Source organism: Mesoplodon bidens (assembly GCF_964165515.1).
Source record: "Mesoplodon bidens genome assembly, chromosome: 2".
Classification (NCBI taxonomy): domain Eukaryota; kingdom Metazoa; phylum Chordata; class Mammalia; order Artiodactyla; family Ziphiidae; genus Mesoplodon; species Mesoplodon bidens.
The window spans coordinates 169970757-170041258 of record NC_138177.1 but is presented as its reverse complement, the minus strand read 5'-3'; the positions used below and the strand labels follow the sequence as shown (position 1 = coordinate 170041258).

General features: G+C 49.7%; 2 protein-coding genes, 2 long non-coding RNA genes and 1 pseudogene across 11 annotated transcripts in view; 2 read left to right on the top strand and 3 right to left on the bottom strand.

The window, feature by feature from the left end:
- Positions 1–12601, bottom strand: part of HSPG2 (heparan sulfate proteoglycan 2) — a 102693-nt gene extending 90092 nt beyond the window's left edge. For all 4 annotated transcript variants that reach the window (XM_081255806.1, XM_081255807.1, XM_081255808.1 and 1 more), the window contains exon 1: positions 12458–12601. In XM_081255806.1, coding sequence (XP_081111932.1) covers positions 12458–12520 — 63 coding nt within the window. In that variant the 5' untranslated portion in view covers positions 12521–12601. The remainder of the gene's footprint in view (positions 1–12457) is intronic.
- A 9996-nt stretch (positions 12602–22597) lies between these two features.
- On the bottom strand, positions 22598–23447 carry LOC308605519 (annotated as a pseudogene). The gene is made up of 2 exons: positions 22976–23447; positions 22598–22907 (listed from the first exon to the last, which is right to left on the bottom strand). The product of its transcript is annotated as an uncharacterized misc_RNA (transcript).
- Positions 23448–52457: 29010 nt separating this feature from the next.
- Positions 52458–57863, top strand: CELA3B (chymotrypsin like elastase 3B). The gene is made up of 7 exons (XM_081217955.1): positions 52458–52512; positions 53518–53603; positions 54794–54891; positions 55012–55146; positions 56306–56442; positions 56831–56973; positions 57628–57863. The coding sequence occupies exons 1-7, from the start codon at positions 52473–52475 to the stop codon at positions 57850–57852; spliced, it is 864 nt and encodes a 287-aa protein (XP_081074081.1). The 5' UTR covers positions 52458–52472; the 3' UTR covers positions 57853–57863.
- A 1307-nt stretch (positions 57864–59170) lies between these two features.
- Positions 59171–65019, bottom strand: LOC308606726. 4 transcript variants are annotated; one of them, XR_014013890.1, is made up of 6 exons: positions 64899–65019; positions 63716–63819; positions 62930–63149; positions 62480–62568; positions 60050–60205; positions 59171–59303 (listed from the first exon to the last, which is right to left on the bottom strand). It is a non-coding gene; the product is annotated as an uncharacterized lncRNA (long non-coding RNA). The 4 variants fall into 4 exon arrangements; XR_014013891.1 differs by having other exon boundaries at positions 63716–65008; XR_014013892.1 differs by having other exon boundaries at positions 62489–62568; positions 63716–65008.
- Positions 65020–65193: 174 nt separating this feature from the next.
- LOC308606720 lies at positions 65194–69492 on the top strand. The gene is made up of 2 exons (XR_014013889.1): positions 65194–65329; positions 68588–69492. It is a non-coding gene; the product is annotated as an uncharacterized lncRNA (long non-coding RNA).
- The last annotated feature ends 1010 nt before the right edge of the window (positions 69493–70502 follow it).

The window sequence follows — 70502 nt, the reverse complement described above, 5'->3', positions numbered from 1 at the left end:
AGGGGGTTTGGGGGCTAGAAAGGGCCTGCTCACCTGATGTATCATTGTAGGGTCTGTTCACATGGCTGGTGCCAAACCACAGGGGCCTGTTATACCCTAGCTCACATTTCACCCAGGTTTTGTGAGTCCTAAGTCTGTCCCTAAGACTCCAAGGGCACAGGCTGCCTGTCCATCTGTGATTCCAAGCCCCTACTCCCTGCATCCCATGTGCCCCAGAGCAAGGCTGCCACATTAAAGCAGGGAACAAAAAAAAAAAAAAAAAAAAGCAGGGAGCACCCAAGTGCTGACATACCTCAGGTGCAACCAGTGGTTAAGGAGCTGGGAGGGCGGGACCTCCCCCTGCCCTGCTCTCTTAACATATAGAGTAATCATTAACCAGGGCAGAGCATGGCACCCCCAGGGCCAAGGCCAGACGCTCCAGACCCTTCCCACCTGAGGAATTCTGGGGCCACTTTCCCAGCCACACCACTGGGATACTGAGGCCCCTGGTACAAGGGAGGGGTGATTGGCCCAGGGAGGCCTAATCTGCTATTACTATGCAGGTGGCCCAGAAGGTGCCTGGAAGGCACTTAGGAGCATCTGGGCCCTCTTCACTCACTACTCTTCCTGCCCTGTTCCCCTCCCAAAATTATGAAGACCCACAAGTGAAGAGGGTTGGACAAGAGGATGGACCCTGGGGTTTGGAGCCTCCTCAAAGGTCAGGGGGAGGCAGAAAGAAACCAAGCCCCAAGGTTTATCCAGGACGAAGTACCAAGGGCAGTCTTGAAGGGGAAAAAGGAAAATCACAAAATAATAGTTCCTGTCATACATCAACTGCCTGTTCTGGCTGGCGGTGATTTAAATGATGTCTAATCTTCACTAAAACCCTGCAAAGACGGTATTACCATTCCCAGCTGATAGCTAAAGCTTAGGGAGGTTAAGTCACCGGCCCAGGTCACACAGCAATAAGTAATGGAGCTAGGACAGGACTCAAGGCTGTGCCTCCTGCCCATGACACTGTCTCAAAGTATAACCTGCAGAATGAACAGATGGGGGGCTAACAGGCCACATAAAGGAGCCTCTGAGTCCTGGCCAGAAACCCCAGGTGAAAGAGCGGGTAGGGGTGGGGGTGGTATGCAGGGTGTCCCCCATATCTGGATGTGTCATGTAAAGGTGGCCCCTAGGGCTTCCAGCACCTGAGGCCTGAGTGAGGTGGGTGGGGCCTCCTGGAGTGTTGAAGGGTGGTGGGTGGGACCTGCACCCCCTCCCCCAGGAGGTCACTTAGAGAATTCCCTTCAATTGCTCAGGTGAAACCTAGGTGAGGCCCAGGCAGGCTGGAAGCTTTGATCTTATCTGCACATTCCTGCCCCCGCTCCTGCCCAAGACATCCCGGTCCTTGTCCCCGCCCCACCTCCCCCCATCCAGGAGGTGGGAAACCAGGCGGACTTAACCCTTTCCTCCCATTTCTTCAAATCAAATCCAGGCTTGAGCAGACCTCTGCCTCCCTCCAGATCCCCCAGAAGAGTGGGGAGAGAGACGAGAGGAAGGAAAGTGGAAAGCAGGAGCTTCAGCCCTACTCTCCTTGTTTAACTCACTCAATGTCACGGAGCCCCAAACCTGAGCTCCATGGGCAGCTTCCATTTCTCTTAAATTAAAATAACCAGACTCAGTATAAATAAGCCTCGCTGTTTTCCACATCCATGAGCTCATCTGAGACTCACAGCAAAACCAGACTGCTCTCCTCTCTGCCCTGTGGGTCTTCTCCCCTGCCTTAGCCCAGGGGGGCTGTCTCCCCAAGACCCCTCTTCCCACAAGCCAACTGGAGGGAAACAGACAGTAACTAGAATAACAAACAGGGGCTGAGACAAAGTCACAAAGACCCCAGCTATCTCCCAGAGGTCGTGTGGCCCTGAAAAGCTGCTCCCAAGCTCTTAGAAGACTCTTTCTTGAATGCAGCCTCCTTTTATTGAATCACCCTCCCCTTTTATTGACTAGTCTCCCCTGTCAGACTAGAAGCTCCTTCAATCCATGCTAGGTGTTTAAACCTAACACAAGGCTGGGCATAGAGCTGGCACTCCATAACTGTTTGCTGTATGAATGAATGAACGGTCCCATTTTGCATCTGGGGAAAATTATGCTCAGAGAAGTTAAATGACTTGCCCTGGATCCCACTGACAGGGCCAGGAGTACAGGAATCCTGTGACTCCTAGTCTATGCTCACTTGCTCAACGGACGTTTACAAGGCCTCCGGATCTTAGCTCAGCAGCAGGTGATCTGATGTGGGCGGACCACTGCAGGAGTGACCCCAGGTCCACACGGGAGGACAGGTGAGGCTTCAGGAAGGTCTAATGGAGCAGGGGGTCTTCTCCTTCATCTGTTTCCCTGGCCCAGGGTCTGGCACTCGTCGGCAGGTAGTCAGTGAAGGATGACATGAGATTGGTAAGATGGTGGGCTTTACCTGGTTGCTACCACCAAGTCTTGAGGACAAGCTAACAGTTTTCTCCAAGAATTCAACGTCCCCTTCCTCTGAACTGGCAAGTGGCCAAAAAACAAGGAGCCCATTTTGTGGGTAGGAAAAGCGAGGTCCAGGGAAGATGGTCAGTAGTTGGCTGGCAACCAAGTGGAGGCCCAGGCCTTGACTTCTTGCCTCCTGGTCTGACCAGTTACAGGGCAGGGGACTGGAATGCTTGTCACCTCAGCTATCTTGGTGACTTCCTCTCATTCTTTTCCAGTGTTAATGACTCCAGCTGCAGGCTACAGCCTTCCTGCTCACACGCTTGACAACAATGCGAATCTAGGGAAGACGGGGACAACTTCTGGACCCCTGCCCTGGATGCCTTCCTCCTCCACCAGCCAAATCCTCCTTGCTCTTGAAGGCCCACTTCCTCCAGAAAGTCTTTCCAGAGAATTCATGCCTAACTGACCTTTTCCTTCCCTGACAATCTGCTATTGTCTAGACTGGAGTTGTGCTGGGTAACTATGGTCCATGAGCCCTACCTCTCCGACAAGACCCAGAGCTTCTGGAGAGGAGGGACCACCACTCTAATTTCTTACAGGAGGACTGACAGAGCTGGATTCAGCTCCCACCTTCCTCTGCACCTGGATGTGTGATCTTGGGCAAGTCACCTCTCTCCTCTGAGCTTTCTCTCATCTGGGAAATGGAGGCATAATCCCAATTACGTAGGAAAGTTGAAAATGCAGACAAAACACTGGCACAATGTCTGGCACACAGCAGGTCCTCAGGCAATGAATGAGTGAATAAATGAATGGATGGATGAAGACTTGATTCCTCTGCTGCACAAAGATGTTCAAATGACACAGTTTGGGGGACTTCCCTGGTGGTGCAGTGGTTAAGAATCTGCCTGCCAATGTAGGGGACATGGCTTCGAGCCCTGGTCCGGGAAGATCCCATATGCCGCAGAGCAACTAAGCCCGTGAGCCGCAACTACTGAGCCTGCGCTCTAGGGCCTGCGTGCCGCAACTACTGAGCTCACATGCTGCAACTACTGAAGCCCGCGTGCCTAGAGCCCACGCTCTGCAACGAGAAGACACTGCCATGAGAAGACCATGCACCACAACGAAGAGCAGCCCCCGCTCGCCACACCTAGAGAAACCCCCCGTGCAGCAACGAAAACCCAACACAGCCAAAACAAACAAACAAACAAAAAACAAACTACACAGTTTGGGACTTGTATATAGATTTTGCTCCCAACTGTGCCACTATCGAGGTGAGCACAGGGCTGCCTCAGAGCAGGCCCCACTCAGCAAAAATCCATTGAACTCCAAACAAGGCAAAACCTACAGGCCCCAAAGGGAGCTTGGGACCTGACTGAGAAGGATCCAGGTTTCCAAGGGTCTCGATTTCAGGGAAAGCCAAATCCACCTCCCTGGGGAATGTTATCACTAAACTGAGCTGGATGCCAAGGGGCAAAAGGCACCCAAGTCTGAGAAGTAGGAGCTGGATAAGCCCACATGGCAGATACGCAGCTTGCTGTACCCTCTGCCAAGGCTGGCCCAGTCCACCTCCTCAAGGCAGCCTGTCGTGACTATGCCAGTCCTCCCGGATCGTCCTCTCTCTCCCTGCAACAGGCCAGACCCACTCAGGAGGGGATGACAAGTCTGGAGTCAGACAACCTGGGCTCTATTCCCAGCTGTGCCAGGTACTGAACGGATGACTTGGGCCAGCCATGCCCCCCACCTCGGTGCCTCATTTTCCCCAGATGCACAATGGAGATAATAATGCCAACAGCAAAAGACCACTGTGAGGATTATATGTGATAATGCTGGGAGAGAGCCCTGCGTGGGGCTTGGCTAAGAGAGGGCGGCAACCTGGATGACTGAGGTCACTGGGGAGGAGACCCTGGAAGTCCCAGGGCACAGAGACTGGTCTGCCCTCAGAAAACTCCTAGGTCTCTGTTCCTCTGGCCAAAGGGTCACAGGAAGGCAAATGGCAGGAGAGGGAGAAGAGCTGTTAAGTGATAGAGGCCAGCGGGGCTAGGATTTCTGAGGCCAGAATTTCAGAGCATCCAGTCCAGCGAGAGATGCAAGAAGAGGCATGATCCCAGTTCCCAAGTATTTGAAAACTGGGAACGCCAAACAAGGAGAGGGATGAGTCAGCTGGGGTGAGGAGGGGAGACCAGGACCAGAAGGAGCGGGGGCAGAGCTGGCTCTTTGGGGGTGAGTTTGGGGAGGCGGGGGAGACAGAGGTGGAGGCAGGCACCTGGAGGTGGGCTGGGAAGGGGCCAAAGGCAGCTGGGAATTCCCAGCCCCACCCCAGGAGAAGCATCTGTGGAGTCACCTCAGGTCACCTCTAAAGTCCTCCCCCTGCCAGCCCCGGGCTGCCTCCCCATCCCCACAGCCTGGGATTGGGGAAAAGATGCCAAATGTTAAAAAATGAAACACCTGGACATGACCCATCCTACTGGGGAAGGGGCATGTCTCTACCCAGCAGCCCAAGGAAAAGGCCCAGTGTGCAGGGAGCGGTTACCAAGCACGAGTGCGTCTCTTTCCTTTTAGCCCTGCTATTTCTCTAAGAGCCCATGGGAGCCAGATTTAGAGCTGTGCAACTCCAGCTTCCCTGGCAATGGACCTGCTACAGGTTCGCCCAGGGCTCCCCGGGTAAGGCCCTGTCTCCTCCAGTGGGCCTGAGGGAGGGTGGGGCTGGGATGGAGTCCCAGGAAGCCCCCCTCCACCATTCCCCTTAAGATGCATGAACATCCTTTCTGTACCCATGGGAGCCACTTGGCCACACCCTCTGTTGCTCAGAGCCCACCAACTGCACACATCTGGGAAGGGGACAATGCGTCCACAGGCTCCAGGCTTTCCCAGGCCACACCCTGGAGTGTGCCCCCACTCCTTCTCCCCCTACAGGAAGGAGCAATCAGGGTGAAAGGGTGGACTTTTTCTTGCAGCTGCAGCCTCAGTGGGGGAAGGGGAGCCACTGACAGATCAGATGCAGTTACATCCGGGGCTCACAGACAGAGAAAGAGAGGCAGAGGGAGCAGGCAGGATCCCTTAACTCAGTCATTCATTCAACAAGCTCAGAGCAGGGCCTGGGTCAGTAGGTGGCAGCAACTGCGATCAGGAGAAGGTGTGTCATGCTGGGCACTGGGAACCCCAAGTCAAATACCACTCTGGCTGTGCCCTCAGCAGGAACCAGACTAATAGAGCAGCTACTGACTGTCAAACACTCTCACATTCCAGGTACTGCATGAGGTGCATCCACCTGGTCTCATATTCACCCGGGAACCAGGCATCATGATCTCCATTTCTGTCCTGAGGCTCAGAGAAATGAAGCAACTTGCGCAAGGTCACACAGCCAGTTGGGGCTGAGCCAAGGCATGACCCTCTGAGCCCACACCTTTCCCTTGTCCTCAGCGCTCCAAGTCCAGTCAGGGCACAGAAAAGTGGAACACGGCACGGTGGGCACCCTGGCTTGTCTCACATACTCTAGATCCCAGCAGAGAACAGTGGCTGGAAAGAAGAGCTCCCCTGCGTCCAGCCTCAGCAAGGAGCCTGGGCCTTCTTGGCCAGCTGGCTTCTTCAAAGCCATTCATTTTTTAAATTAATTAATTTATTTTTGGCTGCATTGGGTCTTTGTTACTGTGCGCGGGCTTCCTCTAGTTGCAGCGAACAGGGGCTACTCTTCGTTGCAGTGGGCATGCTTCTCACTGCAGTGGTTTCTCTTTGTTGCGGAGCACGGGCTCTAGGCGCGCGGCCTTCGGTAGTTGTGGCATGAGAGCTCAGTAGTTGTGGCGCAGGGGCTTAGCTGCTCCGCGGCATGTGGGATCTTCCTGGACCAGGGATCGAACCCGTGTCCCCTGCATTGGCAGGCAGACTCTTAAACACTGAGCCACCAGGGAAGTCCTTCAAGGCCATTAATTTATTCACTCAATAAGTGTTCACCTACTATTGCCCAGCAGCCTAGCACCGGGCAAACTGTAACAAACAAAACTGAATGCCCGCCCTCTAGATGGGGAAGACAGTGAATTTCAATAAAACACATAAATATACAAGCTGTGAGCTTAGGCTGGGGGATTCCCAAGGGATCGGTGTCCGCAGCTGCACAATGTATTCTCAGCAAGAACCCCCTCCAGGCCAATGCAGAGGCTCCAACTTGGGGTGGGGGGTGTGGGGCTGCCCTAGCTGAGAGTCAGTCCAACACTGTCCCCTCCCCCATGCCATCCCCTCCATCACCTGCCGTTCTCCACCCTCCTCCCAAGTCTGCTCCTCTGGAGCTCTCCTACCTCAGTTAGCGGCAGCCCCACCTTTCCGATGCCCAAGCCAAAGCTTATGGAGACATCCCTGACGCCTCCCTTTCTGTCCCCTCACCCCCATAACCAGTCCATCAGCAAATCCTGTTGGTCCTACTTTCAAAATATACTCAGGATTCAACCCTTTCTTCGTGCCTCCACTGCCCTGGTACGAGCTCCCATAGCCTCGGGGTTGGGTCACGGCCTCCTTGCTTTTGACCTTGATGTCCCACGTTGTCTTCTCCGCACAACAACTAGAGTGATCTCTCATCTCACTCAGAAGCAAATCCAAAGTCTTTCCTGTGGCTGAGGCTCTGCCCCACCTTCCCTTGCCAAGCCCCTGGCCGCATCCACCAACCCTCACCCATGCTGCTGCAGCCACGTGGGCCCCCCTGCTTTGCGCAGACGCACCAAGCACACCTCTGGGCCTTTGTGTCAGCTGTTACCCCTGCCTGGAGAGCCCTTTCCCTAGACACCTGTAGGGCTCACACCCTCACCTCCTTCAGATCCCTATCCTCTTCCTCGCTTTATTTTCTCTTCCAAACAATTATCGCCACCTGCCATATTATATTTATTGTGTCTCCCTGCACCTTCTATAATGCAAGTCACCTGAGGGAAGGGAATTGGACTTTTATGTTCTCTGCCGCAACCTCGGCACCTAGAACAGGGTCAGGTACTTAGAAGATGCTCAATAAATATCTGTGAAATGAATTTTGAGTCTAACACTTCGGGGACTTTAGTTTACAGAATATTTAATTGCATACACCATTGTCCACTCATTCATTCAACACAGACTGCAAGCCTCTGTGTGCCAGACACCACCCTGAAATCCAGAGCAACAGAGAAACAGGGCACCCTCCTCTGTGGCTCAGGGACAGGGCTCTGGCAGGCAGCCGGGAGCTGGTCCTCAGGACATCTCACAGATGTCACGAGTACCCCCTACCCTGGGATGCTCTTGAATCCCTGCAGGTCCCTGCAGCCCTGGCACACATGGGCATCAAGGAAAGGAGGGGAGGGTGGGTTCTGGGGGCGGCTGACACTTGAAGGTCCCGCATTCCCAGGCCTCAAAGAGCTGCCTTGTTCCCAGGACTTGCAGGACGGTGCCCCTGGCCCAGCCATCCCAGCAGCCACGAGCCACTCCCTTCTCACAGCCGCTATTGACATGCACCCGACGCCACCAGGCTGGGCAGTGAAGCTGGCGGCTCCCCGCGAAGCGAGTTCCACACATTCTTCTGGGTTTCAGTCAGCCAGCTCTGGGCGCTGGGGCAGCCAGCAGGCCCCGGCCAGGCCCTGGAAGCAGGAGGGGGCAGCAGGGCCAAAGAGGCCAAGGCCGGAGCTGGGGCAACATTCCAGCAGGGCCAGGACCCTCAGCCTACCCTCCTGCTTCCTGGCGGGAGAGAGGTGAGGGGAAGGCCGGCGTGGGCCCTGGGAGGAAGGGCAGGGGGCTCCGCAGATCCTTGGGAAGCTGCGGGGAGGTTGGGGGGGGGACGCGGCCACGTTCTGCCCCTCCTCCTCCAGCCTGAGCCCTCACAGCTGGGAGTGGACTGGGGCAGGGGGCAACAGGCCAGGGCTGGGAGCCCTTCCCGCATGTCCCGAGTGGTCTGAGGGTCCAGAACCCACACGTCTGGCCTCCAAGTGGCTTCTGAATCATCGTTCCAGATCTTTCCACATCCTGGGCGGCCCCCTCACCCTCCCTCCTGAGACTCGCCCCAAGGCCAGGCAGCCCTGAAGCCTCTGCAGACTCACCCTAAACCTTCAGCCCCCAGGGAACAGCCAGGGGAATCCAGTGAGGACTCCGGGCCGGGCGGCCAGCCATTCTCCCCTTCACTTCCCACACAGGGTAGGGCCCGGCCTGGCGCACTTAGGCCTTAAGGCCCCTGGATTAATTCAACTGTCTCTAGGGTCTCAGGGAATATTGGTGAGGAAATTAATTAACAAACCTACAAATGAACAGGCAATCCCACAAATGACTGCCCTAGAGTTAAGTCTTTCTAGGCTCCCGCCAGGGCAGGTGTTCCCAGGAGGCCCCATGGACACCAGGGCACACCCATCCTGAGTGCCTCTGTCCCCAAAGCCAGACCCCAATCCTCCTTGCCCGAGGAAGCCCTTGTACCACCTAGGACCTGAGTCCTTTTATCAACATCAGTGGTGACAGTTTTATCAACACCCACCGCCTGCCGGCTACGAGCGAGCGGGATGCCGGTAGGGTGCTGAGGAGCTTCGTGTGGCTTCAAAGCCTGGCTCGTGGGGCCTCCAAGCAAAGTGCATGTGAGTTGTTGGGCAAGTTATACGATCCCTCTGTGCCTCAGTCTCCTCTGCTTAGAAAATGGGGACTGTACTCGTAGCTATAGCTTAATTCATTCAACAGACATGTTTACTGAGCGCTTACTACCTGCCAGGTGTTAAGGAGAGAGCAGCAGTGAACAAAAGCACATAAGGTCCTGCTCGCATGAAGCTTAAACGGGGGGTGGGGTGGGGATAAACAAGTAAATAAATACACATCAGATAGTGACAAGAAGAAAACAGAGCCATGTAAGGGGACAGCGGACATCGGGCAGAGCAGTCAGGGACTTGAGGGAAGTGAGGCAGGGGGTCACGCAGATATTTGGGGGACAAGCATTCTAGGCAAAAGGAACAGCAGATGCAAGGCCCTAAGGTGGGAGCGTGTCTGGCACGGTCCAGAAACAAAGGCCGGCATGTCTGGAGTGCGCAAGCAAGGGGTAAGTGGGCAGGAGGAGAGAGTTGAGAGGGAGAGGGGGAGGCCAGATCTGTAGGGCCTTGGGGGTTAAATTAAGTCAGGGGCTGCGGTCTGACGTGAGCAACATGGGGAGGGCAGGGAGGCTGTGAGCGAGGGAACAACGTGTGAGGATCTGTTGAGAAACTTCATGCGTGGCAGACAGTGGGCACTGGATTAATGTGAACTATCCATATTATTTTGTCAGCATCTGGCAGTACCCCAAGACTGCCCTCCCCACTACTGCAAGCCCTAAACCCAGTCACCTTCTGCCACCTTCCTTCCACCCATCTCCCGGGCTGGGCCTCAGGCCCGCAGATCCCAACTTGCCTGCACTCAGCCTGAGAACAGGCCCGGGCCGAGCCGGTGGGGGTCCTGGACTCCCTGGACACAAGGAACTCGGCTGGTGTGTGGCGGGGCGGGGGGGGTTGTCCATCTCTACCCCCGCCAGCCTCTGCCTCCCTCTGTGGACAGACCTGCACCCTCCCTCTGGAAATCTCCAGCGCACACTCACAACCCCCTCCAGGCGGCAGATCTGGAGCAAGGGGGAAAGACAGCGTGGCCAGTTATGTCAAGGGGAGGGCTGAGGTAACACTGCCCCTGAGGGAAGGGGAGGCTCCTCCATTTCCTGCCTGGCCACAGCCTCCCCAGCAAGAAAACCCAGGGGAGGCAGGAAACAGGTATCTCAGTGACTTCCCCCCTCAGCGCTGGAAAACACCACTATCATCCTCAAGAACCCGTCTCTTGGCGGCGCCGGCTCCAAGAAAGGAAGGGCTAAGGCCCCAGCAGGCCAAGACAGGCCCTGAGTCACCCAGGCCTGGCCCCCTCCCCCAGCAAGCCTTCCCACCTCCTCTGAACTGAAATTACTCCCACACTTAATCACAGACCACTATTCCCTCTGTCTCCTGCCCCCAGTGAGGTCTTGAGCTCCCTAAGGACCACCTTACCCTCCCCTTGCGTCCTACCCTCACCCACTCACTACAGGCTTGCAGACATGAACTGAAAGGCAGGAGAGATAAAGGGCAGCAGATGAGGAGGAGCCCAAGGCTGGCCAGGGCACAGGGCTAGAAGCCTGCTGGCGTTTAAAACTTACAACAAACTTCTCACCCCCATTTTACAGATGTGGAAACTGAGGCTCAGAGAGAGGAACTTGTCCCAGACACACAGCTAGGAAGTGGCAGAGCTGGGATTCGAACATGGGTCTGTAAGACTCCAGAGGCCAAGCTCTTTCCAGCCCTTCTACCCTCAGCCTAGGGTGGGACCATGAAGACCTCGGTGTGGTTGCTGAGGAGACTGTAATCCCACAGGATCAGAGCTGCCTGTTGACCCATCTCAGTTCTGGGAAAGTGCAGCCAGGGCCTGTTTCTGTTCACCCATAAGCCCCCAGTGCTGGATGCACTGGTGCACAGTAGGTGCTCAGCAAGTATCTACTGAATGAATGAACCCTGAACTCCTGCTCACTGTCATGGAATGCTGCCTAAAGATGTGGTGAACGAACAAGTGAATGACGATTGGCTGCAATCTGGGAATTCCTCCCATACACAGCAAACATCTCCTTCCCCCCTCCCCACTCCTGCCATGGTAGAACCCCTGACTAGGGGGCAGAGCTGGGGTAGGGTCAGAAAAGGAACATTTCATGTGCTAGGTTGGTGTCTACCTTTTGGAAAAGTAAAGATCAGTGTTGGGAGGTGCAAGTTCAGGTCAAGACTGGGGAGCAACTGGATGGATGGGCCCTGCTGGATGTGTTGCAGTGAGAGGCTGACAGAGGATTAAGGAAGCTGCCCTGATGGGGATGGGGGAGGAGAGGTGCTGGGTGGGTGGGGCAGGAGAGGTGAGGGGTCAGGTCTGGGGTGGGGGTTAACGAGTGACTCAGGAGGGCAGAGGTGAGAGGGAGCCTGCAAGGCGAGGACAGGGAGTCAGTCACTGGGCAAACACTGGCCAGCTTAGATGAGACCCTCTCTTGGCTCTGAGAACAGGGGACAGGGATGGCCCAGCACCACCTGAAAGAGGGTGGATTGGCTCTGTGGTTCGCCACGCAGGCCCAGATCCCCAGATGTGCCCCATCTACATCTGCCACCAGCTCCCTGCCCACTGACCCCGCCCTGCCCTTCTCAGGTTCACTGGGTCCTCAGAGCCTCTCCGGGCCAAGTGTCCTCTTTCTCTCAGCATGGACCCATTCAAGCTCAGAGTAGGGGGCTGGACTGTAGGGGCAGGCCTACCCTGTACCTTGAAGACCTGGGGAAGAGAAAGCTGGGGAAACAGAGCCACTCACTGTCCACCACAAACTGGCTCAGCAACAGGCACTTTTTGCACGTACTCCACCCAGTCCTGCACTTTGAGGCCGTGTATTCTGAGTTCCCCTTGGGCATGTGGGCTGGTCTCAGAGAGGTTAATAACTTGCTGGAGGTCACACAGTTGCTCAGTGAAGAGCAGAGATTGATTCAATTCCTGGGCTGTGGGACTCCAGGGCCCGTGGGTGTTCCACACAAGAATCAGTTGTGTCCAGAACGGTTCTTTACTTGTGCCTGCCTGGTGACCAGCTCCCCAAGGGGAGAGACGTCGTGGTAAAGTTCCAGTGAGGATGGATATGGTCCCCATCACCACTGAGCGCCCCCGTTCCAAGCTGGCAAAGAAAGGCGTGTCCTCGCCCTGCCGAGTTCCCACCCTGCTCGAAGTTTCTCAGCCTGGCCCCCAGGAATGGCAGGCCGGGCCATGCCTAGCGCGAGTCTGAGACTCAGCAACGTGGCCGGGCGACCCACGGGCTCCCACGAGGGCCGGCCCCGCCCCCGGTCCGTCGCGGGGTCCCCTGGGTGCCCTTCGGGAGAGCCCCACGGAGGAGGGTGGCTCCGGCCTGTGCCGGCCCGGGGTCCCTGGCGGGCGCCGCCGTCCCGGGCCAGAGTCCCAGCCGCGCAGCCTCGGCGCCCCAGCCAAGGTGGCGGGGGCGGCGAGCGGGGCCCCGGGCGCCTCCCGCCTCTCCGCCCCGCACACTCACCCCGAGCAGCCGCCCGTGCAGCACCAGCGCCAGCAGCAGCGCGCCCACCGCCTGCCGCCCCATGGCCCGGCCCGCTCCGTTCACTCGCTCGCTCGGCGCCCGCCCGCAGCCGCCCGCTCGCCAGGCTGCCGAGTCCTCGGGACAGGGCGGCCCACTCCAGCCACCCCCACCCTTCCCGCGGCCGCCCCGCCCCCGGGGCAAGGCCCCGCCCCCGGGTCTCCCCGCCCCGGGCACCAGGCCCCGCCCCCTGGACCGCCCCGGGACTGAGGGCTGCGCTCTCCCCGGCCCGCTGCGCAGCCAACTGAGCCTTTGTCTGGGCCCCCAGCCCCCTCCAGGCGGGCCGCGGCCCAACCCGGCTCCCCGCCAAACCCGGCCTGGAGTCTGGGATGGGACGGGGGCTGGGGCCCTGCGCGTTGGACCACCCTCCCTCCACGTGCACGCCTCTCCCGCACCTCCCCACCGACCCCCGGACTCCTAAATCCATCTGCTCTCACACCCTTTCACACTCCGCAGACGTGACTGCACGCGGGCCGCTCTCCAGGACCTTCCAGAATAGCACGCGCTCACACGGGCGCGTTTGGTACACGCGCTCACTACAACTTTGGCTCACAAGATTACCTGCACACTTATAACTTTCACACGCTAACGTGCTCATCCACTGCCCGTGAACGCTTGCACACGCTCACTCCCTTCACCCAACTTTCATATACTAACAGTCCTCCCCGACTCAAAAGATCACTCTATCCCTTGAAAACCCTCACCTCTACAGGTGCCGCAGTGGACACAGCTTATACACACACACTCAGCTGACCACGTTCATAGTCACATTTTCACACACATATGTGAATCCCAGGACAGGAAGCAGAAAGACGTTTTCATGCTCAGATTCCCCACAGGGTCTCACAGCTCACACAGAGGCCAACATAATTTTTTTTTTTTCTTTTTTTTGCGGTACGCGGGCCTCTCACTGTTGTGGCCTCTCCTGTTGCGGAGCACAGGCTCCAGTCGCGCAGGCTCAGCAGCCATGGCTCACGGGCCCAGCCGCTCCACGGCATGTGGGATCTTCCCGGACCGGGGCACGAACCCGTGTCCCCTGCATCGGCAGGCGGACTCTCAACCACTGCACCACCAGGGAAGCCCCAACATAATTTCTTACACGCACAGCACCTGCATTTTTTTTACATTTTCTCAGTACCTCACAGTGGGCACTCAATACGAACCTGAATTACCCCTGATACACGCCATTCTCCGCATAAATCACTCACAGGCCAACTTTGATTCACATAAATCACAGCCCCACTGCCAGAGATGCACCATCTCACACACCCAGGCCCAGACACAAACAGACACTGCCAAAGCCCATCACAGATGCTTGGGAGGTAAATCACAGGCCCTGATGACACAGACCCACAGACAACACACACAGCCAAGCCACCAGGCCTCCCCAGGCCATGGTCTCCTTGCTGCCTGAGAATTTCTAGGGCAGCCCAGGCTGATGGGTGGAGAGAAAACTGGGGTGTGTAAGTGTGTGTGTGTCACTTAAAGGAAAACCTTTTGAGTCACGATGGAGGAGAATAAAAACTGAAGTTTCCATTGTTTCCTGTGAGAGTTGCTAGGTTCCAGAGACTCACAACTGGGGTCTGCAGCCAGGAGTGAGGTGAGCTGTGGACAGAAGGAAATGCCCAGCTCACTGGGCGGCACCAGGCCTGGCTCCGGAAGGCATGTTCCCTGTGATAAGGGCCGGCCTGCAGTCTCCCAAGCACTCTGAAGCCTCCCATCTGGGAGATGAGAAAACACTGGCATCCTGACTGGCACCTGGGGGATTAAGAAAATACTGGCATCCTGACTCCCATCCCAGATAAATGCCCCATCTCCAAAAGCTGGGGTCTTCTCCACCCTGTGGGGTGTATCTAGGGGACCAGCTCAGAGCTGTAAGGGGCAGAAACTACATTCACAGTGGTTTGGCCAACTCCCCGGCCCCAACCCAGATGCCAGACACAGCACTGAATAAGGTCTGTTTCTGCTCCAGACAGGGAGGTAGGGCGGACAGAGGAGGGATGCCTGATCTTGGCCCTTGGTGAACCCCTAACCTGATGGAGGGAAAGGGGAGGATATAATCCCTGTCCTCATGGTGTTCTCAGTCTGCTGGAGAATCCTGCCTCCATCACCTTGCTGTGCAATCTTGAACAGATTTTTCAATCTTTCCACGACTCCATTTCATCATTTACACAAGGAGAATAATGTTCAGACCTCTGTCACAGTGCTGTTATGAGGATTAAAATGAATTCGTATATTTACTTTTTAAAAAGAACAGTTTGGGGCACATGGTAAGCCCTAAATAAGCGGTAGCCATTTCTTTCTTTCTTTTTTTGTGGCAGGGCAGGGGTGGTGCGCGCTGCGGCATGCAAGATCTTAGTTCCCCGCCCAGGGATGGAACCCATACCCCCTGCATTGGGAGTGCAGAGTCTTAACCACTGGACCGCCACGGAAGTCCCAGCCATTTCTTTTATTAACTGTTTCTGGGTGAGCTCCCAATCTAGAGAGGGAGACACAACTCTTCCCTCAGGGGACTCCAGTCTGATGGAGGAGCAGTCCCTGCACCCAGTGTCGCTCTCAGTCTGAAGGCCAGATGCAGCCCCCAACCCCAATGACCTCTAGTCTGATGGGGGAGTACAGCCTTGCACTCATCAAACTTCCCTGTCTGATGAGGAAAACTACAAAACTCCACTGACTTCAGAGTTGACAGGTGGCCAGCCTTGGTGGCAGGATTTTTCCAAGGCCTTGCCTGCCCGTGGAGGGTCAGCATCCTTTACAAATTGCATTTTGTGAGCTGCCTCAATGTTCCCTACCTCGGGCCCTTTAAGTCCCAGAGCCTTGGCTTCTTGGATGATTTGCTCATAAGCAAAGGAAAAGGAGAACAAGCAACTCTTTGTAGATGTTTGGTCAAGACTAAATCTGAGCTATAAGTCTTGCTTCCTAAAAGAGGTTGAGGAAAGAGATGGTAAAGCTTACTGGACTGGAAGGAACTGGGCTGACGTGGAGGGCAGGAAATATGGCCTGTCGAGAAAGTTCCAGAGTAACTCCACCTACCCTGAGGATTGGTCATCCCCTTATTTATTCTGCATCCTCTCCTTCCCACTAAGGGATTTGGCTGGCTCTGTTTCATTTTGCTGTCCTCGATATCTTTAGTAAATGTTCTCAAGTTGCTTTGTCTAGGGCCTGGCTATCTCCTCATATGGCTTAGAAGGGGAGCAGAGGCAAGGCCTTCCAGGCTCTTGCTGAGCCCAGGAGGCACCTATCATCGCACTGTATGTACTCATAGCTCTGGGTGCTGGTCACACTCTTTGGGAGAGAAACAACTCAAGCCTCACACAAGGTTCCTTAGATAAGGGGAGACTACCAGAGTTTGGATAGGCAAGAGCAGCCAAACAATTTGGCTTCTGAGAAACAGGAGTCTGATCTAGTCTGATGGGGGAGTATAGACTTTGTGGGTCACCTGTCTGCCAGAGTGTGTGGGTCACCTGTCTGCCACTACAAAATCGACAAGACTCAACTTCTACTGGCTTCCACTCCTACTCCAAACCTTTTCTTTGCCTTGGAGCTTCTCACTCATCTCATATTCCTTTATTCATTCAGGGCTGCAGTGGATGGTTGGGCAGGTTGTTCACTGAACAAGGGTATGCAGCCAAAGGGATCCTGTTGTGGTGTTACATCTGCCCAGAGGGGGTAACTTTTGTAATATGAGCAAAGGTTAGCTGTGGCCCTGCATTCATTCAACAATGAAAGTAAACATCTATTATGCACAAGGGATGCAATGCCTGTGTGGGAAAACACATGCCGGCAGGGCAAGGATATGTACTTGGGTGAGAATATGGAACAGGAAATTGGTGTGAAAGGGAGTGGGATGGAGGAGAGGGAACCAGGAGATGATGTGGAGAAGAGGAAGAAGAGGAGGGAGGAAACAGTTCTAAGCAGGCAGAGAAAATTCATGGAGAGGGAGGGCAAGCATGCAAGGCAGGGAGGTGCAACCCTGGCCAACTCTCCAGCCACACGCCTCCCCCACCCTGGTCTTTGCACATGCGGTTCCTTCTCCTTAAGGGCTACTCTCACCCAACACCCACCCCACTTCACTCTACTACTCTTTTTTTAGGATTCAGCTCAAACCTCATGTCACCATAGAAGCCTCCCTGACCTCCCAGGTTATATCATGTCCCTCATTATGCTTTCCCACAACCTCCTTCCCCCATGTTTCTCCCTCTTAACATTTTTGACAATTGCAATAATTTGGAAGGCCATTTAATATGAAGAGGCATAATGAAGGCAGAGAACGTGACTACCTGCTTTCTGACTTGTTCCCAACTGTATCCCCTGTGAAGGGCACAGTGCCTGGCAAAGTTGGCATTTGAATTATTTTACCTGAATGAAAGAACAAGTTGGTTCAAGCAAAGCATAGCGTAAATGTCCCCAGCATAGCGTAAATGTCCCCTTCATAGCATAAATGTCCCCTTTCTGGTTTGTACTTGGGGCAAAGATAAACTCTCCTCACAGTCTGATCAACATTGAATCTCACTTGATCACAGTCCTAGGCAGTAGGCAAGTGAGTGTATTTTATTACCACCCTTTTCAGACAAGGAAACTGAGGCCCAGGGGATGAAGTGGCTCGCCTACATCACACAGTGCCAGGAGCCATGATGGAGCCAGGATTCATGTCCATGTCTGTCTGACTCTAGAACCCACATTCTCAACCCCTCCTCGTATTTCCCCAACACCCCTCGTCATTATCAAGTGCTTTCTTGCTGAGCTTCCACCTTGGGGCCTCACGGATCACCTGCCCTCTGAGCTGCTCCTTGGAAAGGGGGTTCCCTGGTCAAGAAGTTTGGGAACTCTGTACTCTTTCCCACACTTTGGCCATCTCGAGGGACACCAGCACAGGAGAGTTTCTGAGTAGGCCTCCAGTAAAGTCGCCTGTCCAACTCTGCTTAACCCAGCATTCCTCAACATATTCAAGAATGGAACCCACTTGTTTTTTGGAAAAACCTTTTAACGTCTCACAAGACTGGTGTTTCTCCTAACACACTTGGCAAATACTGCCCCTGACTCCTGAGCTGACCATAAATGGTCTCTGTAATTGGAATTTGTCACTCGAGCCCCTCACACCACCACCACTCCCCTCCATCCAGGCTGGAGTTCTCATGGCCTCCATACAGCCCCTCACATTCCTGCCCACACACCCCTGCTTCAGCTCTAGAAGATGTCTGCGTGGGGGCCGTAGTTGGAGCTCCATAAATGCTCAGTTTCCTTCCTTTGTCACTGCACACATGGGCATTTTACCTCCTGTGATCAGCACATGCTGACGATTTCCTGTCTTATTTTTCTCACTTAACATTTTCATAAACACAGTTCTATGTGTCAGTCAAGACGAGGGCTACTTAAAAATGGCTCTGTGGACCAGTGCCAGTCCCCACACTGTGTATTACCAGTCTGAGATGAGATAAGAAGTTTGCTCAGAGCGTAAATCAACTGTGTCATAAGCACTCTGTTTAGCTCAGCTGATACTATTTTTTTCTTGGAATACTTAGTCCGTTTTGGAAGCAGCTCATGGATTTACATTCTGGTACGAGCTCTTCATTGCAGTTGGTAATCGTTAGCAATTTGTGGGCCAGCGACTCTGAATAGCAGTCGTGTTGACTTCGCACGTAATATTTCTTTTAGAAAAATTTTATTTATTTATTTGGTTGTGCTGGGTCTTAGTTGCGGCAGGCGGGTTCCTCAGTTATGGCGTGAGAACTCTTAGTTGCGGCATGCATGTGGGATCTAGTTCCTTGACCAAGGATCGAACCCGGGGCCCCTGCATTGGGAGCGTGGAGTCTTATCCACTGCGCCACCAGGGAAGTCCCGATATTTCTAATAATTATTTGGCGTCAGGTCTCATCAGCACACCATTATTCATTAACCCTATCCTGTCTTTGGGTATTTGGGCTGCCTCCAGGTCTCTGTGATTCATAAAGCATTGCTCTGAGCTGATATGTATGCATCTGTCGGTTTATTTTTGTAGTTCCCCCAGTTATTCAGGACCACAAACCTGAGGCCAGAGAGGTGGGGTGGCTTCCGCAGGGTCACGAGTGACAGAGGCAGGCCACACACTCAGACCTCCTGACCCCCAGCCCCTTGTTCCTTCCTCCAGCCTGCACTGCCCTTCCTACTGGGCAGACTTTCCGCCCCTTTCATACTTTTCTTTGCTAGGCTATAAGCCTTCTGCAGTGTTCCCACATGTTGTCTTTTGGAGCTTGAGGGAAATCCTTTTGGAATGTCCTGTGCCTTCTCCCTCGAGTTCCCGGCTTTGTTCAATTGTTCATGAGAAATTCCTGCCCTGTTGGGAGGGGCTCAGGAGGCTGTTAAAAGAGTTTGCCAAAAATGGTGGTACCAACTCGGGCAGAGCACGCATCTGCCTCTCTTGAGATTTCTGCTTAAAAGGGGGTTGTGTGGATGCAACTAGTGGGGAGGGTGTCACACACCCCCAGTTTTCTGTTTCCTCTGTAGAGCAAGCAGCACCAGTCACGTGCTGGCAGAAGAGATAAAGTGGGCCTCAGGAATGGGTGTGGGGTGGGCTAAGGCTTAGGAGGTTAGATTCAGAGATGAGGAAAGTTTAGGGTATGGTGAAGGTCAGGAATAGGATGAGTGTGTCTCGGCAACACACACCTTGGTAACACAAAAAGCTGTGTTTATTTCCTAGAATCATAGAATCATGATATCAGATTAACTGTTTGAAAAGGGCCATATCAGATTGTTTGTTTTAAAATAAATTTATTTATTTATTTTTGGCCACGCTGGGTCTTCATTGCCATGCACGGTCTTTCTCTAGTTGCCGCAAGCAGGGGCTACTCTTTGTTGCAGTGCATGGACTTCTCATTGTGGTGGCTTCTCTTGTTGCAGAGCACGGGCCTTAGGTGTGCAGCTTCAGTAGTTGTGGCTCTTGGGATCTAGAGTGCAGGCTCAGTAGTTGTGGCGCACGGGCTTAGTTGCTCCACGGCATGTGGGATCTTCCCGGACCAGGGCTCGAACCCATGTCCCCTGCATTGGCAGGCAGATTCTTAACCACTGAGCCACCAGGGAAGTCCCCCAGATTGTTTTAAATATACAAAAGGATTTCTAATATCATGCACCTATACTCAGTGTTACCAAAGGCCGCAGGGACCAGTGGATTGGGTAATTGAGACCACAGGTGGGCTTTGAGGGAATTTCTCCTTTTGTTTATTATTTCCTGGGAAGAACGGATTTGAGGTTAATGCTGCCGTGATCAGAACACTGGTGTTGGGGGCAGCCCGAACCTCCAGGGTTAAATACCATCCTTGCTTTGTCTAAATTTCTGCATATTTTGGAGGCCAAGGTTTACCCCTCTTTCTCTTGGAATCTGTTCAATAAATACTGAGAAAGAAACTGCACTTTGGATAGAAAGGGCACTGGTTGAGGGGCAGAGCCCTGGGGTAGAATTCCAGCTCTGCTATTTACCAGCTGCCTCAGTTTCCCCCTCTGTAAAATGGGTACTAAAACCTAGCCTCGCAAGGAGCAGAGGGCTGTGAGCCTATGTTTTAGGCCTTGGTAGCATGCCTGACACACAGTGTGGGTGCTCAATAACAGTGACATACGTCTGCAGGTGTGAAGGACTTTCCCCAGCCACCCTCAGCAGCAGGGACACGTAAGCTGCTTCTGTACACAAGATGGATAGCACAGCAGCCTCTGGCATTGTTCTGCAGCCGGTGTGCTGCTTCCTGTTTACATGGACCCTGCAGATGCATGGCTTGAACAGTGGACATGGGGGACTTCCTGTGACCTCTGCCTGGCCACACGGAGCAGAGGGCCTTCTCTAACTAAGAACCTTCTCTGGACTTGGGCTGAGTGACCGGTGGGAGAGAATCATGAGTAGTGAGTTTCTACCCTGAGTAAGAGTTAGGGCAGCGCAGGGATCCTGTCCCTTTTGGGTACAATCTAATCCTCAATCTTCAAACTTGAGCACTCGCTATGTACAGAGCTCTGCACTGACATCTATCATTCACTGAGCACCTACTATGTGCAAGATGTTGTAATCATGAAGATAATTATTATTACTGAGTGCCTGCTCTGCACATAGTACTCTATAATGAAAATGTCAACCTCTTTTTTTTTGTTTTTTTTTGGCTATGTTGTGGGGTTTGAGGGATCTTAGTTCCCCGACCAGGGATCGAACTCGGGCCCTGGCTGTAAGAGTGCCGAGTCCTAACCGGACCACCAGGGAATTCCCTCAAACAGTTTTTTTGGAGAGCCACTGTGTTCTATAACTGTAACCATCTTCATCATAATCATTTGTTCCTGACCGCTCTGTGCCTCAGTTTCCTCATCTATACAATAGGGACAATCCTTTCTTAAAGGATTGATGAGATGATTGAGTTAATACACACAAAGCACTTAAAACAATGCCTGGAGTATATTTAAGAGCTTAATAAATGTTGGCTGTCATGATTAACATTATTAGTTATTGAATATTCATTGTGTGTGTGATACTGTGATTCTTCTTTTTTTTAAATAAATGTATTTATGTATTTATTTTTGGCTGCGTTGGGTCTTTGTTGCTGTGCATGGGCTTTCTCTAGTTGCGGCGAGTGGAGGCTACTCTTAGTTGCAGTGCGCGGGCTTCTCATTGAGGTGGCTTCTCTTCTTTCAGAGCACGGACTCTAGGCGCGTGGGCTTCAGTAGTTGTGGCACATGGGCTCAGTAGTTATGGCTCACAGGCTCTATAGAGCAGACTCAGTAGTTGTGGTGCACGGGCTTAGTTGCTCCGCGGCATGTGGGATCTTCCCGGACCAGGGCTCGAACCTGTGTCCCCTGAATTGGCAGGCGGATTCTTAACAACTGCACCACCGGGGAAACTTTGTGATTATTCTTAAGGTAATAATAGTTAAGGTTACTGAACACCTATTGGGCACGAGAGTTTGTAATCAACATCAGTGTAATAACTGAGCTCCTCTTGTGAGCCAGAACTGGGCTAGATAGGGGAGACCCCGAGAGCAGTGTCCTGGTCAAGGGACTGATTCTCTGATTAGGGGAAATTGGACTGTTTTGAAAGTAGGCCTCTCCAGGAGAGTCAAGGTTGACTCAAATGCAAATATGTGCCTAGAGCAAGAAGGGGATGCCTTGAGTGGCCAGAGAGAGTGTTTAGGAAACAGGACACTCTTGAACTATCTCTTGAGCTGGGCCAAAATGGACCCCAACGAGCTGTATTCCTGTGAATGTTCGCCTGGGCAATGGGTCACTAGGGGCCTGAGCACCCACCAGACAAAGGCCAAAGTCTTCTCCCTAGGGAGGGAATGGATGCAAGAGACAGAATAAAGTGTGCTGCACTGCTGAGCTTTGGACCCAGGGAGGATCTCCCCAGTCCTCAGAGATAGAATAAAAGTGGAGGTGAGGGCTTCCCTGGTGGTGCAGTGGTTGAGAGTCCACCTGCCAATGCAGGGGACACGGGTTCGTGCCCCGGTCCAGGAAGATCCCGCATGACATGGAGCGGCTAGGCCCGTGAGCCATGGCCACTGAGCCTGTGCGTCCGGAGCCTGTGCTCCGCAACGGGAGAGGCCACAACAGTGAGAGGCCTGCGTACCGCAAAAAAAAAAAAGAAGAATATGAATAGGGATTGAGAATGAACAGCCTCAGCAGAGGCTAAGGGAGGCTGAGAAGCTCCCCAGTGATTCATTCAAGGTGTAAATCAGAGATTCCAAACTCAGATCTGTGGGCCTCATATTCAGCTTGCAAGTACTTTTGTTCAGCCCTCAAACACCATGATATTTTTAAATTCGTTGCTAACACATAGAAAATCAGATTCCTGGCTTCTCTTGAAAAGGCAACCGCCCATTTGAGAGCTGGGTTTAGATGAGGTATCCCCTCTCCACTCAGCCACAGTCTCCACCACTCCCTACTACCACCCAGCCCCCTTCACCCATTCACCTTTACCTGCCCGGCCCTGTAGGTCCTCAAGTGTCTAACCCCCCATCTAAATGGCTGTCCCCACCCCCCCCCCAGTGGAGGCTTGGAAGGTACATTTTGCCACAGACAATTTATTGTCCACAACTGCAGCCTGATGGACATGTGCCCACTTCACAGTTGGTGTCAATGTCACCACCAGCTACAGGGCTTAGAGATGGGCTCAGGGGCTCTCCAGTCCAAGAGGATTGCTTCCCAGAACTTGGGCAGATGACCTAAGGAAAAGATCCCATTGCCGAACAGAGGGAGCTCAGGCAACTTTATCCCCGGCTTCTGTGGCAGCATGGGAGTGAGGTTCCAGCTAGGAGGCCCGTGAGGGCAGCTCGGGTTGGTGGAGTCATCCACGTACTGCAAAGCATGGACAGCCCTGGAGGACGGTGCCATGCAGGTGCTGGCACAGGAGTTGTCAGAGGCAGCCAGTCTGGTGCTGGGGTTGGAGTACCTGGGGGGGAAGGAGTGGTCCACGTGGTCCAGGTGGATGGAGTTGGCAGCGCGTTCCAGGTAGCTGACTGCAAGCTCGGCAGGCTCAGGGATGACTTAGGGCGGTTGGTGTAGAAGGCATTGGTGGATCTGGCAAGGTAGTTGATGTCTCTGATGAGTTGGTCCAGAGAGGTGGGGCCAGAGGGACCCGAGGCACGATCTGTACAGAGCAGGCAGTGGGGACTGCCACGACAAGTGGGCTTTCTGGCCACCTTGGGGCACTTCAACAAGTGGCTTGTCTCCACACACCTGGAGTTGTAGGGCTGGCCTATGCAGATTCTCCTCACTGGAAGTCTGGGGGAGCCGGGGTTGTCGGACTGCTCTGAAGGGCTGCTGCTTGCCTCTGAGCCACTCAGGTACGAGAGCACTTGAGGTTGTTAGCCCCGGTCACGCTGGGGCCGTGGGACCAGCCTGGAGTCCCAGCCTGGGCCAGAAAGGACACATTGGTGGGATGGTTCAAGTGGCTGCAGGTGTTAGAACGGCTCACTTGGCATCCAGGCATCGTCCCAATCGGGCAGACAAAGCTCCGTGGTGTGGAACTGCTGAGAATTCACCTGGAAGCTGGTCCCCCGGGCCTGGGGAGGAGAGAGCTGGGTCACCTCTCCTTGGCTCCCTGCCACCTCCCCCTGGGTTTTCTTGCCGGGTGTTCCTCTTCCCATCCTCCTCCCAAGCCCAGGGATTTTCAAGCTGGAAAACGGCCACCCTATTCTTCAGAAAGCACAGAGGACAAGAGATGGGGAAGCCAAGGCAAGACCCTGAGAACAACTGAGGCCAGAGGACCCCTAAAAAAAGTGGGGCAGTCTCTGTTTTCCTTTAACTCTAGCCCACATTCTGAAATTCCTATTTACCTTTTTTTTTTTTTTTTTTTTTTTTTTGCGGTACGTGGTCCTCTCACCGTTGTGGCCTCTCCCGTTGCGGAGCACAGGCTCCGGACGCGCAGGCTCAGCGGCCATGCCTCACGGGCCCAGCCGCTCCACGGCATGTGGGATCTTCCTGGACCGGGGCACGAACCCGTGTCCCCTGCATCGGCAGGTGGACTCTCAACAACTGCGCCACCCAGGAAGCCCCCATTTACCTTTTAAACAGGGACACTAGGAGACCATAAAGGCAAAGGACTGAATCTCTAATGGTGAAATTCCAGGTACTGAGACACACATTCTTTGGAGGTAATATCAAATAGCTAACCATCCACTGCTCAATGCACCCTCATACTAAAAAATATGTCTTGGAAGCGATGCGATACATGCCCTCTCTCTTTGCCCAGCCCTTTGCTTGTGCCTTACATTGTAAGTCTCACTACAAATCTAGGAGGTAATCACTATTCTATTCCTATTTGACAGGTGGGGAAACTGAGGCTCAGAGAGATGACGTGACTTGCCTCAGATAACACAGCTTGTAAGTGGTGGGGGCCAAGGTACTGTCTTGAGCGTGTCTGATGACCCTTAAGAGACAATGCCACATTGTCAGGGTGACTTTGCCCACCCCCAACTTCAGTCTACTGAGGAAGAATTCTCACCACACCTGTTGTCTTGTCTGCCTGGATGGGGGCACTGATGGGGAAAACCAGATGGAGAGGGGTGCTTGTTAACCCTGTAACTGAGATGATCTCGACTCTATGAACCCCAAGTTGAGGGAGCGGGAGCAAGGTGGTGCTCTAAGTCTACTAACGGGGCTGGGCTTGTGAGACAGAACCTTCCAGGATATTTGGTCTTCATCCTCTCTGAGTGTAGGCAGCTCCTCATCCACCCCACAAGAGAAGTGGGCTTTGGGATTCCTACTCCTACTGGTCTAAAAGTGGGCACCTCACAGGGACTAGGGCCTGCCCAGGCTCCAGTCCATTTAACCCCGCCTCCTGTCCCTGGGCCTGCCTGGGCAGTGGAGCCCCACCCCCTTTCCCATTGTCCCTCAGGTCCCCAGTAGTCCCCCTTACCAGAAGGAAGGTTCTGATTTCTCTCCCCCACTACCGCCAGCTTGATGCTAATTTTCCACTTCTGCCTAGTGAGAACGGAGCAGTATTTGAGCCTGTCCCATCCGGAAAACAGCTGCCTGCCCCTCTCCCAGCCCAGGGCCCTTCAGCTGCCCTTGTCCATTGGGTCTGAATCGTGTGGAATGTCCAGACTCTCGCCTCTTCCATCCCCGTCCACCCCCCCACCCCATATCCTCCTCCAGAAATATGGGACGTGGCTGAGGGCTGGTCCCCAAGGCCCCCCCTTCCCTTCCCTTCCTGGCTGCCTGGTCCCACCTGCCCTAAGCGCCCTCTCCCACTCTAACTCTACCTTCAGGAGGTAGATGACTTAGCCATCCTCTTGCTCTCCGCTGGGGAACACCCTCAGGCTGCTACTCCAGACTGCTGGCCCTGTCATACAATCATGGAATCCTAGAGCTGGGAGAGGCCTCCAGGGGTCATCCTGGTCAGGCCTCTGCCTCAGGGCAAGTACCACGTTAAGCTCTCCATGACAGATGGGCCTTATTTTTAAAGTGAGGCTAGGGTGGACTTTTTCCAGTGTTCCCTGTTGTTTTTCTAGTGTTTAATTATGCTGAGAGTCAGGAAGTTCCGTGCCGGGCCTGATATAACTCTCGTTGGCTGTGGTCAGCATCAATTTTCTTTTCTCGTTGGGTCAGCAAACATTTATCAAGTCTCCCTAAAGTGCTGTCCCTTTGAGTGACCCATAACATAACAGCACTGTCTTTCCTCCCTTCTTGCCTGGTCCTCATGCAGTCAGCAACCCTGTGTTGGGTCCCTACTGGGTGGTGGGCTAGAGCTTGAGGATTCCTTTCAGAACTCCTGTGCCCCCCACCCCACTGGGTCCTGGTCCATAAGGAGCATCTTGGACATATCCGTTGAATGAATGAACAAGATCCCCCTTTGAGATTGCATCGTATTTGCCCTCCATCATTTCCTTCCCGCAAGTATTGAAAATACACTTTTACTTTCTATTTTGAAAATTTTTCAAACTTACTGAAAACTTACAAGATAATGAACTCCCATATACTCTTCATTCGAATCTACTAATTATTAATATTTTGCCACATTTATCACCACACACACACATTATTATTATTTTGAGAGTAAGTTGCAGACAATGGCAGCCTTTACTCTTGAATACTTCAGCGTGTATCTCCTACAAGCTGGGAGAACAAGGACATTTTTTTACATATCCACTTATCAAATACAGGATAGTTAACACTGATACAGCACTGTTAGCTAATACACAGTCCACAATTTACTGATTATTCCCTCCGATGTTCTCCATGGCAGCTGTATCTCCAATCCAGGAGCCAATTCACAATCGGGCTTGCCTTTAGTTTTCAGGTCTCTTTGGTCTCCTTCAACCTGGCAGTTCCTCAGTCTTTGTCTCTTATGACATTGATAGCTTTGAAGAGCACAGGCAAATTGTTTTGGAGAATGTTCTCCAATTTGGGTTTATCTGATGTTTCCTAATGATCAGCTGCAAGATCACAAAGCACATACACACAGAAGCCTCCACTGGACATTCCCCAGCCCTGAAGGGCCTTTTGCCCTGGGGTGGGGTGGTTACAGCCGCTGAAACAGGGAGCCAAGAGGAGGGCTCAGAGGGACCCCGGAGAAGGAGGAAGAGGGGTGTAGGGAAACTCAGTGGGCCAGGGAAGCAGTGGCAACCGTTCCCTTGTGGGGCCTCAGCCAGGCCTGCTTCTGTTCTGGACCAGGGGCCGGGCAGGAAGGCAGGCGGCCAGTGAGAGGGCTGGACCTCTGCGCCGTTTGTCCTGAAGGTACCCAGGCGCCGAGATCACTGGCCATTTCTGGCCTGGGCATTAAGAGCCTCTGGAAATAGCTCCAGGACAATTATTTCAGGAGGAATGTGCTATTCTTCCATCTTCCCAGAAAGCCAGGCTCTGTTCCATAAGATCAGGAATGTCTCTCTCCGGCATCCCCAACTCCAGGGGATCCTGAGGTCCTGTGGGGGCCACAGAGGCCTTCCGAGCCAGGAGAGTCTGGGAGGCCAGAATGGGGTCAAGGAGACTAAAAGTCCCCTTCTCCCGTGAGGGGAGGTGTGGTTCTGGCCTTAGGTCCTGGGCTCTCAGGCCTGCCGGCCAGGGTCCAGCTGACTCCAAGCCCAGGGACACAGGAGGGAGGGTGATGGGGAGCTGCCTACCCCACCTCCTGCCCAGACCCACCCCTGAGAGACTGACCTGGTAGAGCACCTATTATGTGCCAAAGAACCTGACATTGTCAGTGCCAGGGCCCCACATTCACCCTCTCATTTAATCCTTGCAGCATCCTTAGGAGGTAGGTATTTTGCTTTCAAGATGAAGTCGCTGAGGCTCAGAGAGAGCAAGAGACTTACCCAAGCTCATCCAGCAGCCAGAATTAAAACCCGATGTTTTGGCTCCAGAGCCTACGGGCTTAAGCACTAAGTGAGGAAGAGGGTGGGTCACCCACTCATTCAGTGAGGACTCAGTAAGTGACCCTGTGAACTGAGAGGTTTTGGGAGGGGTCCAGCCCCCACCCTCCACCCCCCAGCCAAGGCCAGCTGCCTCTCCCTCCCTAGCACTGCAGGACAGATGTTCTGTCGGTGGGGTGCCCCTCCCCGCACGGTCTCCAGCCACAGCGGCCCCCACCCTTGCCCCATCTGGGCCGCCTCCAACCTTGGCTCCTTAGCTGCATTGACAAACCAACTGCAAATCATGGGCTTTCCATCAGCCCTTACCCCTCCCGCTTTGTCCCCTCTCACCTGACTGCCCCTCCCTGCAGTCCTACCCACATCCCTCTCTCCTCCTGTGCTCCACCAAGACCAACAGGGGTCCTTTTCCCACCCCAGGTTTAAAGAGTTCAAGGGCATCTCATTCCCCTGGGCTCCCCAAGAATGGAGGGAACAGCCCCCTTCTCCAGAGACCATAGGACCTGCCCCATTAGTGCATAGGCTGCTCATTAAATCCTCTCCTGCCACACAGCAATTGCCCCCCACGCCTTGCCCCTGGCCTTGAGATGGTGGGAGGAGTGTTCCCTTATTCTTTCAGCCACATGGCACTTGGAAGCATCACAGACCAGGAGCAAACCCAGCAACTCAGCAGCCATACTTGTGAGTCCATCGCAGTCTGGGGAGACAGCTAGAGCCAAGAGCCATGACTCTATTGTCATTGTCCCACCCTGCCTGGAGGACATCTGTCCCAGCCTCTTGGCAGTGTGACTCACCTGAGCCCTTATCTGGCTTGGGGCCAACCTGCCTGCAGGGCTGAAAATCTCTCCTGGGCTGGGTTCTGGCCCTCCCCTGGCTGCAGCCTTCCATCCACCCAAGCACAGTGAGTCACACACCCTCATCCCCTAACACCCTCAAGGATATGGACTCTGCTCACCAGCTGCCAAAACAACACTTCCCTAAACCCCTGTATGGCAGGAGCAAGCCAGGACACATCTGAGTTCAGGAGCGCTGAGGCAGGTGTGGCTTGGCAGGAGCCCCAGCCAGCAAGAACTGCCCTCTTGCCAAGCCACCTCGGCGCTTTTGAGGTAGAGCAGCCAACCTGGGCGGGGACAGGACTCTCATCGTTATGGGGCCTGGGAAATTCCCTCTAAGGGGGCTGCGGATGATGGTCATGTGTAGGCTTATACATCCTTATACATACACCCTTGCTGAGAGAGGACTCAGGAAGCAGGACAGCAAGTAACTGGTTTGTGCTGTGACCTCAGGTACGTATTGAACTTGTCCGAACCTCAATCTCCCTTTCTGTAAAATGGGGGTAAGGAAGGTGCCCAGCGAACATTGCTGGCTCAACAGACTTGCAATAATAGCTAATGTTGGGGCCTCCCTGGTGGCGCAGTGGTTGAGAATCCGCCTGCCAGTGCAGGGCACATGGGTTTGAGCTCTGGTCCGGGAAGATCCCACATGCCATAGAGCAGCTAGGCCCGTGCGCCACAACTACTGAGCCTGCGCTCTAGAGCCCATGAGCCACAACTACTGAAGCCTGCGTGCCTAGAGCCTATGCTCCGCAGCAAGAGGAGCCACTGCAATGAGAAGCCCGTGCACCGCAACAAAGAGTAACCCCCGCTCGCCACAACTAGAGAAAGCCCGTGCACAGCGACAAAGACTCAACACAGCCAATAAATAAACAAATAAATAAATAAATAATAAATTACATGAAAAAAATAGCTAATGTTATTAGCTAAAAATAGCTAAATTCCCCCATGTTTCAGGCACAGTGTGCTGTAGTGGTGCGTGGGATTCAGCTCATACTGGCTCACAAAAGCCAATTCTGAAATATTCTAGAATCTGGGGAACTCCTTGTTAAACCATCGGTAGGTTGAAATCAACCATGGCAGGAACATTTATACCACAGGAATTGGCAAATGCAACAAATCAGGGGTTTTTTGGGTTGGGTTTTTTCTTTTTTGAGCCCCCAGGTCACCAGCACATGGCTGAAGCCATGTCACTATGGCCAAATGACTTAACCTTTTTTTAAGAAATTGAAGTATAGGTGATTTACAATGTTGTGTTAATTTCTGCTGTACAGCAAAGTGATTTAGTTATACATATATACATTATTTTTTTCTATATTCTTTTCCATTATGGTTTATTACAGGATACTGAATATAGTTCCCTGTGCTATACAGTAGGACCTTGTTGTTTATCCAGATTTAACCTTTTTGAACCTCTGTTTCCTCACCCATAAAACCACAATAATAAAGATCCACATGTAATGCATGCTTCCTGGGTCCCAGCTGCTGTGTGTAATTTTATAACTTTTTTTTTTCTTTTTTTTTGCAGTATGCGGGCCTCTCACTGTCGCGTCCCCTCCCGCCGCGGAGCACGTGCTCCGGACACGCAGGCCCAGCAGCCATGGCCCACGGGCCTAGCCGCTCTGCTCTGCGGCATGCGGGACCCTCCCGGACCAGGGCACGAACCCGCGTCCCCTGCATCGGCAGGCGGACTCTCAACCACTGCGCCACCAGGGAAGCCCCGCTGTGTATAATTTTATGCATCGACTAGACTGGGCCATGGGATGCCCAGATACCTGGTTAAACATTACCTCTGGGTGTGTCTGTGAGGGTGTTTCAGGACGAGATTAGCATGTGGATTGGTGGACTGAGTAAAGCAGCAGACCGGCCTCTGCTTGTGGATGGGCACCATCTAATCTGTTGAGGGCCTGAATAGAACAGAAAGGCACAGGAAGGCTGAATTCATTCTCTGACTGACTAGTTGAACTGGGACATTCATCTTCTGGCCTTGGTACTCCTGGTCCTCAGATCGTCAGACTTAGGCTGGAATCTACACCATTAGCTATCTAGTTCTTAGGCCTTTGAACTATACCACCAGATTTCTGGATCTCCAGCTTGCAGACAGGGGATCATGTGACTTCTCAGCCTTGCATAACTGCATGAGCCAATACCTAATAATAAATAAATATATGTATGTATATATAAATATAAAAAAAATAGCGTATGTACATATATACACAACATATACTATAGTATATAGTATTACATAACATTGTACTATATATGTTGCTATATGTATGTGTGTGTATGTGTATATATAAAAGTTTGTGTCCCCCCCCAAATTCGTATGTTGAAACCTAATCCCCACCGTGATGGGATTTAGAGGTGGGGGTCTTTGGGAGGTGATTAGGCCACTGAGGGGAAAGCCTTCATACATGGGACTAGTGCCCTTATAAAAGAGAGCCCAGAGGGCATCCTTGCCCCTTGTGCCATTTGGGAATGCAGTGAAAAGACAGGCATCTCTGACCCAGGAAGTGAGCTCTCACTAGACACTGAGTCTGCTGGTGCCTTGACCTTGTACTTCCCAGTCTCCATAACTGTGAAAAATAAATGTTATTTAAGCCACCCAGTCTATGGTATTTTTGTAATAGCAGCCCAAACACAAAGACACACACACACACACACACACACACATATGACTAAGAAATACATATATATATATATGTATATTTCCTATTGATTCTGTTTCTCTGGAGAACCCTGACTACTACACTGTGCTGAGTGTTTTATACGTATTCACTCATTTACTTCCCATTACAACCTTACAAGGTAGATGTTAATAGCATCTCCATTTTTTAGATAAGAAACTGAAGGGCGGAGGTGAACTAACTCACCTAAAAGAACATGGCCAAGACATGAACCCAAGCAATCTGGCTCAGGTCTGCCCACTAAACATTGCACCTGCTACCTCCAGGGCCATCACTGCAGTTGCCATTTATTAAGCAATTCCTGAGTGGAGACACTGCGCTAAGGGTTTTCCGCATATAACAGGTGGACCCCACAGCCCTCCAGGTTTCTGGGGTTACCTTTTCCTTTAATAATCAAATAAAATAGCTCAAAGCTCCGTTCCATGTACCATGGGAAGTTCAGAGCCTTCCTCACTACTTCTGAGGCACCCAGGGGGCTGTTATGGTCTCTCATCACCCTTCACTCTGAATCTCTGCTTCTGGACCAATTCTCAGCCCCCTCTTCCGTGACTGCCATCATCTCTCAGCAAAGCTGCACCCTTCCTCCGCCACGGTGATCACTATTGCCTCCTCATCTGTGCCCCAAACCACCTATGATAGACTTGACTGAGGCGCAGGCTGCCAGAGGTTGAAAACACTCAGCATAGGACAGAAAACAGCCCGACATAGAATAAACGGCCACCGCTCAGTTCTTCACGTCTCCTCTCCTCCTTTGTCCTCGGGCCCGGGCCGCCCACCATGAAGCTCTCGGGAAGCCCTTCTCCATCTCAGCTCCTCTCCACCCCCGTCCTCTTCTGAGGCACTCACCCCCACAGGGCTCCCCCTCCTCGGACTGCTGACGTTAAAGTCGACATTTCCGGTTCCTGGTTGACCATACAAAGTTGCTCCCTTTATTCTCACCTGGGGTGGGGTGGGGAAGGTCACCTTCCACGTGAGGGGGCTTTCCCTCCTGCCACCACCGCTAAGACGTGGAGCAGCTGGTGACAATGTTTCCCTTCCTGTAAATATGCTTTTGATGACTAGATCCTTTCAATAACATTGTGAGGTAGAGCCTTTGTCTTCCCAGAGAGGAACTCAGCACTGAGACTCTGCTTTGTGCACGTTCTACCAGACATAGGACCTTTGGGGAAGTTACCTCCCTTATCTGAGCCTCAACTGCCTCATCTGGAAGCTGGGATAGTAAGAATACCTGCCCCATGGGGTTGATCCCTTGGTGTGTTGTAAACTCTCAATAAATCTTGGCTGTTCAATATTTGACAGATGAGGAAATTGGGTTCTAGGCCCAGCTGTGTTCTTTTTTAAATAAATATATTTATTTTATGTATTTATTTTTGGCTGTGTTGGGTCTTCGTTGCTGCGCACGGGCTTTCTCTAGTTGCAGCGAGCGGGGGCTGCTCTTCGTTGCGGTGCGCGGGCTTCTCATTGCGGTGGCTTCTCTTGTTGTGGAGCTGTAGGCCTGTGGGCTTCAGTAGTTGCGGCACATGGGTTCAGTAGCTGCGCCGGACGGGCTCTAGAGCGCAGGCTCAGTAGCTGTGGCGCACGGGCTTAGTTGCTCTGCGGCATGTGGGATCTCCCCGGACCAGGGCCTGAACCCGTTTCCCCTGCATTGGCAGGCGGATTCTTAACCACTGTGCCACCGGGGAAGTCCCCCAGCTGTGTTCTTAATGTGCCAAATGACCTGGGCCTCAGTTTGCCCAAATGGAAAGGAGACAGTGGGACTGAATGGTCTCTGAAGCCCGTTCCAGGCCTGTCGTTCTCATTAATGGCATCCGTGAGTCTTTACCACGTGTTCTCAGGACCCTTCCAGACCTCGCCTTATGTATGTCTTCATCTCCATGTTCATTGGATTCCTTTCTAATAAACTGGAAACATGAGTAAGGTCCTGAGTTCCGCAGGCCATTCTAGCAAATTACACCTGAGGAGGGGGTGGTGGGAACCCCCAATTTATGGATGGTTAGTTCAGAAGTATAAGGGTAGGGAATCCCCTGGCGGTCCAGTGGTTAGGACTCAGCGCTTTCACTGCCAGGGGCCCGGGTTAGATCCCTGGTCAGGGAACTAAGATCCTGCAAGCCGCATGGTGTGGCCAAAAAAAAAAAAAAGTACAAGGGTAGCCCCTGGCCACCAGCCACTGGTGTCTGAAGTGGAACTGAGCCCTGTAACTTGTGGGATCTGGTGCTCATACCAGGGAGATAGTGCTAGAAACAAATTGAATTATTGAGTAACCAGTGGGTGTCAGAGAATTGGAGCATTGGCTGGCATCAGAAAACACCTCACAGCCCCTTTTTGAAAAAAGCTCTTACATGGAGCCCACAAAAGAAACATGTCCCAGGAGTCAAGGAGAGGATCTGGTTCAGGCTGGGAAGGGAGTTGCCAGGCACCACTGGGAAGATGGGACAAAGCTTGGTGGTGGGTTCCCAAGGGGCATAGTACTATTCTTTAAACTTATCTGTATGCTTGAAATATTTCACAGTTATCAACTTTAAAAAAAAAGCAGGGATGGGATGTCACAGAAAGAGCCCTGGATGGAATCTGGAGTCCTAGGTCCTAGCTTCAGTTATGCCATTGGACCACTCTATGACTTGAGCAAGTCACAGCCTTCCTCCTGGCCACAGGGCCCAGACTCTAGTGGCCCTTCCAGTGCTGATATTTTATTAGACGGTTTTCATTTACTTCAGTCCAAATATGTATTGAATGTCTGTTAGGTGCTTATCTATTTACATGTCTGACCTCCCGAGCGGACACTGAACCCCTGGAGGGTAGGGGCTATCTCCTCACCCCTGTCTCCCCGGCGCCCAGCACAAGCCCCTGTATTTAGTGAGTTGTCTGAATGAAAGAAGGAAGGACAGGATGAATGACCACCAGGTCCCTGAAGGGTTTGGAGTCTGTGGTTGGGGTCCACTGTGGGGAAGCCTGGGGTCTCCTCAGTACTGGAGCTCACTGGGTGTCAATCCTCTTGCCTGTACCCCTGGGGTGCCTGCACTGGAGTGGGAGGTGAGCACGGCTGTGGGAACAGGAGAAGAGCCAGCTTGGAGGCTTACAGGCCTGCACTTCCTGCTACAGACCCTGCCCAAGACTGGCTCCAGCCCTAACCTCTGACCCACTGGGAGAGCACCAGGAAACAGGCCGGAAGGCAGGAAACCTCCCCTGGGCTTGGCCTGGGCCCAGACCACTACCAGACCTAGGCCGAGTCCTGAGTCCAGTGGGCCAGAGCCCACTTTGCTTGCCCAGCCTGCAGAGCTCAGCGGCTCTGCCCAAGCTCCTCAGCACCTCCTTTGTCCCTGAGACCACTGCCAGCTGTTCAGTAAACATGGAGCAGCCTGCACGTGCAGGGAGGACAGTTGGGGTCAGGGGACCTGGGTTCAGTTCCCAGCTCTGCCTCTCAGAGGCTGGGTAAGTGGGGGCCCTTTACCTGCCTCCATGAGCTCAGTTTCTTCAATGTATTTGTTGTGGAGATCAAAGCAGAGACGGGGGTTCCCTGGTGGTGCAGTGGTTGAGAATCTGCCTGCCAATGCAGGGGACACGGGTTCGAGCCCTGGTCTGAGAAGATCCCACATGTCGCGGAGCAACTAAGCCCGTGCGCCACAGCCCTGTGCATCTGGAGCCTGTGCTCCGCAGCAAGAGAAGGCCGAGACAGTGAGATGCCCGCGCACCGCGATGAAGAGTGGCCCCTGCTCGCTGCAACTAGAGAAAGCCCTCGCACAGAAACGAAGACCCATCACAGCCAAAAATAAATAAATAAATAAATAAATAAATTAATTAAAAAAAAAAAAAAAAGCAGAGACGGTCTTGGTCTCAAACCATATTCAAGGAACTAAAAGATAAGTCCAGCTTACAGATACAGTTGAAGCCACCTGAAGCCCTGGCCAACCCTACTCCCTCCCTGCTTGGAGGGTGTCACCGTCCGGATCACTGATGATCTTTGTTATCATGTTTATCCCGTTCCCATATGTTGCTATCCCGAATATTACTGATTTGCCTGTTTTCAAATGCTATGTATATTATGGTATTATACTGAATGCATTATTTTGTAATTTGCCTTTTTACTCAATGAAATGCTTTTGAGATCTAGCCATATCAATACATGGAACTCGAGTTCCATAATTTTCAATCTTTAGTGCTGCTTTCTACAAATATGCCACAATTCATCCGCTCTCTTCTCGATATACAATTAGGTTGTTTTCAATTATGTTTGGTTATTTCAAGCAACACTGAAATAAATATTCTTTTACGTGTCAGAAAAAGATTTACGCAGAGATAAGTGTTTTCGGGGAGCTTACACACACATTGACCAGTGGTGTTCGTTATTCATTTTGATGACACCGTCTCCTGAACCCCAAATCAAGGTCAACAACTTGATGATAGAACAGACCCTTTGAGGTTGGGACTCTCTGGAATGCAAAGGCAATAATTGTCACCCTCTCTTCAGTGCTCCCTAAGGGCCACGCCCCATGCTAAGTGTCCTACCTGCTCAAATTATCAAAAAAAATCCCTGTAAGGGAGCTACTGGTATTACCCCAGCTGAGGAAAACCAGGTGCAGAGAGGTCAGATATATTGGTCAAGGTCACACAACAGTGGTTGAGCTTGAATTCAAACCAATCCTGGGTCCATCCGACTCTGCTACCCATATGTTAGCCAGACAGACCAGAGGGGTCCCAGCAGAAGCCCCCAGACATGGCAGCATAAAGGCAAAAGGGACTGATCCCAACCGTGGGCTCAGGGAGGCCTTCCTTAAGAAGGCACCAGTCCCAACTGGCCTAGAAAGATGCAGAGAATTGCAGTGGCAGCAATGGGCAGCATCTGGAAAAAGAGACACATCAGGCCCAGGCCTCGAGGCTGGGAGATTTAGCCCTGCCCCCTTCACTCACCTCCCATTGGCCCCACCCTGCCACACACCTTCCTTGCATTTCTCTCCCCACCCCAACCCCATTCTACCCTGATCTGTCTTGCTATCCACCCTTCTTCCCAATTCTTCTCTTTTTACCTTTTTTCTCGTGGGTCATCTTATCTCTCTTCATTCACCCAATAATCCATCCATGCATGCATCCATCCATGTATCCATCCATGCATCCATCCGTTTACTTATCCATTCATCTGACATGAACTGAGCACCAATGCTGTGTCTGAACATTGGAGCCTGAGTGAGGCTGCGCCTAGAATTGGTGGTGAGCGCATTCATCACACTCAGCTAAACTTCCATGAGGAAACTCTGAGACCTGTCCTCTCCCTCAAACACACCCAGAGACAAACACACCCTTATACAAACCAGGCAACCTACTAGGAAAAAAACTGAAGAGAGGGTCATGGCTCTCTGGCACCCCCTGCTGGTAACTTGAGAGATTACCTCCTGGGCTGGAGAGCTCCAATGTGACTCAGGGCAGGGCTGCCCTGGCTCCCAGACTTTGCTCCTCCTGCGCTGCAACTTCTGCCAGCGATTCCACTTTAGGGGCTACTTAGAGTGGGGTTCTTGTCAGAAATGTTTAATTCCCTAGCCGTTGCTAGGCCCAAGCCAAAGGCCAGAGTATGAAGCAGTGAGAGAGATTGTTATGGATTGGATGTTTGTGTCTCCCTAAATTCACATGTTGAAACCTAACCCCTAATGTGATGATATAAAAGGTGGAGCCTTTGAGCGGTAATAGGTCAAGAGAGTGGGGCTCTCATGAATGGGATTGGTGCCCTTGTAAGAAGAGACATGAGAGCTTGCTTCCTTGCTCTCTGCTCTCTGCCGTGTGAGGGTACGATGAGAAGATGGCCATCTGCAAACCAGGACAGGGGATCTACCAGCACCTTGATCTTGGACTTCCAGCCTCCAGAACTGGAAGAAATAAATGTCTGTTGTTTAAGCCACCGAGTCTATGGCATTTTGTTACAGCAGCCTAAGCAGACTAAGAGATGTTGTTTATTTTAATGCAGAGGAATGTGTGCTCTCCAGTGTGTATGTGAATCATGCATGGTTGTGCTCTGCTGTGTGTATGCTCAGGGGTGTGTACATGGGGGAGCCAAGGTGCACATTCCAAGCATGTGCTCGCACACCATGCCCCGAGCACGATAGAGATGTGCGTGTGAGTGATCCTAACCTGTGCACACCAGGTGTCCTCAGGAATGTGCGTGGGAAGACACCCACGGAGCCTTCTCACACGTAGATGGGATAACCCTGAGGCCTCGACTCCCAGAGTTCCTAGTGGCTTGGGCCCCAGTTGTCCACTAACATAGCCCGTGTTGGCTTCCTTACCTTCCCTGTCTCACTTCCCTGCTCCCCTACATGGGCTTCTTGGGATCACCTCCAAAATAAACTACCTGCATGCAAATCCTCGTCTCCAGATCTGCTCCTTGGACAATGAAGGAGGCAGCCCAAGAAGAGAGGCCAACTCGCTGAGGCTGGCAGAGCAGGAAGATGGCAAGAGCCTGGGTCCCTGGTGGCATCACTGCGCCTCTGAGCTAACCAATCGGCAACTGTCCCACCTCCCCACCCCCACCCCTGCCTTCTGGTTAGCTGAGAAAACCCTAATCATTTAAGTCTCTTTTAATGGAGTTGTCTGTTTCTTGTATGCACTCTTCCATATGAAGGGCAGGTCTGGCAGCCACTTGAGGACAAGCCATAGTGGGTATAGCACAGCTGAGTGTATGTGTGTATATGCACACAAGGGGCACTGAGGGAGTGCCTGCTGTGTGCAGGCCCCCTGTAGTGACTGTGTATCTGGGACACAGAATTGGGTCGGCCTGCCATGTCTGTGCCCGTCCCTGTGGTTCCCCTGTCAGCTCCAGGCTTCGTCTTTCTTTCTTTCTTTCTTTCTTTTTTTTTTTTGCAGTACGCGGGCCTCTCACTGTTGTGGCCTCTCCCATTGCAGAGTACAGTCTCCAGACGCACAGGCTCAGCGGCCAAGGCTCACGGGCCCAGCCACTCTGCGGCATGTGGAATCTTCCCAGACCGGGGCACGAACCCATGTCCCCTGCATCGGCAGGCAGACGCTCAACCACTGCGCCACCAGGGAAGCCCCAGGCTTTGTCTTTCTTGAGCACCAACCTTGTCCTCAACCCACTTGCTTCTCCACAGCCCTCACGCTGGTTACCTGGACAATCTCTGTAGAATCCCAGCTAGTCTCCCCGATGGTATTCTTGCTCCTCTTTAAACTATTTTCCACTCAGCAGTCAGAGATAGAGTCTGAAAACATTTTGGATCATGTTGTTCTCTTGGGGGGGTTTTGACTGCACCACGAGGCTTGTGGGATCTTAGGTCCATGACCAGGGATCAAACACGGACCCTGGCAGTGAAAGCGCCAAGTCCTAACCACTGGATGGCCGGGGAATTCCCGTGTTGTTCTCTTGTTACAAACCCTTCAAAGGCCCCTGTCGCTCTGGGGCACCTGCTCCGCAGAGGTCATAGGTCTCATCTCTGCCCTCTCTTCCCCTCCCAGGGAAGCTCCAGCATTAGGATAATTCTTCACTGCATCCCCATTGGGCCCAGGAATGGGGGGACTGACTCCTGTAGGCTGGGTTACCCAGGCACCCATGACAGCTGGTTTCCAGCTGGGTTCAGCCAATGGGACGCACTGGTGGAGATGGGAGTGCAGGAGGAAGAGAGAAACCAGGTTATCTCTCCCCTGCACCTCCTCCATGGCTCCCATGGAACTGGCCTGGATAGGGCCCGGCTTCTGCTGAGCAACCCCAGCTCATCTCATCCCTCCGTCCCCAATCCTGGGAGGAACCATGGCTAAGCTCTAAGCCCTGCTGTCTTCTTAGCACTTCCCTCACCTGAGTAACCAATTCCCTCCATGTCAAATACTTGAGATTCCTGTTTTCTGGTTTGACTCTGACTGACACCACCAGCCATCTGACTTTCCAGCCCAAGGAGGAAGCCAGCAGCCTACGTAGGGCAGAGCCATGGAAACAGCAGAGGACGGAACCGAATCTTGGGGCACCTCCCCTGCGCTCCCCCTGCCTCCGGACTTGAAGTCAAGTCCTGTGAGATGATGAATTTTCTAACTGTTTACCTTAGGCAGGGTTTCCTGCTACTGGCATCTGAAAACATTTGTGGTATTTGGTTCCAGGAATCTGCATATGCCCCCAATATCTATTCTCCCTTTCTTCCATGGTAAGAGGCATTTTCCTTGTGCACAGGACATTTCCCGGTCTCCCAGGCAGCCGGGGTCGGGGGTGGTGGTGGGGAAACCACAAGCTGATTTCTGAGCTTGGTCAGAAGAGAGGTATGCAAATTCCAGGTTGGGTGCTTAAAGATAAAGGCAAGCTTGCCCCTTCCGTTTCTCCGTCTGGAATGTGGGTGTGGTGTAGGAGCCATTGAAGGCTGTATTAGTTTCCTGGAGCCACCATCTGGGTCACTTAAACAACAGAAATATATTCTCTCCCAGGTCTGGAGGCTAGAAGTCTGAAATCAAGGGGTCAGCAGGGTTGGTTCCTTCTGAGGGCTGTGAGGGAAGGATCTGTTCCAGGCCCTTCTGCTTAGCTAGTAGGTGGCTACCTTCCTTTTATGCATGTTTCTCTGTGTCGAAATTTCAGCTTTTTATAAAGATACAAAGCATACTGGATTAGGGCCCACCCTAATGACTTCATCTTAACTAATTACATCTGCAATGGCCCTATGTCCAAATACGGTTACATTCGGAGGTATGGGGGAATTTGGAGAGGGGAACACAACTGAACCCATGCCTTGCGGGTGAGGGCACACCCTAGAGTTGGAGGAACTGAGAAATAGAATGAGCAGATGACTTCACAGAGCAAAGCTGCCACACCAGCCTGGACTCTGAGGTTAGAGGAGAATAAATTTCTCTCTTATTCATGCACCATTATTTGGGGTCTCGGTTACATTCAAACAAATGTGTGTCATAGGTCAGGGTTTGGGAAGGGAATGGATGTCAAGCCCAAGGGGTAATTGAGGAATATTTAATAAACGTGCGGGGACTTCCCTGTTTGTCCAGTGGTAAAGAATCCGCCTTTCAATGCAGGGGATGCGGGTTCGATCCCTGCTCAGGGAACTAAGATCCCACATGTCTCGGGGCAACTAAGCCTGCGTGCCACAACTAGTGAGCCCGCGAGCCTCAACTAGAGAGCCCGTGTGCCTCAGCTAGAGAGACTGTGTGCTGCAAACTACAGAGCCCAGGCACCCTGGAGCCTGCTCGTCACAACAAGAGAAGAGAAAAACCCTCACGCCACAAGTAGAGAGAAGCCCGTACACCACAACGAAGATCCCACGTGCCAACTAAGACACGACACAGCCACAAATAAACAAAATAAATAAATAAATAAATAATAAATCTTTAAAATAAACAAATAAATAAAAGTGTGGATGGGGTTGGAGAAACTAACAAGGAATGGTGAGGCATCTCAAGGCTAGCAACAGCGGGGAGCTGATATCACCCCCGGGCCGGAAAAGGCAGAGAGAGGAAGCAGTGAATGGAGCCCTGAGGTAGGAGCTGTGGGGAAAGGTGAAGGTCCCCTGATAGGAGCCAGGGCCTCTGATGGAGGGATGCAGGCGTTGGGATAGATGCCCGATCTTCCTGTCCTCCAGTCTCCTGCTGGCACCTTCCACTGACTGAACGAAATCCAGAGAACCATGGAGCCCATGGATGCTTCCATCAGGTCAGCCAGCGGGGCAGGGTGGGTGGAGCCCAGCGAGGGGCGGATGGAGAGCATCCAGTGGGCTGCCACCTGGTTCCTGCTGGCACACGCCCCCTGCTGGTTGTGGATTCGGGAAGCTTTGTCTTCTTCGCAAGAGGATCCCTGGTGACAGATCAGTGCCTGGAATCTAGTAGGTGTTTGACAAACATTTGTTGAATGTGTACGTGCCAGGAGGGCCGTGGAATGAGAGCAGGGGAAGGAGGGGGCTTCACACCTCCAGCCCCTTCGTCACCACCATCCCCCAGAGCAGTGGAGGTGTGGGAGGGTGCTTGTCCCACCCACCTGCTCAGCCCCAGAAAGACAGGGCACTGGCCCGTATCCCTCCCCAGTGCCACTGTCCAGCATCACCTCGGGTCCCAGCGGAGGCAGTGTCTTCCTCGGGGCAGGAGCCACCTGCATGTCGTCCCAGCCCTGGGTCCCCTCAGTGGCTTCTTGGTGCCATTGCAGGGCCAGGGGGGCACCTGCCTGATCTCTGAGGCTGAGCTGTCCTGTCTGAGAGGGATGGGGCTGGTAGCCGGGGTGCTACAGGGCAGTGAGGCACCAGAGAATCTGGGACTTAAGATCATTGTGGGTGACTCAAGGTGAACATTGGACCTTACAGACTCTGAGAAGTCCTACAGGAAAGATCCATTTGAACTTTCTTTAAGCTCGTATTTCCCAAGCCCATTGGATCTTTGATTCTTTATTGAGTGCCCACTGGGTTCTGGGTGGGAGCTGAGCCCCCAGCAGGGAACACAGCAGGGGCTCCATTATCGTGGCTTATTTGTCACAGAACACGATTAACATCCTCCGAACGCTGCTCTTCAGAACCACCATCCAAACGCTGCCGCTAGGCTGGCTTCTCCGGGACGCGCAGAGGGGCGGGCATCCAGATGTGCCCTTTATGAGAGTCAGGGGAGGAAGAGTTGGGCATTGAAGCATCTTTAGCTTCATTCATTCATTCTTTGCCTCTTTGTTTTTTTTCACATCTTTACTGGAGTATAACTGCTTTACAATATTGTGTTAGTTTCTGCTGTACAACAAAGTGAATCAGCCACATGTATACATATCCCCATATCCCCTCCCTCTTGTGTCTCCCTCCCACCCTTCCTACCCCACCCCTCTAGGTGGTCACAAAGCACGTAGCTGATCTCCCTGTGCTATGCAGCAGCTTCCCACTAGCCATCCATTTTACATTTGGTAGTGTATATATGTCCATGCCACTCTCTCACTTCATCCCAGGCTCCCCTTCCCCACCGTGTCCTCAAGTCCGTTCTCAACGTCTGCATCTTTATTCCTTCCCTACCACTAGGTTCATCAGTACCATTTTTCTAGATTCCATGTATATTTATTAGCATACGGTATTTGTTTTTCTCTTTCTGACTTACTTCACTCTGTATGACAGACTCTAGGTCCATCCACCTCACTACAAATAACTCAATTTCGTCTCTTTTTATGGCTGAGTAATATTCCATTGTATATATGTGCCCCATCTTCTTTATCCATTCATCTGTTGATGGACATTTAGGTTGCTTCCATGTCCTGGCTATTGTAAATAGCCTCTTTTAATGTAATGTGTATATTGCTGAGTACACACCATGTGCCAGGCCTCTTCTGGCGCTGGGAATTCAAAGATAGATAAGAAAGTTTGGCCCTCATGAAGTTTCCCACCAGGTGGGAACTAGAAACAATGAAAACGCTCCTCCCTAAGAAAAGGCTCCTCAGCTACCCCAGCCTCCTTACCCTCCAGACCAACCTCCCAACTGCCCATACTCTCCCGCACACCCGGACCTCTACCTCCGGTTCAGGATGCAGCTTGCTTTAAGCTGAGGCCTACTGTGGATCCGTCAGCTTCCCTGCCAGCTCCCTCTTCCCAGGGGAAAGCTCCAGCTGCTCCTAGGCCAGAAAACCCCAGAGGATTAATCAGCAGCACCCGTGACAGTGTGTCCACCAGGCCTCGAGGATAAGATGACCTGACAGGCGTTGTGGTGAAAGAGAATCCTGGAGGGTCCATCTCCCTTGGGACAGAGCAGAGGGCCAGGGTGGCTGCGTGCCTGTCTGCAGAGAGGCTGGGACCTGCTCAAGGCCACCTGGTTAAAGGCTGGAGAGTCTTATCGTGTGACATTGGAGCAGGGGGCAGGCAGTGACAAACCAGGGGGTCCCTGGGCCAGTCCTCACTGTTCTCTGGTCCTTAATTTCCTGTCTGTCAGAAGAGATGGATTAGATCATCTTTTAGGCTCTGTCTGTTTCAGACACTCTACAGTGGGATCCAGGAGGGTCTGACCCGCCCCTCCGGCTCCCCAGCCATGTCCTCGGCCTCTCCCCCTTTCTTCCTCTGCTCAGGGTCTGGGAAGTGGCTCTGAGCTTCAAAGCTGAGCAAACAAACATGTCCAGGCCCATAGGGAACAGGGAGTAAGGGAGGGCACAGCTATTTTTATCACGCTTTGAAGGATTTCACAGCTGCTTCTGTTGCGTCGACACACTCAGCACAGGCTCAGGCTATTAGAGTCACAGACATCACTGTGGGAGTTCTCGGGGGGGCTGCACCCCTAAAAGAAACCCTGCCCAGCTGATGCCTCACAGCCCATCACGAGGGATCCGTTTAAAGCAACTAAGCATTGCCTTCCTCCCATGCTTCTGAAATGTAGGAGCCCCCAAAGGATGGTTCTACACAATCAGTAACGCCAGCAGGAAGGAGTCTGGTGATCCTTAGAGCGCTGGGTGTTGAGCAGAGACAAGCGTTGCTCAGGAAAGTCTGCAGAGCCTGTTTGCCTTATTCAGCAAACATTCACTGAGCCCCTACAAAATGTCAGTCCCTGGGCTGGGAGGTTGTTTCCAACAGCTAGTGAAGGTGTGCTAAGTCTTTTCTACAAATTAATGTGAGTTGAGTTCATTGATTTAGTGCCAGACTGTGCTTCACACTTCACTGAGGTGATCTCAGGTATCGCTCTACCTCCAAAATATACCCTGACCACACCCACATGTCTCTATTTCCATCACCGCCATCCCAGGCCAAGCCCCACGCCCACCCCTCACAGCCCTGCTTTGCTCAAGCGACTGAAGTAGTTCCAGCCGGTCCCCCTCACTCTCACCCCACAATCCTTCCCACGGGGCCCAGGAAAGGGATGATTTGAAAGCAAAAGTGAGATCCCAGGTCCTTCCCTTACTTAATCACCACTTCCACCCACCATAGCTTTCTCCTTATGGTTAGAATAAAGACCAAACTCCTTCTCAGCCTGACGTGCAGAGACCCTATAGGGTCTGGCCTTCACCCACCTCTTTCTTTCTCTTTTTCTTATTCTCTCTCTCTCTCTAAATCTGGATTTCAGGTAACAGAATTGGATTAATCAAATATCATGAGTCTGCTCATGGGCCACTCTTATTTATTAGACAGACAGTTATTTTAAATAATGTAGTTGCCACCTTCAAAACCACATCTAACATAATGACACAGATGACTCTCAAAAGCATTATGCCAAGTGAAAGATGCCCTGAAACATAAGCTATATACTACATGCTTCCATTTGTATGTAAAGATGCTAGAAAAGGCCAAACTAAAGAGATGGAAAGCAGATCACAGGTTGCCAGGGGGGCCAGGTGTGGGGGTGGGATGGAAAGTGACTGGGTGGGAGGGAAATTTCTCGGGTAAGGAAAATGTTCCATATCATGACTGTGGTGGTGGTTACATGACTGTGTGTGTTTGTCAAGACTTATTAAATTTACAGTTAAAACTGGAGAATTTTATTGTATGCAAATTTACCTTTGAAAAAGCTAAAACCAAAATGAAAACTGCCAAAGCAAAGCAGGAAGCTCTAACAACATCTAATCTATCCTCCTTCCTCCACCCCAGACTTGAGTTAACAGTCATCCAGAACCCTCTGTTCATCATGCCTTTGCTTGCCTTTTTATACAGTTTTATTCACCTATTTGCATTCCTTAAAAGGTATATTTTAAAATCTCCGTTGTTTTTAATTCTATAGAAAGAGTATTAAACTGCATTTCATCTTCTGGGGCCTTCTTTTCCTTCTTAATTTAGATTCCTAGGAATTATCTACATTGTGGCATGTCATGGTGATTCATTCTTTTTGACTGCTGATTAATATTCCATTGTATAAATATACTACACATTTTCACCCATTTGCCTTCATGGACACTTCTGTCGTTTCTATGTTTCTGTTATTGAGGATTGAGGACAGGAACACCAGGAGCATTCTTGTGTATGTCTCCTGGGGCACATGTGCATGATTTTCTTGAGGGTCCTACCTAGGAGTGGAATTGCTGGATCAGGTGTGAATTCTGCTTTAGGCATCACCTCTTCTTGGACCTCATCCCCTACCACTCTTCACTTTGACTACTATGCTTCAGCCTCACTGACCTCCTCTCCTTGGACAAGCCAAGCCCATTCCAGCCTCCAGATCTTTGCACTTGTTGTCCTTCCCACCTGGAGAGCTTTTCCTTCAGGGCTTCTAACGGCTGGCTTTTACTTGTCCTTTAGGACTCAACTGAACACTACCTCCTCAGCCCAAATGTCACTCTCTCTGGTCCTCCATCTAAATGAGTCACTCCCTTTCCCACCCCAGTCACCTACATTTCATTCTTTTCATAGCACCTTCCACCACAATCAGAAATAGCCTTTATTGACTGATTGATTGATTGATTGATTTTTGGCTGCGTTGGGTCTTTGTTGCTGTGCGCAGGCTTTCTAGTTGCGGCGAGTGGGGGCTATACTTCATTGCTTCTTGTGTGGGCTTCTTATTGCTGTGGCTTCTCGTGTTGCGGAGCATGGGCTCTAGGCACGTGGGCTTCAGTAGTGCAGCACGTGGGCTCAGTAGTTGTGGCACATGGGCTCAGTAGTTGTGGCTCGCAGGCTCTAGAGCACAGGCTCAGTAGTTGTGGTGCATGGGCTTAGTTGCTCTGCGACATGTGGGATCTTCCCAGACCAGGGATTGAACTTGTGTTCCCTGCATTGGCAGGTGGATTATTAACCACTGCGCCACCAGGGAAGTCCCAGCTGGGACCATTCTTTTCATGGCTGCATCCCCAAGAACATCCTGATATAGAGAAAGTACTCAATAAAAATTTTTTAAAATTGAGGTGGATACTAATATATATTTTTTAAATTTATTTATTTTTGGCTGCATTGGGTCTTTGTTGCTGCATGTGGGTTTTCACTGGTTGCATCCAGCGGGGGCTACTCTTCGTTGCAGTGCGCAGGCTTCTCATTGTGGTGGCTTCTCTTGTTGCGGAACACGGGCTCCAGGCATGTGGGCTTCAGTAGTTGCAGCACGCGGACTCAGTAGTTGTGGCACATGGGCTTAGTTGCTCCATGACATGTGGGATCTTCCCGGACCAGGGCTCGAACCCGTGTCCCATGCATTGGCAGGCAGATTCTTAACCACTTCGCCACCAAGGAAGTCCCCGACTAATATTAATCCTATGTTAGAGGTGAGAAACTTGAAACTCAGAAGTTAAGCCATGTGCCCAAGGATGCAGAGCTTAGAAGTGGCAGAGCCAGGATTTGAACCAAGGTGTGACCAGTCCCAGAGCCCATGTTCGTTCCTGGAAGCTGCTGACTTGTTCTGATGTGATTTTCCTTCCCCCTCCCCTGCTATCAGCTTGCCATTCAATGTCACCCATGCAGCCACATGTTGGAGGAAACTCTGGGACCTGTTGTTGGCTGTCTCTCCCCCATCTGCTGTGGGCAGGGGGTGTGGCCTTGGACCATGGGAGACCTGGTGTTCTACCACCTGTTCTGGGAATGGGGCCCAGTCTGTACCCCTCTCACCTATCTTCTGCCCTATATTAGAGCCTCAGTATATATCTCTTTCCTATCATCTCAAAAGTTCCAGCTGCTGCCAGTAAAAATGGTGAGCTTTAGAATGGGATCAAAACTAAGTTGTTATCAACTTAAAATAGACAGTTATAGATTTAAGTTTTTATATGTAAGTCTCATGGGGTCCAAAAGCAAAAACTTAGAGTAAATACACAGAAGATAAAGAGAAAGGTATATGAGCATACCACTGAAGAAAGTCATCAAACTGCAAAAAAAGAGAGCTAGAGAAGAAGAAAGGAACAGAAACTACAAAAACAACTAGAAAACAAATAACAAAGTGGCAATAAGTACATATGTAGCAATAATTACTTTAAATGTAAATGCACAAAATTCTCTAATCAAAAGACATAAAGCTGGTGAATGGATAAAAAAAAACAAGACCCATCTTTATGTTGCTTACAAGAGACACTTTATATGTAAGGACACACACAGACTGAAAGTGAATGGATGGAAAAAGATATTTCATGCAAATGGAAACCAAAAGAAAGCCGGAGTAGCTATATTTATGTCAGAAAAAATAAACTTTAAAACAAAGACTGTAATAAGAGATAAAGAAGGGTGTTACACAATGATAAAAAAGTCAATCCAACAATAGGATATAACATGTAAATACTTATGCACCAAACATAGGAGTACCTAAATATATAGAGCAAATATTAACAGACCTAAAGAGAGAAATAGATAGAAGTACAATAATTGTAAGGGACTTTAATACCCAACTTACATCAATGGATAGATCATCCAGACAGAAAACCAATTAGGAAACTTTGGTCTAAAATGACCAAATGACATGTTAGACCAGATTGATTTAACAGATATTTATATAACATTCCATCCAAAAGCAACAGAACACACATTCTTCTCAAGTGCACATGGAACATTTTCCAAGATATATCATACATTAGGCCATAAACAAGTCTTAATAAATTGAAGAGAATTGAAATAATATCAAACATCTTTTTCTGACCATAATTGTATGAAACTACAAATTAATTACATGAAGAAACTGGAAAATTCACAAATATGAGAGATTAAACAACATGCTACTGAACAACCAATGGGTCAAGGAAGAAATCAAAAGAGAAACTAAAACATACCTTGAGACAAATAAAAATAGAAATGTAACGAATCAAAATTTATGAGATGCAGCAAAAGCACTTCTAAGGGGGTGGTTCAAGCAATAAATGCTTACCTCAAGAAACAAGAAAAGTCTCAAATAAACAACTAAATTTATACCTCAAGGAACTACAAAAAGAAGAAAAAATGAGGCCCAAAGTTAGTAGAAGGAAGGAAATAACAAAGATTAGAGCAGAAATAAATGAAATAGAGACTAAAAAGACAATAGAAAAGATAATTGAAACTAAGAGTCGGTTCTTTAAAAAGATGAATAAAATTGCAAACCTTCAGCTAGACTCATCAAGAAAAAAGAGAGAGGACTCAAAATCAGAAATGAAAGAGGAGATATTACAACTGATACCAAAGAAATACAAAGGCTCATAAGAGACAACTATGAGCAATTATATGCCAACAATTTGGACAACCTAGAAGAAATGGATAAATTCCTAGAAATATACAAACTAACAAAACTGAATCATGAAGAAACAGAAAATCTGAACAAACCAGTTACTCGCAAGGAGATTGAATCAGTAATTGAAAACTTCCCAACAAACAGAAGTCCAGGATCAGACAGCTTCACAGATGATTTCTACCAAACATTCAAAGAAGAATTAATACTTATCCTTCTCAAACTATTCCAAAAAATAGAAGAGGGGAAGCTCTTCCAAACACATTTTATGAAGCCAGCATTTCCCTGATAACAAAAGCAGAAAAGGACACCACAAAAACCCCAAAAACTATAAGCCAATATCCCTGTTGAATATAGATGCAAAAATCCTAAACAAAATATTAACAAATTGAATTCAACAGTACATTAAAAGGATTGATCATATACCATGATCAAGTGGGATTTATTCCAGAGATGCAAGGATGGTTCAACATCCACAAATCAGTCATATGATATACCACATTAACAAAATGAAGGATAAAAATCATATGATTATCTCAATAGACACAGAAAAAATGTTTGACAAAATTCAACATTCATTTATTATTTTTTAAAAGAGCTCTCAACAAAATGAGTATAGAGCAGACATACTTCAACATAGTAAAGGCCATATGTGACAAGCCCACAGCTAACATTATACTCAACAGTGAAAAGCCAAAAGCTTTTCTTCTAAGATCAGGAACAAGACAAGGTTGTCCACTCTCACCACTTTTATTTGACTTAGAACTGGAAGTTCTAGCCAGAGCAATTAGTCAAGAAAAAGAAATAAAATGCATCCAAATTGGAAAGGAGGAAGTAAAATGTCACTATTTGCAGATGACATGATATTATATATAGAAAATTCTAAAGACTCCATCAAAAGACTGTTAGAACTAATAACTGGATTCAGTAAAGTTGTAGGATACAAAATCAATACACAAAAATCTGTTGCATTTCTTTACACTAATAACACACTATCAGAAAGAGAAACTAAGAAAACAGTTCCATTTACAATTTCATCAAAAAGAATAAAATACCTAGGAATAAATTTAACCAAAGAGGTTAAAGACCTGTATATTGAAAACTACAAGACATTAATGAAAGAAACTGAAGAAGACATGGGGAACTTCCCTGGTGGTCCAGTGGTTAAGACTCTGCACTTCCAAGAGGGAGGGGATATGGGAATATATGTATACATTAAGCTGATTCACTTTGTTATACAGCAGAAACTAACACAACATTGTAAAGCAATTATACTCCAATAAAGATGTTTTAAAAAAAAAAAGACTGTGCTTCCAATGCAGAGGGTGCAGGTTCGACCCCTGGTTAGGAAATTAAGATCCCACATGCCACATGGTGTGGCCAGAAAAAAAAGATAGAAATTGAAGAAGACACAAATAAATGGAAAAAGAGTCATGCTCATGGATTGGAAGAATTAATAGTGTTAAAATGTCCATACTACCCAAAGAAATCTACAGATTCAATGCAATCCTTATCAAAATTCCAATGGTATTTTTCACAGAGATAGAACAAACGATCCTAAAATTTGTATGAAAACACAAAAGACTGCAAACAGCCAAATCAATTTTGAGAAAGAAGAATAAAGCTGGAGGCATTATGCTGCCTGATTTCAAACTGTATTACAAAGCTGTAGTGATTAAAACAGTATGGTGTTGGCATAAACATAGAAACATAGATCAATGGAACAGAATAGAGAGCCCAGAAATAAACCTATGCATACATGGTCGATTGATTTACAACAAAGGGGCCAAAAATATATACAATGGGGAAAAAGAGAGTCTCTTTAATTAATGGTGCTGGGAAAATTGGAGAGCCACATGCAAAAGAATGAAACTGGACCACTCTCTTATACCGTACACAAAAATTAACTCAAAATGGATTAAAGACTTGAACATAAGACCTGAAACAATAAAATGCCTAGAAGAAAACATAAGCAGTTAGTTCCTCGACATAGGTCTTACTGATGATTTTTTGAATCTGACACCAAAAGCAAAAACAACAAAAGCAAAAATAAAGTGGGACTATATCAAACTAAGAAGCTTCTGCATAGCAAAGGAAACCATAAACAAAATGAAAAGGCAACCTACTGAATGGGAGAAAATAATTGCAAATCATATGTCTGATAAGGGGCTGATATCCAAAATATGAAGAGCTCATACAACTCAATAGCAAAAAATCAAACAATCCAATTTAAAAATGGGCAGAAGCTCTGAACAGACATTCTTCCAAAGAAGCCATACAGATGGTCATCAGGTGCATGAAAAGATGCTCAACATGATTAATCAGCAGGGAACTGCAAGTCAAAACCACAATGAGGTATCACCTCACATCTGTTAGAATGGCTATTATCAAAAAGATAAGAAGTAACAAGTGTTGGCAAGAATACAGAGAAAAGGAAACCCCTGTGCACTGTTGGTGGGAATGCAAATTGGTGCAACCACTATTGAAAACAGTACGGAAGTTCCTTGAAAAATTAAAAATAGGGTTATCCTATGATCCAGCAATTCTACTTCGGGGTATTTATCCAAAGAAAACTAAAACACTAATTTGAAAAGATATACGCACCCCCATGTTCACTGCAGCATTTTTTTTTCGGCCGTGCCCCGCAGCTTGCGGGATCTCAGTTCCCCGACCAGGGACTGAACCCAGGCCACAGCAGTGAAAGCCCATAATCTTAATCACTAGGCTACCAGGGAACTCCCCATTGCAGCATTATTAACAATAGCCAAGATATGGAAATAACCCAGGTGTCCATTGAAGGGTGAATGGATTGTGTGTGTTGTGTGTGTGTGTGAGATTCAGCCATTAAAAAAAAAGAATGAAATCTTGTCATTGCCATTTGTGACAACATGAATGGACCTCTAGGGCATTATGCTAAGTGAAATAAGTCAAACAGAGAGAAAGACATATACTGTATGATCTCTCTGATATGTGGAATCTAAAAAAGAACAAAAACAAAAAAAACAAGCTTGTAGATACAGAGAACAATTTAGTAGTTGCAAGAGGCAGTCAGGGGGAGAAATGGGTGAACAGTTTCTTGGTTTTGTTTAAATGCATTGAATAATTTTTTTAAAAATAGAGGATGCCAAAAAGATTTAAACAGGAATTTCATGGAAGATGAAATATGGATGACCAACAAACATTTAAAAAGATACTCAGTCTCATTTGTGATCAATTAAATGCAAATTAAAATCACAATGAAAGACCCTTCCATACCTCACAATTGGGCAAACATTGGAAAACAGAAATAAAAAGGTTGGCTCAGATGTGGAATAATAGGAACCTTCATTTCACGTTAGTGGGAATATTCAATACTGTCATTACCCAGTTTAGCTGTACAAGCACATACCCTACAGTGCATTAATTCTTGTCCAAGGATAGAACAGATACTTGTGAACCATTTCCATAACAGCAAAGAGTTAGAAACACTCAAATATCCATTAACAATAGAGTGGATAGATTTTGGCGTATCTAAAGTATGGACTAGTAAGAGTAAAAATGAATCAACTGCAAATGGATGAGTCTCAGAAACCAATATTGAACGCAAAATAAAAATTAGATCACAAAAGGATAATCACTGTGTGATTCTTGTTATACAAAGGGCCAGTAGAGGAAAACCTAATGTATTGTTTAGGAATACATATACATGTGGAAATCGCTAATGAAAGCAAAGGAAAGTCATAGGGATGATATCCACAGAGGAATTTTATAATGCTCTATTTGGTTTTTTTTTTGGCCGCCCCGCCTGGCTTGCAGGGATCTTAGTTCCCCGACCAGGAACTGAACCCTTGCCCTCAGCAGTGAAGCGTGGAGTCCTAACCACTGGACCACCAGGGAATTCCCAAGCTGGGACCATTTTTTTTTTTTTTTTTTTTTGCGGTATGCGGGCCTCTCACTGTTGTGGCCTCTCCTGTTGAGGAGCACAGGCTCCGGACGCACAGGCTCAGCGGCCATGGCTCACGCGCCCAGCCGCTCCACGGCATGTGGGGTCTTCCCGGACCGGGGCACGAACCCGTGTCCCCTACATCGGCAGGCAGACTCTCAACCACTGTGCCACCAGGGAAGCCCCAGGGACAATTCTTGTTCATGGCTGCATTCCCAAAAACATCCTGATAAAGTCCTCAACAAAAAATTTTTTAATTGATGTGGATACTAATATTAACTCTATGTTAGAGGACAGAAACCTGAAGATCAGAGAGGTTAAGCAATGTGTCCAAGGATGCAAAGCTTGGAGATGGCAGAGCCAGGATTAAAACCCAGGTGTGACCAGTCCCAGAGCCCATGTTTGTTCCTGGAAGAGGCTGTCTTGTTCTGATGTGAACTTTCCTGCCCCTTCCCCTGTTATCAGCTTGCCATTCAGTGCCACCTGTGCAGCCACACGTTGGAGGGAACCCTGGATCCTGTTGTTGGCTGTCTCTCCTCCATCTGCAGTGGGTGGGGGCTGTGGCCTTGGACCATGGGAGACCTGGTGTTCTACCACCTGTTCCGGGAATGGGGCCCAGTCTGACCCCCCTCACCCGTCTTCTGCCCTATATTAAAGCCTCAGGCTATGGATCTCTCTCCTGCCGTCTCAAAACTCACGATGCTCCGGCTGCTGAGTTTTCTCCTATTTGTGGCCCTTGGTAAGACCCCAGCCTGTGCTGCCCTGGGCCAGGAGCCCTTGAAATCTACCAACCCACCCTGAGTCTCGCAAACCCAATACCTGGTTCCATAGGAGAGGTCTCAGCTTGTATCTGGGGCATGATTGTGGAGGTTTTCAGCTTGGTGCTGGAGCAGGAGAATAGAGGGGAAGCTGTGGGTGATAGACCAGCTCAGGAGGAAGACTGGGGGACCCAAAGGTCTGTGGTGGGAGTCCTCGACGTGGATGGTGAATAAAGTCTAGTGGGAAAGACTTTGGGGTCTGTGGTTAGACTGCTTGGGTTGGAATTTCTGTTCCTCTGCTTAACCCTCCAACTCTCCTCTCACACTCCCCCTACTGCACTCCATATCCTGTGGTCTAGCCTTTTCCTGGACTCTCTGCCGTATTACATTACAGCTCAGGGCCACCTTCTCCAAGCAGCGTCTCTTGACTGACAATAATGAATGGTAACAGATAATGTTTACTGAGTGCTTACTATATGCCAGGCAGAGCGCTAAGGATTTTTTCGTATATTATCTCATGTAATCCTCACAACAGTCCCCTTAAGGTCAGTACTATTATTATCCCCATTTTACAGGTAGAGAAACTGACCCTCAGAGAAGTAAAGTAGCCCATCCTAGAACCAGGGGCAGAGCTGCACTTTGAATCCAGGCAGTCTTACTCCAGAGCCACCACTCTTCACAACAATAGCTATCACTTCTCAAGGGCTCATTGGGTACCAGGCACGGTTCTAAGTGCATTAACTCCTTCATTCCTGCCATGAAAGGAAGCCACATGTTCATCTCTCTCCCTAGACTCCTGGGAGTCCAGAAATCCCTGCTCTAGTCCAAGTGCTCATTGTTCATACGTGGTTACTGAGGTCCAGATAGGGGAAGGAGTTGTATGGGATCTCACAGCCTGTTTGTGCCATAGCTAGGACTGGGACCCAGACCTCTTCTTTGCTTTGGGGGACCCTCTAGCTGATTGACGCTTCTACTCTACCCTCTAGCCTCGGGCTTTGGCCAGACTTCCTACAGCCTCTCCTCCCGCGTTGTTCATGGTGAGGATGCGGTCCCCTACAGCTGGTCCTGGCAGGTAAGAGCAATACCAGCTGCACCATTTCCCACCATGGGCTCTGCACCCCACGCTCTGATTGCAGGATATTCAGTGTGGACCCCATTGTGCTGTTTCCAGTATTCACCTCAGTCTCCAAAGGCCAGGAAACCCTTGGACAATCTGCTTCTTATGGAAGTTTTGCCCATTTTATCTTTAACCCTCACTGGGCTGTTTGCAAATTAAAAGTAGACTCTGGGGAGAGGGCAGTGTTTAAGCCAAGGGTTGGTGCATTAATGGTGGAAGTTCAGCGTGATGTTTAAGGAGTGAGATTTGGGGCAACTCATTTCTAGACCCCTCAAACTATACAACAGGGTTATAAGGTCTGGAGCAATAAAGGGATGAAGGGCTATTTTTTTTTTTAATTAGTTTCTGCTTTATAGCAAAGTGAATCAGTCATACATATACATCTGTTCCCACATCCCTTCCCTCATGCATCTCCCTCCCTCCCACCCTCCCCATCCCACCCCTCCAGGCGGTCACAAAGCACCGAGTTGATCTCCCTGTGGGATGAAGGGCTTTATAGAGGTCAGTGAAGGGAGCACAGAGGACTAGACTCATTGCACTAACACAGTAGCCGCTAGCCACATGTGGCTATTTAAATTTATTTATTTCATTTTTATTGGAGAGTAGTCAATTTATTTGTGTTAGTTTCAGGTATACAGCAGACTGAATCAGTTATACATATACATATGCCACTCTGTTTTTAAATTCTTTTCCCACATAGGCCTAAATTTAAATTAAATTTAAATTTAAATTATGTAATATTAAAAATTCAGTTGCTCAGTGCTAAGCACATTTTAAATTCTCAATAACCACATGTGGCTAGTGGCTACCATACTGGACCATAATGAACATTTCCATCTTCACAGAAAGTTCTACGGGGTGGCACTGGTTTACAACAGGGGTCAGCTAATTTGTTCTGTAAAAGACGAGAGAGTAAATATTTTAGCCTTTGTCAGCCATGTGGTTTCTATTGCAATGACTTAATTCTGCCACTGTAGCATGAAAGCAGCCATGGATGGTACAGTTGTGTGGGCTGGGCACTGCACATTTCCAGAGGTGCCATTCTGTGTGAATGATGCTCTCTAGAGCTGTGCAGTGCACAACCTATACAGCAACCCTCGTCGTGGGGCCCAGACCACTCAGGCTCCTCCTTCCCTTGCCACCAGGTCTCCCTGCAGTATGAAAAGGACGGGACCTTCCACCACACCTGTGGAGGCAGCCTGATCGCCCCTGATTGGGTTGTAACTGCAGGCCACTGCATCTCGTGAGTTCTCTCACTTGCCCCGTCCCTGCGTGAGACCCAGGCAGGCTGGGGCAGTGGGGGACTGTGGGAGGGAAGGGGGGAGGCCAGTCAGGCCTGTACTGATGTCACCTGCACCAACAGGAGCTCTCTGACCTACCAGGTGGTGTTGGGCGAGTATGACCGCTCTGAGAAAGAGGGCCCCGAACAGGAGATCCCCGTCAATGCTGGGGACCTCTTCGTGCACCCACTCTGGAACTCCAGTTGTGTGGCCTGTGGGTGAGTGAACTCTCAGGCCTGGGACCCAGGGGCTCCTCTGCTAGTCTCTCTATGACCCAACACTGATTCTGAGAAGACTCCCAGGGACAATGGAGCTGGGCCAGCAGCCTGAGCCCAGGTCCCACATGTTGAGGGTCAGAGCCAACAGAGCCTTTAAGGATCATCCACACCAAACGTCTCTCCCGACAGAGGGGAGAGCAGGGCCCAGGGAGGGGCAGGAACTCCCCCAAGGCCACTCGGCTGGTTGGCTTTAGAACCCAGGACTCCTCAGGCACCCCTGGCCCAAATCCAAGGGTTCCTCCATTCAATGGGCATTCATCCAGAGCATCCTGCATTGCCGGCATTGTGGGCTAAAGGACGAGCACTGGACTGAGAGTCAGGCTCCAGCACTAAGTCACTGTGCGGCTTGGGCAAGTCATTGCTCTTCTTTGGGCTTCAGTTTGACCACTTGTCAAGGGTGGCCTTCTGGGCTTCCTGGGTGGTTATGAGGGTCAAGGAGAAAATCACTGGGTGAGAACACAAAGCAGGGCTTCTTAAGCCTCTCAAGCATATGCAAAATTGTATGTCTGGGTAGCTCAGCATTTTTCCAGTGAGAGGATCAAAGAAGGGTGCAGAACTCCTGAAAGTGCAGTGCAGAAGTGAGGGACCATGATGATCAAGACCTTGACCCATCCTCAGGGGCTCCTGGGGTGACTGGAGAGAAAATCAGACCCAGATGCAATTACTTGAGGGACAAACAGGCAGATGAAGAGAGCAGTGGTTCTCAAAGTGTGGTCCCCAGGCCAGCAGCAGCAGCATCACCTGGGAACTCATTAGAAAAGTGTGAACCCTTGGGGCCTCCCAGACCCACTGCATCAGAAACTCTGGAATGGGCTCTGGCAACTTGTGTTTTAACAAGCCCTCCAGTGATTCTGACACAGCTGATGCGTGAGAACCACTGGTGTAAAAGCTGAGGACAATTACAAAGGCCAAGGGTCAGCATGGGCTGAAGAGGCCAGGAGGGCTTCCTAAAGTTGCTCAGCAGTAAGAATGCATGGGATCTGGAGGGAGAAGGGGCATTGGGCGCATCCCGGAGGTAAAATATCCTGAGCAAAGCTGAGGGGTGGGGCTTGGTCCGGCTGGAGGATCAGGCTCCCCATGACTCTTCCCTCATCCCCAGCAATGACATCGCCCTCGTCAAGCTCTCGCACAGCGCCCAGCTGGGAGACAAGGTCCAGCTCGCCAGCCTCCCTCCTGCCGGTGACATCCTGCCCAATGGGACACCCTGCTACATCAGCGGCTGGGGCCGTCTCTACAGTACGTGCTGACCCCTCCAGCCAGCCATAGGGACAGTGGGTAGGATGACAGAGCCTGGGGCGGGGGGCTGAGGGCAACACCAGGAGCATCCCTGCACTTTTCTTCCATTCCTCCTCCAGAGGCAGCCTTCTCCCCTCACCCTCCCAAACGTGAATGTGTTCAATGGAAGATTTTTGTGTGTCTTCTGTGTGCCAGGTGCTGGAGATGTTCTGATGGACAAAGCAGGCAGGACCACATAACCTGGTGGGAGGAGACTTACCATCAGACTAGAAGAGTGGCTTTTCCTCAAACCCCCCATCCCACTCTGGGGCTCCCAGTCCTAACTCCCAGATCCCAGCCCTAGCCCTGCACCCCTACAGCCCCTGCTCAATGTTCTCTATCTCCACAGCCAAAGGGCCGCTCCCGGACAAGCTGCAGCAGGCCCTGCTGCCCGTGGTAGACTACAAGCACTGCTCCAAGTGGGACTGGTGGGGCGCAGCCTTGAAGAAGACCATGGTGTGCGCCGGCGGGGGCATCCGCTCTGGGTGCAATGTGAGTCAGCAGCTCTCATCTGCCCGAGGTGGTGCAGGGCTACCGCCACTCTGCTGGGTGTGCAGGGCCCAGGGTACTTCTGCTATCTGCCTGGGAGGAGAGGGAGGAATCTTGACTGCTGGGCTCATTCAGCCTCCAGGCCAGGCAGGACTTGGAGGAAGTCACTGCAGCCCAGGCACACAGCTCTGGTCTCTGGACTCTAGTCCCAGCTCACACACTGACTTGATCTGGGGCAAGTCACTGTCCCTTCCTCGACCTCAGGATTCCCATCAGTACAGCAAGGGATATGGACACCATGATCTCTAAAGTCACCTTCAAATCTGGGGTCCTGAAGTTATACTTAAGCAATACTCTCATTGTACTACAAGTGAATATGAATAACAATATTAATAACCAACTGTGGTACTCATAATCAGAACTTCCATTGATTGACCGCTTCCTCTCTACCAGGCATTGCGCTAAGACCATATACTTACCACCTCATTTAACTGTCACAAAATCTTGTAAGATATATATCATGCCCCATCACAAAGGAGCAAACTGAGGCTCAGAGAGGTCAAGTCATATAAGGGCTTCTCAAAATCCCCAAAGTCAGAACCAATTCCTTAAAGCTCAGACACAGCTCAGTCCCCCACTGCTCTCCAACCATTCCAGGGTGACTCTGGAGGACCCCTCAACTGCCCGGCAGCAGATGGCTCCTTTCAGGTCCATGGCGTGACCAGCTTCGTTTCTGGCTTTGGCTGCAACACCCGCAAGAAGCCCACAGTGTTCACGCGAGTCTCGGCCTTCATTGACTGGATTGACGAGGTAAGCAGGACAGGGCAAGCGGCAAGGGCTCCAGGTGCTGGCTCTTCTGAGAGGTGCTGGGGGGATGGGTGAGAACAGCAGATCCTGATCCTAGGAGGTCAGTAGTGGGAGTGGGGCACATGCCAGAAGGGTTTGAGGATGTTTTCTGCTACAGTGTGGCCCTAAGAATCTCAAGGGCTTCTGGGTGGAGCTTTGAACTACTGCTGAACTTCCTTTTTTCTGCAAGTGTATATGAAGTGCCTCCTTTGGTCCAGGTCTTTTCTTGTCATGGAGGATAGAGTGATGTGTGTCTTGTGGGGAACAGATGATTAAATGAGCAAAATGATGAAATGTGGTGGAAGCTGTGATAGGTGAAGCTCAGGCCCCAGTGAGAGTGCAAACCTCATCTGGCAATGAGTGGTCAGGGAGGATTAATACTGTTCGTGACAATAGTGTTAGCCACCATTTATGGACTCTTAAACATATGCCAGGCACCGTGATGACACCTTAGTTAATAGTTTAATTTAAAACCCCCATGAGGTAAGTACTATGATTACCCCCATTGTACAGATGAGAAAACTGAGGCTCAGAGAGCTCAAGTCACTCTCCCAGGGTCATACAGCCAGTGAGTGACATGGCTGGGAGTTGAACTCAGTTCCATATGGCGTCAGAAGCTGTGTTCCTGACTAGACTATTCTGGTTTTTCCCCTCTCTTTTCTCAGACCATTGCAAGCCACTAGAACCAAGGCCGGGGTGGCAGTGCCCATTCACTCTCTTTGTAAAAAATAAAGATCTCTCAGAAAATTCCAAATTGAGTCTTCCTTGTTTGATTCACCTCTTCCCCTCTGGCCTGTTCCTAAAATCTTAGACGTGATATGTAGAGATGAGAAGAGAACCAACTCTCTCATATGAGAATGAGAAAAAAATGAGGCCCAGAGAGAAGGGAGTTGCTGTCAAGTGACCAACCATCACAGTTTTCCTGGGACACAGGACTTTCCGTGGTTAAAACCGGGTGAGGGACTTCTCAGGTGGTCCAGTGGTTAAGACTCCGTGATTCCATCACAGGGGGCACGGGTTCGATCCCTGGTCGGGGAACTAAGATATCGCCTGTCCCGTGGTGTGGCAGAAAAAAACAACAACAAAAAATCAACATCAAAAACAAAACCAGGGCTTCCCTGGTGGCACAGTGGTTGAGAGTCCGCCTGCCGGGAAGTTGTACAGCCACATGCACAATCACTAGCTTTTCAATGCAGGCATAAAAGCATGGTAGAGTCTGCAGAAATACCGTCCTTACCAGCCCCTTGGGAGGCTCATGTTGGAATTGACAGGGCTGTGCATTTTCTGCTTCCATTGATGGGCTGGGGAAGGAGGACTGCAGTCATTCATTCATTCAACAAGCATTCATTCCTTCTTCTTGAGGAGGGCTCACAGGGGGAAGACGACGTGGATCCTGCCCTGAAATGGCTCATTATTTAGATAGAAATGAGCATATCAGAGTCATTCATTAAACATTTACTAGGCACTTCTTTGTTGAAAGTTCTGGACTGAGAGAACAGAGGTAAGCAGGACAAGGTCAGGGAGAGCCCTTGCTGCAGGGCAGAGACGCACACACAGATGCACACACAACGCAGAGACCAAGGTCGGACCCCAGTGGGCTGTTGCTGAGGTCCAAAAGACTGCTGCCGTGCCTCCAACTCAACATAAAAACAACTGAATTCTTTTACTCATGTTTCTCCTGAATACCATGAAAGGAAACGTGGTCCCCACAAAGACACACGTATACAATTTTTAATATTAACGTTGTTCCATTGCTCCCTTCCTTAAAAAATTATACTTCCAGGCTTCCCTGGTGGCGCAGTGGTTGAGAGTCTGCCTGCTAATGCAGGGGACGTGGGTTCGTGCCCCGGTCCGGGAGGATCCCGCGTGCCGCGGAGCGGCTGGGCCCGTGAGCCATGGTCGCTGGGCTTGCGCGTCCGGAGCCTGTGCTCCATGGCGGGAGAGGCCACGGCAGTGAGGGGCCCGCGTACCGCAAAAAAAAAAAAAAAAAATTATACTTCCAGTGTTGAAAAGTTTAAAAGATACAACATGGAGAATAATAAACAAAACACCCAAATAGCCTCCCTCCACAATGAACAAATTTCACATTTTTGCTTCATAGTTTCTAAAATAATTACAGTTCAGGTGGAGGCCCCTTTGTACTCTTCCCAGGGGTCTTCACCACCATGGGTGTGGGGTTATCCACCAAATATTACTGCTTTTCCTTTGGGGCACATAGTAAGATAGCTGCTACCTGCCCTCTTGAAGTTGAGTTTGGCCATGTGGCTTGCTCTGGCCAAGGTGAAGATTTGAGAGATAGGACGATTTCCCTTTGCTTCAGTAACTGGTGGCTCCAGGTCAGCCTGGCCCCAGAGCGAGGAGATGTGGAACACAGCCTCTCTGCTGCCCCCTGATGGACATGCAGCACAAGCAAGAAATACAGTCTTGTTACAAGCTGCTGAGATTTTGGGTGTTTCTTACACTGGCATGGACCTAACCTATCCTGACTGATAAAAGGAGTTTGGTGTTTATCCTTTCACTCCATGCTATTATATTTTTATCACAAATATAAATATACATAAACAATATATTGCATTGCTTTGGTTTTTTAAAATACATGCATGGCTTCTTGCCATAGGGATTATTCTGCAACTTGCTTCCTTCACCCAATATTTTCACCCAATGTTTTTGACATCTATTTATGCTGATTCATCTATGCTGATTTATCTATCTCCAGTTCATTGCTGCTAGTTTTATAGAGTATTCACTTGCCCAAGAACACTAGTTTTATCCTTTCCCCCTCCTGATGGACATTTATTTACAGCAGGGCCAATTTTTTCTGATTACAAATAGTGCTTCAGTGAACATCCCTGGACATATTTCCAGGTGCACATATGAGAGTGGCTCTAGGGCCTATTCCTAGAAGTGGAATGGCTGACTGGGAGAGTGTGCTCATTTCCAACTTTACCAATTGCCAAATTGCTCTCCAAAGTGATTGTATCAACAGTATCTCTTAAAATTCCCTTTTTTTCTTTTCCCATCCACTGGTTCCACCCACTACAACTGCCACACATTTTTCTCCTAAAACCACCCCTGGAATCTCAACTCTTTCCTCCAAAACCCTCTCCTCCAGTCCTTAGCCCCACTCCAGCTCCTACAAAAGCCCAAGAACCAGTCTGACAAGGCCAGAGTGACAGCAAGGAAGGAACTGAGTCCAGCAGAGCAGAGACCTCTGCATCACAGGAGAGTGGAGGAGGATGGGAGAAATTCTGGAGCCAGGACATGTTAATCAGTTGTATGGAGACAATGCTGAATGACATATGCAACTGTCAGGCGCTCCCAGGGCACTGCAGTATCTACTTCTTCCCAGTGGGTCAGGGAAGAGCCCTTAGACAATTTTCCAAAATAATTTTAGGACAAAGGGCAGCCAAACATGTAAAACTCCACACTGTGGCTGGGCGATGGGCCCTCAAGTGTCCTCCACCCAGCTTCAGGGGAAGGCTGAGAGCTGCTATGACACCCTCCTCATGTATGGCCAACAGGGAGTTAGGACATCTTGCCTAAGAGTGCTAACAATTCAATGAATAATTCAAGTTTCTTTTTTAAAATTTCCAAGTATCAACAATTCAAATCCTTTAAAAACTATATAGGGCTTCCCTGGTGGCGCAGTGGTTGAGAGTCCGCCTGCCGATGCAGGGGACATGGGTTCATGCCCCAGTCCGGGAAGATCCCACATGCTGCGAAGCGGCTGGGCCCGTCAGCCTTGGCCGCTGAGCCTGAGCGTCCAGAGCCTGTGCTCCGCAACGGGAGAGCCACAACAGGGAGAGGCTTGCGTACTGCAAAAAAAAAAAAAAAAAAAAAGCTATATAGACAATAATTTAATTTTTTGAGTAATGATTAGAGTATCAATACCAACAATTTTTTGTTTTTGTTTTCTAAATCATGAAGAATAATCCACTTTTTGAAGATGCACAACATCAATACTTCAAATCTCTTCTAAAAGTGACAAAGGGGGCTTCCCTGGTGGTGCAGTTGTTAAGAATCCGCCTGCCAATGCAGGGAACACGGGTTTGAGCCCTGGTTCGGGAAGATCCCACATGTCACGGATCAACTAAGCTCATGCACCACAACTACTGAGCCTGCGCTCTAGAGCCCACAAGCCACAACTACTGAGCCCGTGTGCCACAACTACTGAAGCCCGCGTGCCTAGAGCCCGTGCTCTGCAACAAGAGAAGCCACCACAGTGAGAAGCCCATGCACCACAATGAAGAGTAGCCCCTGCTCGCCGTAACTAGAGAAAGCCCACGTGCAGCAACAAAGACCCAACGCAGCCAAAAATAAATAAATAAATAAATAAATTTTAAAAAATAAATAAAATATAAATAAATAAAAGTGATAAAGGATCAGAGTGGCAATGCTCTTTTTAACCATAATGTCAACAACTTAGTTCTCATCTTAAAATCATTGAAGTGTCAATAATTCACTTTTTTAACTCTACCTCAACTAAAAAAATTTTTTTTGTTAATTCAAAAAGAAAAATAAAAACATGGTCATCTTAAAAAAATTCACTTTTTTAATCTTAAGAGTCAACAATTCTATTTTCTTTTTTCAGAACACTCACACTGGTTATGTTTTAGAAACTTCCACTTTGGGAAAGATTTGTAAAAATCACCCACGTTCCCACCTCTCTTACACAGCTGCTTCTATCATTTTGATATGCTTCCATCCACTTTTTTTTTTCCATCTACTTCTTTTTCTTTCCATTTAGAAAATCTATCACACAGACATAGAAAACAAACTTATGGTTACCAAAGGGGAAAGGGAGGTGGGGGGAAGGATAAATTAGGAGGTTGGGATGAACATATACCCACTACTATACATAAAATAGATAATCAGCAAGGACCTACTGTATAGCACAGGGAACTATACTCAATATTTTGTAATAACCTATAAGGGAAAAGAATATGAAAAAGAATAGATATATACATATATATGTATAAATGAATCACTGTGCTATACACCTGATATTAACACGATATTGTAAATCAACTATACCACAATTTAAAAAAAATTCTTAAAAGAAAGAAAACTTATCAACAGTTATAGATTCAATGGACATGGACTGAGCAACTACTGGTATTCTGTGCCAGGCATGGGCAGTGGAGAATGACCCCAACTTGGGCCGGACCCTCGAGATTCCAGTCTGGACAGGAAGCATGGATGGAGACTTGGCTTATTATTCTAATGAAGGCCCAGAGTAGTATGGGGCCCAGGGAGCTGGGGTCATACTGCCATGGGAACCCTGGAGCACTCGATGGCCCTCACATCCAAGTGATTGAGGCATCAAGGGACTCCTGTGAAACATGAAGTTGTCAAACCTTCTTTTGTCAATTAACACCGAAGACACAGTGCTGAGAAACCTCATTCCCTAAAACCAGAGACTGTCAGAAACTTTTTGAAATCATGTCAGGGAGAACAGAACATTCCCCTCTTGTCTGGTGGGCTGGAGCCAGATTTGACACAGAGAAGCAGCCTGGATTACCAGCCCAGGTGCAGAGCTTCAGATAAGGGGTTTCTGGACACAGTAGTTCTATATTGATCTTAACTTTGTGGTGTCCAAGGAAACAAGACCATGAGTTCGCTTCTCAGCTCAAGTCAAATGTTAACCACTCTCCACACAGTAAGGTTTGCTTTGAGCCTATCAACACTGCTTCATTTCATTTCCACCTAAATTCCACCCTGCCCCCTAACCATATGATAACCCTGTTCTTCCTTTGTTTGGCTCCTCTGGGTGTTGTCTTCCTGGCTGCAGCAAGTTAATAAACCAACTTAATTTTGTTAAACTATATCTATGTCCCTGCTGGTCTTTATCAGATTAGCTTTATCATAAAATCCAAGCCTTCTCTGTTCATTCACTTACCCATTTATTCATTCAGTGAACGTTTCCCCAGCCCATGCTCAGTTGTATGTGTTGGAAGCATGGTGAGAGGACAGTCAAGGTCCTTGGCCTTGTGGACCCTGCTTCTGGTGGATGAGATAGAATAATGAACAGGTAATAAAAACAGGGTAACAGGCTATAAAGGAATGGGATGGGTGCCTTTAGAAGGGCAAGGCAGGGACTTCCCTGGCAGTCCAGTGGTTAGGACTCCGTGCTTCCACGGCAGGGGGCATGGGTTCAATCCCTGGTCGGGGAACTGAGATCCCACGTGTCGAGGTGTGGCCAAAAACAAAAAAAGAATAAAAAATAAGATGGATTAAATAAAAGACTGGATAGATATGTGATTTAAAAAAAAATAATTGAAGGGGAGGAATGACAATTGGAAGCCCTTACTCTAGTTCAATGCCCCTCATTTTACAGATGGGGAAACGAAGGCTAAGAGGAGGTAAAGGTGGTGACTGCACTGTAGAAGTGAGTGGGAGAAGGGCCCACAGTCGCTAGGGGAGGTGGGGGTAGGGCCATGGCAAGGAGCTCTGGTTCTCCAACCACCAACTCGAGTATCTGGCCATCTAGGAGTTTACTGACCAGTGATGGCTGTGAGGATAAAAGGCACATTTTCCCTTCCCAGGGACACTAGCTCTGGGGTGATAACCCAGCAGGAGGCACTGAGGTGCCCCTCTTAATTTCCTAGCCCATTCCATTTTGGATAGGCCAGTTGGAAGGAGAATGGGACGGCCAAGTCCCTTCCCTTCAGGAATAAAAGTGAATTGGGAAGTCTGCCTTGGTTAGCATCTCTGCACCTTCTCTTACAGGCTGTGCTATTTAACCTGTGTGCCTTGACTCAAACCAGCTTAGTAAGAATTCTAAATTTCAGTTCTTAACCATGGCAACTGAAAAGACACACAGGGCTAAGATTCCGCCTCCTACGCACACGGGGTCTCCACTTGGACAGACTGTCAAAGCCCCACGGGCACATGCTCACTATCTGGGGGGTGGGGGGTCTCTTTGGGTACACGGAGACACCTAACAGACTTGAGCCCTCTGTCCATCTGGAGTGACTCCACGGGAAGCCATACAGACCATTGTCAGCCATCAGCAGCCAGACAGCCAGCCCTCTTATTTTGGTTTCTTTCCTCTGGGTGGTACAAAGGCTTAAGGGTGTAACCTCAGGGTGGGGCTCCTCAGCTGCCGGCTGGCTCCAGGAGTGTCTCGATTCCTGCTTCATCCTCTTTCCATTTTGTTGGGCAAACTGCGGCTCTGAAAGACAAAGGCCTTCCCCGCAGCGGAAAAGCTTCTAGGCCGTGCCCAAAGCTCCGCACGGTCGGGAGAACTGGGGACTGAGGGAGGCCAAGAGACCAGAACGGGTTAAGATCATGAAGCTGCGGAGCACCGCCAAGGCCTAGAGAGACCGGGCGCCTCGAACCCCGTTCCCCCTCCGCTCCCAGCTTCCGGGAGGGGCGCGACTTCCGGTTCCGGCGGCGGGCTACAAAGCTTGGCGCCGGGAAGCTGGTTTCCTGTTCCCGCAGCCTGCGGCGGGGTTTCGCGTCTCATCGCCAGGCGCCCCGTCCCCCCGCCCTCGGAGGGGCACCTGCGCAGGTGAACTCCCCTTCCCGCCCCCTGCGCCTCCCCCTCCCCCGTGCACCATCGGGTGGGAGCGGTCGGCCCTAGGAGCAGGGAGCCCCTGCCCGCGGGGTGTGCCGGCTGCTCGGCCTGCCGTGGCCTTGGGCCCCGCGTCAGCCCCGAAGGAGGAGGACTTCCCAGTTCTGGAGCCACAGACGCGCCTTTTCCTGCCGGACCTCGGCCCTCAGAGCCGCGCCCAGGTGGTGGGAGGAGTCGGGCTCAGATCCCTGTGCAGACGCCGGGGATTTTTGTACTGGGCTGAGTGGTCCCGCCACCTCCTAGCCTTGTGACCTTGGGCAAGTCCCCTTTCTCCGAGCCTAAGTTTGTCAGTGGAAATGACAGTAACTGTCATACTGGGTTATCGGGAGCATTGGATGAGGGAAAGCTCTTGCGCAGTATCTGGCTTGTAAAGTTCAACAAATGTAGCGGCGGAGGCTGCCGTTAATGGAGATACCCGGGGCGGTAGAGAGTCCTGTCAAGAATTTAACCTGAGTGGCTAAGAGGATCACGTAGAGAATGTGAAACGCTCAGCACAGTGTCAGGTAGGAAATAAGGGTTCCGTAAACTGGAGTTATTAACTGGTGAGGGTAAGCATTCTGTCTGGCAGGTGGGCTTCTGAAACGGATAGGATTTAGAAGCTGGGTAAATCGTGGAGCTGGTCCATCTTTCAGAGCCAGCCTTGAAAACTGGCCTACTGACAATTGAGACTGTTCCTAAAAGTCGAGCTTGTAAAAACCTCTGGTGCTAGGAACTAGAAGAATTAGTAAAAGGGTGTTTTTCTAAGTGGATTAGGGGTTTTCACGCAGAAAGGGTTTGAGCAGGAGGGGAAAACCTGAAAAGTTTCTTCCTCTTGAGTTGTCGCGAAAGTAATATAGGTGTAGTTAAAAAGAAAACAATACAGAAAGATATAAGAAAAATGTTTCCCTCTCACTGTTGCTGCTCCTCAGAAGTAAAAGGAATTTCTTTGATAACTTTACAGGTACTGTTTGGGGATATATCAGGTCATATATGCTTATGTGTATGTATTTTTAATTTCCCCAGATGGGATCATACTGCATATACTGATCTGCACCTTGGTCACGGGGTGCTGTGTTATGGACAGCTTTACATATCAGCTCTCATAGGCCTCCTTCATTCCTTACGAGGCTGCATAGTATTCCACTGAGTGGGTGACAGTACTTTATTGAATCATTTCCCTGTTGATGGCTTAAGTTGTTCCCAAGATTTTGCTTTCCTACAGTGTTTCATCCAACCTTTCCTTGACTAAATATTTCGTTTTTATTGAAGGCACCCCTGAGATTTGGAGATATTCTGCTTTTGTCCTTCTTATCACCTGGATTAGTTAAAAGCTTACTTTTGGGGATGAGCACACACTGTTGATCGAATTAAAATGCAGATAACATGAGAAGAAGTGGTGTACTCCAAGAATATCTCCGTGATGGGGTTGAGAATCAATTCAAGGCTCCTAGAAAATGGGTCAGTGACTGTTTAGAGAGCAGGTGATTAGGAGCAGAGAACCATTTAATTCACGTCAGCTGGTCAGTGTTGTGATTGTTGGCTTCTGTCAGTTGTTGTGCAGGAAACAGATTTGAGAATATTTGACACAGGAGAGATTTTAAATATCAACAATTCTGCAATATAGAGTACGAAAGGACTGATCCTTGGGGGAGGTGGTGTTAATTTAAAAAAAGATGATCCCTGTAAAGTGGCTTCATCACAGGGGTTATGATCTATGATTGGACATTCCTTGTGTGAAAATTAATATAGTCATTTCTACACTGTCATCTGAAGTCTCTCTCTTTTTTTTTTCTTTTAAATAAATTAACATAGGATGTGGTTTTCCTGTAAATAATCCCTCTTTGGACTGGGGCTCTAGCCCAAATGAAGCAGAACCTTTTTTCCCAACATTTCACAGGTATTTGATTTGCCCACCTGACCCCCATCCTCCTTCCTCCCACTACAGCTGGTTTGCTAATCCTGGAGCTGTCAAGCATCTGATGAGTCAGAAATGTATGCTGCTAGCCTTCTGACAAGTTCAATTTCCCGTACACGGTGGGAGCTTAGGATCTTGATCTTAACATAAAGGCTTTTTTCCTTTTTTTTTTTTTTTTTAAATTGGCTTAGACGCCACCCTGATGGTAGCTCCTAAAGTACCTTTTTAAAAAAAAATTTTATTTATTTATTTGGTTGCATCGGGTCTTAGTTGCAGCAGGCGGGCTCCTTAGTTGTGGGTCGCTGGCTCCTTAGTTGCAGCATGTGAACTCTTAGTTGGGGCATGCATGCGGGATATAGTTCCCGGACCAGGGATTGAACCCAGGCCCCCTGCCTTGGGAACATGGACTCTTAACCACTGCACCACCAGGGAAGTCCCCTAAAGTATTTTAAACACTTGCTATTCTTTCATTCTCATGAAAGAGAGGGAGGGACATGGAAAAGACAGTAGAGTTGGATGTAAATGAACAGACCTTTTTCTCCTCTATTTTAGCACTTCTTCATAATTTGCTTTTGGACATAGCAAATGCTCCATAAAAGTGGCTGGAGGAAGCAAACACCCATGATTTTAAAGATTTCCCCTACAAATCATATGCGTATATGTTTGTATTGGGGGAAAAAATGGATGAAAGATTTTCCAGCTAGCAAGGCCAGCATTCTTCATTCTTTCTTCTTGAGAATCTACATCTTACATTTTGGTAAACTATTGATACATTTTCTCAATTGTGTCAGTTGATCCAGCAAGAGGAAACAAAAACAGAATTTCTAGTAGCTTTTTTTTTAACAGTTTATTTATTTATTATTATTATTTTTTTTTGGCTGCATCAGGTCCTGGTTGCAGCACATGGGATCTTCGTTGAGGAATGCAGGCTTCTCTAGTCGTGGCATGTGGGTTTTCTCCCTCTAGTTGTGGTGCGCGGGCTCCAGGATGCGTGGGCTCTGCAGTTGTGGCGTGCAGGTTCCAGAGCATGTGGGCTCTGTAGTTGTGGTGCGCGTGGGCTTAGTTGCCCCTCGGCATGTGGGATCTTAGGTCCCCGACCAGGGATCGAACCTGTTTCCCCTGAATTGGAACGTGTATTCTTTACCACTGGACCACCAGGGAAATCCCTCTAGTAGCTTTATTAAGAAACCCCGTTAAGTTTGAAAAGTTGATGGAACCTAGGTCTGGACCAGATCCATGTGATCAAAGAGGTTTTAACATCCTTTGTTTTTGCTGACCCTGACTTTTCTCTTTGTGCCTAGGAGTCTGAGAAATCCTTTTCCAGAGTTCTAGAATGGAGACTGAAGGGTACCCAGAGATACAAAGAAATAGAGAAATCCAGAATGATGAAATAAGGTCATCACCAGATGAGAGGATGGCTAAGGAGCCAGAAGTTGTCCTGATAGCACTTCCCCAGGTCCAGGTTCCACCAGAGAGCCTTGATGAAGACTCTGAAGAAGACCTTGAGACTGTGCCCCGAGGGAGTCCTCTCAACCCTGCAGCCTCCAGGCAGAGGTTCCGGCAGTTCCGTTATGAGGATGCAGCTGGCCCCAGGGATGTCCTCAGACATCTCCAGGAGCTTGCTGGACAGTGGCTGAGACCTGATATTCACACAAAGGAGCAGATTGTGGAAATACTGGTGCAGGAGCAATTCCAGGCCGTCCTCCCTGAGGAGCTCAGAGCTCAGGCACAGAGATGTCAGCCTGGGGTCAGAGTCACTGGCTAAATCCTACTGCTTGCTTCTTGCTCAGCCTACATGGGAGAAGTAACCAAAGGCTCTCTTTGTTACAAGATCCAACTGCAGTCATGGGAAATCTGAACCTCGGTTTTCTCTGAGCTTGCCTTTGACTAGCTGTAATAAGAATTAACCAAAACCTTTTTTTGGCTGAAGCAGCTCTATTTCCTGGGACTGTGAACTCCAGAATGAGTTTCCCTGCCCTCTTGTAAGGACAGTCAGCCCGCTGCTTGTTTTGCTCTGCTGAATGCCTCCTTTTTTGCCCTTTGTGACATGCTTTAATATATTGTTTTTATGTATCCAAAGAGGTGATCGCTTCAACTTTAATATTCTTGATTCTTGTTGTGGTGGCATGAATGGAAGCTTCTGTAACCCCACCAGTAATTCATTTGGGGTGTCCTTGAAATATTAAAGTTCTGTTTTTAGTAAAAATGTCCTTTGATGATTTACCAGTTTAGCTCTTAGTAGTCAGCATTTGAGAAAGGTGAGATAATTATCACGAGTAGATGTGAGCTGGAGATAAGAACTATGTGGCATTTGCTGAGCTGGGAAATAGGAACAGGCCTGGCCTTTGTTTTCAAAGTCAGAATTTAAATTGGACAAAACTGAGGGGTAAAACAGGGTCATAAGAGGTAACTCTCAGGCGGGGCTGTTTGATGTGCTTTTTCTCCATTTTCATCACCTTTGTTCTACAGCTCGTCTTCCTGTAAGAGAACTCACTCGACCATCTGACAATTCTGCTCTTCCCGAAACAGAGGTCATCCTGGCTTTGTGTGTGTGGAGGCCTGTACTTTGGTTGACAGCTGAGACAGAGCAGTAGCTCTGGTTGTGACAGGCAGAGAGGAAACAGCAGCTGCTTCCCCAGCATGACCCAGTCTTGAGGATCCTTTCTGTCTCTGTGGCCTGGCTTTGGGATTTGTAGATCCGCTCCTGTTAACACACTTGATACCAATTCGGAAACTAATCTTTTGGGATAGGGGCTGGTTAACTCCATGCTGGAACTTATGTTGATTCTGCTGATGTTTGTTTAGTACTTCCTGTGCCTTTTGGGACTCTTCTAGATGCTAGCATATAAATACTATAAAACCAAGTTTGAAGGAAATGTATAGTTTTTGAGGAGAGGAAGAAGCTATCCAAATATATCATTAGAAATGCTAGAGTAAAGCTAGTTTTCCTTTTGGCATCTGGTTTTGAGAGAGCACTAAGAAACGTGATGACCTAGAGGGGTGGGATAGGGAGGATGGGAGGGAGGCTCCAGAGGGAGGGGATATGGGGATATGTGTATGCATATGGCTGATTCGCTTTGTTGTACAACAGAAACTAACACAGTGCTGTGAAGCAATTATACTCCAATAAAGATCTATTGAAAAAAAATGTTAAAAGCAAAGAGGAAATAGCTAAGGGAAGTGGCATTTTAATTGAACTTTGGGAGTAGGAGATCA

Bases quoted from the DNA above. Each gene is read 5' to 3' on its own strand.
- CELA3B (XM_081217955.1), top strand. From the start codon at position 52,473: ATGCTCCGGCTGCTGAGTTTTCTCCTATTTGTGGCCCTTG. The intron at 52,513-53,517 runs GTAAGACCCCAG...TCTACCCTCTAG, and splicing joins TCTCCTATTTGTGGCCCTTG to CCTCGGGCTTTGGCCAGACT. The intron at 54,892-55,011 runs GTGAGTTCTCTC...CTGCACCAACAG, and splicing joins ACTGCAGGCCACTGCATCTC to GAGCTCTCTGACCTACCAGG.